Source organism: Myotis yumanensis, unplaced genomic scaffold, assembly GCF_028538775.1.
Source record: "Myotis yumanensis isolate MYYU_CA2020_CCGP unplaced genomic scaffold, mMyoYum1.0.hap1 SCAF_1, whole genome shotgun sequence".
Lineage (NCBI taxonomy): Eukaryota > Metazoa > Chordata > Mammalia > Chiroptera > Vespertilionidae > Myotis > Myotis yumanensis.
The window spans coordinates 15150430-15216869 of NW_027223752.1; the positions used below are offsets into that span (position 1 = coordinate 15150430).

Sequence of the window (66440 nt, forward strand, 5' to 3'; positions counted from 1 at the left end):
TTTGGCTTCTGTAAATGCTTGCTGGCTTAAATAATAGGGAAAATAAGACTACTCCCATTTCAGAGAGGCCATTAAACCTTCCCCAGACGAAGTCATCAGTGCTGGCACCAGGCCAAGCCTTTGGCTGAGGTCTCAAAACCCCAGCACGTAGGGGCTCTTTAAGAACTTGCAAAGGGGACCGGAAAACCCCATATTTGGGAGACAAAGAGGGTAAAATGGTATAAATACAGGAAACTCCCTGTGTGACTTCATCTAGAATTTGAGAGACATTTTCCTCTGGGCCTGCGCATAATCTACACTAATAAAAGAGAAACATGGTATTTAGCGTACGACCGCTACCCTTCCCATTGGCTAATCAGCATATCCTTATGCAAATTAACTGTCAGCCAAGATGGCGGCCGGCAGCCATGCACTGAAGCGAACAGGGAGGCTTGCTTGCTCCAGTGACTGCGGACTCCAACGTTCCCCGCCTGACTTGCTGGCCTCTCAGCTGCAACTCTAAGCAACTATGTTGCAAATATAGAAGCTAAACAAAACCCTAGAAACCGGCTTTCAGTCAGCCGGGCTTCAGCCAGCCGGACCGCAACTTTGTATCAAATACAGAAGGTAAAGGCCAGAAACCTGCTTTCAGCAGCGAGGCCTCAGAGCTAAAGCTGGCCCAGAATAGAAAAAAAAAAAAAAGAAAAAAAGGAGCAGTTGGGAGCTTCAGTCACCTGCCAGCCTGAAAACGGCCCTCAGCCCCTCACCCAGACTGGCCAGGCACCCCAGTGGGGACCCCCACCCTGATCCAGGACACCCTTCAGGGCAAACCAGCCGGCCCCCACCCGTGCACCAGGCCTCTATTCTATATAGTAAAAGGGTAATATGCCTCCCAGCACCGGGATCAGTGTGACAGGGGGCAGTGCCCAAACCCCCTGATTGCCCTGTGGCTCTGTGTGTGACAAGGGGCGGGGCCACAACCTCCCTATCCGCCCTGCTCTGTTCGTGACAGGGGAACGTGCCCCAACCCCCTGATCAGCCCTGCTCTGTGCCTGATAGGGGGGAGCTCCCCAACCCCCTGATCGCCCTGCGGCTCTGTGTTTGACAGGGTGCGGCGCCCCAACCCCCTGATCGTCCCTGCTCTGTGTGTGACAGGGTGCGGCGCCCCAACCCCCCTCCCCCTACGGGCCCTGCTCTGTGTGTGACAGGGTAGAGCCATAACCTCTCCATCAGCCCTGACCTGAGTGTGACAGTGGCGGCACCCCAACCCCCTGATCGGCCCTGCTCTGTGGGTGATAGAGGGTGGCACCCCAACCCCCCTCCACGGGCCTTGCTCTGTGTGTGACAGGGTAGAGCCATAACCTGCCCATTGGCCCTGCCCTGAGTGTGACAGGGTGCAGCGCCCCAACCCCCTGATTGGCCCTGCTCTGTGTGTGACAGGGTGCGGCACCCCAAGTTCCCCCCCCCCCCCCCCCACGGGCCCTGCTCTGTGTGTGACGGGGGAGAGCCATAACCTCCCCATTGGCCCTGCCCTGAGTGTGACAGGGGGCGGTGTCCCAACTCCCTTATCGGCCCTACTCTGTGAGTCACAGGGGGGAGCTCCTCAACCCACTGATCGGCCCTGCTCTGTGCATGACAGGGGGGAGCTCCTCAACCCCCTGATCGACCCTGTTCTGTGTGTGACAGGGTACGGAGCCCCTACCCCCCTGATGGGCCTTGCTCTGTGAGTGACAGGGGGCAGCGCCCCAACCCCCAGATGGGCCCTGCTCTGTGAGTGACAGGGGGCAGCGCCCCAACCCCCTGATTGGCCCTGCTCTGTGCGTGACAGGGGGTGGTGCCGCAACCTCCCCATCGACCCTGCCTTGAGTGTGACAGGGGGCGGTGCCCCAAACCCCCAATCGGCCCTACCCTGAGCGTGACTGAGGGTGGCATCGCAACCTCCCGATCCACCCTGCTCTGTGCATGACAGGGGATGGCGCCCCAACTCCCCAATCGGCCCTGCTCTCAGCCTGATCAGGGGCTGCACCTAGGGATTGGGCGTGCCCTCTGCCACCCAGGAGCAGGCCTAAGCCAGCAGGTCGTTATCTCCCGAGGGGTTCCAGACTGCGAGAGGGCACAGGCTGGGCTGGGGGACCCCCCCTTCCCCCCCCCGAGTGCACAAATTTTTGTGCACCGGGCCTCTAGTAATAATAATAAATGTAACTCCATCTCTCTAAGTGTTGCTTGGTTCTTCTCCGGTTTTCTGTAACAAGAGGGAGACCTGGCCACCAACTGAGAGCTGGCAGGTCTCTCACTTCACAGAGGGGCAGGCTGGGGCCCCGGAGGGAAGAGACTTGCTCACACCCCCTCTGCTCTGGGCCATGCACCCCAAGCCCTGGGTCACCTTACCCACCAGAGCCTCCCCAGGGCACTCACCATCCCACTGAGACTCCTGCAGGAGGGCGTCAGCCACAAACGCTTCTCCGTTCTCTATGGCTTTATCTGACATCTTGGTTGCAGTGTAAGAACACAAGGTGCACAGCCTTCTGTCGCACAGAAACAGAGTGTGAGACCCCAAGTGCTGTGCCTGACTTGTAATGGACTGGGGTGTGGATGTGGGCACCTCTCTATTGCCCTGAGCCCTGCCCTCTGTTCTATAGCAGTCTATGGGCCACTTCCAGCACATCCCTCAAATCTGCACAGACCTCAGCTTTTTAAGTTAATGACTTTGCCTGGCTCCCTGATCGCCAGGGTTCTATTCATCATTGTCCACTAACCACTGCCCCTACCCAGTCTAATTCTTAGGGCTTGAGAGTAACCTGGATTGGAACAAGACCAGTTGCTCCCAAAGTCTCAGGGTAAATGTGGGCTCAAACCCCTTTTCAGCACAGTCACGTGTGAGCACAGCCACAGCAGCCCTGGATGGCAGCAAAGAGCCTGTTGCTCCCTCCCCTTCCCCACTTCCCAGACCCTGCCTACCTTGGGAAGTAATTGCCTGCGAAGGCAGAGCAGAGGTGGAAGTCCTGTGTGTACTGAGGCTTTTGAGGACACTCACAGGCTTTAAATATAGTCACCTTCCTGGGTGACTTAAAACCCCGCGAGACAAATGAACCAGATGACTCATTCTCATTCTAGGCTTAGAGCCAGGGAGACCTCACCTTTGCCCTGATGTGGGGAGTGTGGGCAGGTCCTCAGGATAATCTAATTCCAACACATCACAGTGTCCCAGGCCTGATACACAGCTTCTCTAATCACCTGGTGGTGGCTGCCTGGTTTGCAGGGCAACAGGGGAAAGTTTGTCTTAAATCAGGAGCAATGTCCACATAAACCAAAGCAAATCTGGAACCCTCCCTGGAAGGGAGGGAGGCAATATAATCAATTTGCTAATCTGTCACTGAAGCAATGTCCACATAAACCAAAGCAAATCTGGAACCCTCCCTGGAAGGGAGGGAGCCGATATAATCAATTTGCTAATCTTTCACTGGTTGGGAATGCTGGTGGTGGCCCCCGATCCTCGGTAGTAGTAGAATACACAGGACAAGCTGCTGCTGCATTAATCCACGCTCTCCACTCTCACACTGCACGTGCGGCAGCGAATCAAACGGCGGCGTCCTCCATGGGGGCGGGACTTCCTGCCGCAGAGGTCCCACGTGCGTGAGTGTAAGCCCCGCCCCGGAACTGCGGACGGCACCACAGCTTCCCGCGGCGTCTTCTGAGGCGGAGGGCCGGTGGCGTCTGAGGGAGCCGCGCGGCGTGTCCACACGGTGCGTGCGGGCGGGAGAGGAGCTGGGGGTGCGCTCCCGGGCGCCCCTCGAGGGTCTCTCCGGGTGGCGATTCTTGGGTGCAGAGGGGGCGGCCGCCAAGCAGCCTGCGGGTCTCGTCGGTGCCCCTCTGTGGGCGTCAGGGCCCGGCGGCCTCGGCGTCTCCGCTTCGTGCCGCGGTTCGTGCGTGAGACGAGGCGCGAGCGCGGATGAGGGGGCCGGCGCCGCGCGGAGGGGCCCCGCCTGCTCGGCCGGCCGCGGTCTGCGCGCCCGTGTGTGAGCGTGAGCGTCGCCCACGCCTGGGGTCCTGGGGCTCCGTGTTCGTGGGCCTGGAGGGCAGCGTCGGTGGGCGGGCGGGCCGTCCTGCGGCAGGTGCGCGCCCCTCGGAGGCGCCATGCCGGGCGGTTTTTGACGTGCGTCACCGTTTTGTGTTGGGGGTTTGAGGACCCAGTAGAACGAATAGCCACAGCACCCCTGTTTTCCTGACGAGGAAACGGAGGCCCCCGAAGGCCACCCGTACGTCCAGCCCGGACTCAGCTGCCGGTGGTGGTCCGGCTTGGCACCGGGGCTCGCGTTTGTCTTGTCGACAGGGTGTTTTTCTTAGCCTTTCTGGAAAGGGAAAGCGTGGAGCGAGTTCCGCTCAGACGGTACGTGTTTAATGGTTCTTAAACCACCTCACAGGTGGGGAGAAGCCTGGATGCTTTGGGGCATTGGGCCAAGGCCAGCACGGGGAACGGCATTTATTTGCCCGCTCGGGGCAAGACTTGAAAAGGAAGAAAGCTGTACACTTTTTAAAAAATGTATTTTTATTGATTTCAGAGAGGAAGGGAGAGGGAAAGAGAGAGAGAAGCATCAGTGATGAGAGAGAATCATTGATTGGCTGCCTCCTGCACGCCCCCTACTGGGGATCCAGCCCGCAACCCGGGCATGTGCCCCCGACCGGAATGGAACCCGGGACCCTTCAGTCCGCAGCCGATGCTCTATCCACTGAGCCAAACCAGCCAGGGCAAAGCCCTGCACTTGTATTGAAGCCGGCCTCTTCAGCTATCCCCCCCTCCTTCCCCCCCTAAAAAAACCCACCATTTTATTCTGCCTTCAAAATGGCTTGAGTGTGGCTGGCTTCGTCCTCCATTTTGTGACTTGAACATGATTAGGCCCTTCTTCCTTGTAAAAAGGTGAGAGCACAGGTTGGGAGAGGATTGAGCAGGGCTTTCTTTCCAGGGCTCAGGAGCAGTAAGTGTTGGGTCTGGAGCACTTGGCTCCCCCTCCGTCGCAGCCAGGCTGCCTGCTTCGTGGGTGCATTTCCTTCCTTCCGTGGGGTCCTCTGGCTGGGAGCGTCTGTGCTGGAGACACCTCTGCGTCCTCACTTCTTCGCAGGGCCTGACATTCTGTCGGCTGCTTAGAAAATGTTCGTTGCCTCAGAAGCCATGCTTCTCAGCTGCCAATGTAATGGAACGTTCCTCTCTCCCTTTCAGCCACCATGAAGTTGAAGGACACAAACTCAAGGCCAAAGTCACCAAGCCATGGCAAGTTTCAGAGGAAGGGAATCAAGGTTGTGGGAAAGTGGAAGCAGGTGAAGATTGACCCAAACATGTTTGCAGATGGACAGATGGATGACCTGGTATGCTTTGAGGAACTGACGGATTACCGGCTGGTCTCCCCTGCCAAGAATTCCTCCAGTCTCTTCTCAAAGGGGGAGCCCAAGAAGAGAAAGGCCCACGCTGTCCCAGAAGGCGAGGAGGAAGGAGAGTGTAGCTCTGCAAAGAAGAAGATGAAGTTGAAGAAGAGCAAAGATGCGGAACCTGAAGGAACCAGTGCTCAGACAGAGTGTGAGGTCAAAGAGGCAGAGCCAGAGCCTCAGGGAGATGGCGCAGTCCGTCCTGATCCACAGGGAGGGGAGATGGCACCAGGAAGCCCGGCCCTGACTGTTCCAAAAAAGAAGAAAAAGAAAGAGAAAAGAAAATCGGAGCCTTCCCAGGGAGCTACTCCACAGGTGCCCAAAAAAGCCAAGACATGGCTGCCTGAAGTGCGTGACCAGAAGGCAGATGTGTCCGCTTGGAAGGATCTGTTTGTACCCAGGCCAGTTCTCCGCGCACTCAGCGCTCTCGGCTTCTCTGCGCCCACGCCAATCCAAGCTCTGACCTTGGCTCCTGCCATCCGCGACAAACTGGACATCCTCGGGGCGGCTGAGACAGGTAGGGCACCTCATCTGGACGGAGCCGTTGGCTGCCAAGGCTGGGTGACCGGGAGAGAGGGGGTGTTGGGAACAGAACCATGAAAGCACTGTTAGTGAAGGTGTTTAGAAGTCCGCCAGCTCGGAGTTGTACTCTGCCTGTTCCTGATCAGTAGCCTAAGCAAGTCGCCTGATCTCCTGAGCAGTGTATGCCCATTATAAAATGAGGATAACAGCAGCCTATTTCTTTTGTGTGTGGGTGAAATGTAAATGCCACAGTAAAGCAAAATTGAAGTCATTGTAAGTGATGTGCAAATGGTAGTTTTTTCCTGTTCCTGAGCCTTTTCTAAGTGGCTCAGAGGAGTAGAGCAGGGCTAGGATCAGCCCTCTGGAGAGGTGGATCTTCATCCGTGTAAGGAAGGAGTGTCCAGTTCTCAATTGTCCAAAGATAAAAAGTGCTGCTTTGGGAGTTGGTGGTTCTGAGTGTGGTTTATGTTTATTAGGTGGATTTTGTAGGCAGATTTGGCATGAGCTGCCTGTTGGGACTAGGGATTGTTTAAAGTTCCCGCATTCCCCAAGTCACTTACGACTTTGTGAAGCAATGACAGGTTGACTTTCCCTGGGTGGACTAAACTGCGTGGGGGGAGGAGCTTATACTTCCTGGAACTGTTAGTCCAATTAGACCATTGGTTGTGTGTGTGTGTGTGTGTGTGTGTGTGTGCGCGCGCGCGCGCTCTTCAAAATTGAACTATCAGCTATTAAAGTGTGAATACATTTTTTGGGGGACACCCTCTACACACATACACACACACACCTATAATAATAAAAGCATAATATGCTAATTAGACCGGACATCCTTCTGGAAGACCTTCTGGACAAAGCCGCGGTGGCCCGGGGCCCCCGAGCCCCTTGCACAAAATTCGTGCATTGGGCCTCCTGTATATATGCCCCTTGCACAAATTTTGTGCATCGGGCCTCTAGTATATATGAGAATACAGGTTCAGAGAGGATGAAGCAGGGCTTTCTTTCCAAGGGCTCATGAGCAGTAAGTATTGGATCTGGGATACTTGGCTCTGTCTTCTGTGTCCCCTCTGTTGCAGCCAGACTGTCTGCTTTATGGGTGTGTTTCTTTCCTTCCTTGGTGTTCTCTAGCTGGGAGCATCAGTGTTAGAGACACCTTTGTGTCCTCACTTCTTTGCCGGGCCTAGTATTCTATAGGCTGCTTAGCAAATATTTGTTGCCTCAGAATCCATGCTTCTCAGTTGCCTCTAGGCCCGATGCATGAAATTCATGCAAGGGGTTCAGCCCTTGCCACTGTGGTGGCTTGCCTTGGCCCCGAAGCCCCGGCTTCATCCTGAAGTTTGTCCGGAAGGACATCTGGTCTAATTAGCATATCACCCTTTTTTTTTTTATTACACACACACACACACACACACGTAAATAAAATATGAGCCACATATATAATTTCAAGTTTCCAAGGAGCCATGTTAAAAATGTAAAAAAGAAGAGGTGAAATTAATTTTAACAATATATTTAACCAATTTTATAAAAAAACATGTCAGTATGTAATATATATAGAATTGTTAATGAGCTACTTTGCATTCCTTTTTATACTAACTTTTAAAAATCTGTGTGTATTTTGAACTTGCAGCACATCTCAATTTAGAGTAACCACATTTTAAGTGCTCAGTAGCCTTAGTGAGTACTCTGTGGTACAGATAGGACTAGACCATGTAGACACTTAGTGCCTTCTGAAAGTGGTCAGGAAACCTGGGATGAGTTCCTGTAGAACAGTCATGTAGTAGATGGAAGAGCGAGGAGACCTCAAGAAAGGGGAATGAAGGTAATAATGAGTTGGAACATTTACTTAGCATTTAAAATGTGTCTTGCCCTGGGTGAAGCTCTCACAACCACCCTGAGGTAAGTTCCATTGTTCCCATCTTATTGATGTGGAAACTTGGCATCACAGAGGATAGACGGAGTCCCTAAACCTGCACAATTGAAATCTGGGGTGCCTGGATTCTAGACTGGATCTTTGTGCTGTTACGCATTTGGCAACACTGCTTTGGTATGTGCAGAGGCGTGGCAATGGGTTTCTGGAAGGCAGGTAGGCAAGGTTCTGTGAGCCACTGTGGCTAAAGCCTGACTTTGGCAGTTATACCTCAGCTCCTGTCAGGCCATCGCATGGCATGTTGTGAATCTGCAGGTCCAAGATTCAAAAAGCTTGGGGCAGTGGACAACTGCTGCCTATGTAGATAATGAATATACCCACCACCCCACAAGATGCTTTGGACCCCTTTGTAATCTCCTTCCCTGGCCTCCCTCCTTTTCATCCCCAGGCAGTCTCTTATATTTCCATTTTTCCTCTTCTTTGTGCTTTTCATTTTATACTTTACAATGCGTTAGGAATCCCCAAATACATTTATGTTATTTTTGCTTTAGATGGTCAATTATTTTTAAGAGAAGTTTAAATAAGAAAAAAGGCATCTTTTATATTGATTCATGTTACCATTTCTGGTGCTCATCATTCCTTTTGTTGATCCAGATTTTCTTCTGCATGAAAGACTTCTTTTAATGTTTTTTTTAGTTCAGCTCTACTGATGATAAATTGTTTCAACTTCTGTATGCCTAAAAAAGTCCTTATCTTGTATTTGCTTTGAAAGAAATTTTTGCTGAGTGTAGAGTTGTAGATTCTCAGTTATTTTTTCAGATCTTCAAATACAAATATTGTTACACTGTCTTCTAGCTTTCATTGTTTCTGTTGGAAAGTGCTGTTTTTCTTTGAAGTTTTGTGGATCTGTTTTTTGCTCTTTTATTCTTCTTGTTTCTGCTATAGCACCTCGTTCTTTGTGCATTTTTAATACTGAGAGCTGTTCGTTTTCCTCTGAAAATTATTTGGGAGAGTTCTTGAGGCTATGATAAAGGTTTCTTCATCCAGAGCTCATTTACTTGTTTCTGCTTGGGCTTTATGACTTTGGAGCTACTTTAAGTTCTCAACTCCAGGTGTTTTGTTTTGGTTGTTTTGACCACCCACATGATAGGAATTGCGACTCCATATACATTCAGAGGCCATTCATTCTTGTCTAAGCATAGACAAGAGTATGCCAATTTAAAATTTTCTCAGAAACTAAGATTTTATTTTTCTTACTTCCTCCTTCCTCACCAAAGAAAGGTTTTGGGAAAGAACTATTACAGATGTCCATTTCTCCCCCCCCCCCCCCCCCCAATGTGTTTTTCCTTAACAATAACAACAACAACAACAAAACACACATACAACTTGCCCATCTCTTTTTTTTTTTTAATATATTTTATTGATTTTTTACAGAGAGGAAGGGAGAGAGATAGAGAGCCAGAAACATCGATGAGAGAGAAACATCGATCAGCTGCCTCCTGCACGTCCCCCACTGGGGATGTGCCCACAACCCAGGTACATGCCCTTGACCGGAATCGAACCCGGGACCCTTTAGTCCGCAGGCTGACGCTCTATCCACTGAGCCAAACCGGTTTCGGCTTGCCCATCTCTTTAGGGTTTCATTGCTTGGACATTTGTCCTTAGTTCATCATTGGTGACGTATTGCAATGTCAGTTTGCCAGATTTTCCTCAGGCTCCTAATTATAGGTGCAGTGCTGTAGGGGAGCCTATGTACGGTGGGGGGTTTTTGGGTTGGTCTGGGTGGTACTTTGCTATTTCAAGGGTTCCTTATTCTGTGTAAAGAAAGAACCTCAGACAAAAATATGTGCATCTGTTGATTCACACTGTTTTTGCTTGTTTTGTCTGTTTGCTTTACTTCTAAGGCAGTGGGAAAACGCTGGCCTTTGCCATTCCAATGATTCATTCAGTGCTGCAGTGGCAGGTGAAGAAGCCTACCCCAGCTCTGAGTAACACAGCAGCGCCACCTGGTGAGACTGGAGCTGAGACTGGGTCACCAAGCAAGGCTGGAACTGAGTCTGGATCCGTGTGTGATGAGATGGGGATAGAGGGTGAAGCACTGCCCAGTGAGACTGGAGCTGCCATCTCAGACCAGGTGCTGCCCTTCTGGGATGATGATGCTGGTGAAGGACCTTCTTCCCTAATCAGGGAGAAGTCCATCCCCAAACAGGATGAGGACAGAGAGGAAAAGCTTGATGAAGAACAGACTGGAACGCTACAGCAGGAGTTTGATGTCAAATCCGTCACCTGTAAATCACATCCAAAGCGTCCTCTACTTGGGCTGGTTCTGACTCCCACTCGAGAGCTAGCTGTCCAGGTCAAACAGCACATCGATGCTGTGGCCAGGTTCACAGGTGAGGTTTAGTTCCATGTAGTATTTCCTGAGAGGGTCCTAGGTGCTGGCGTAGCAGAGGTGAGCGAGCTGTGGCTATTGCCCTCTAGGGAAACTTCTCGTCTGCCAGAGAATTACGCTCTGCAGAAAATTGAATGCTACTTTCTCAGTTGTCCTAAGAAAGACATAGTTAATGCCATTCTAGATGCACAGGAAATTAATTTGTTGGATATAGTGGATACTTAGGGCAGGATTTGACTAACTACCTGATTTTGTAAATAAAGTGCAGCCCACCAAGGCAGAGTGAAATAGAGTTAGTAGTAGTTGTTTTTTTAAAAAACGTTTTTATTGATTTTTATAGAGAGAGAAGGGAGAGGGATAGAAACATTGATGAGAGAGAAACATAGATCACCTGCCTCCTGCACGCCCCGTACTGGGGATTGAGCCCACAACCTGGGCATGTCCCCTGGCCGGAAATCGAACCCATGACCTCTTGGTTCATGGGTCAATGCTCAATCTCTGAGCAATACTGGCTGGGCAGTAGTTGTGACAGATCATTTAGCCCACGAAGCCAAAAATGTTTATGATTGCCACTTTAGGGAAAACTTTGCCGATCTCTGCCTTAGGGCATTAGAACTTAATTCTCTCATGGAATTCCTTTTGGGTGGGGGTGGGGTGTGCACAGTGGGAGTGTGTATTTTATAGTAAAAGCAACAGTTACTTACCAACTCTCACTGCGTGTGAGGTACTTTGCCGAGCGCTTTGACTGCATGCTTCTGTGTGTTTCTTTCACACTGGATACCTTGAGAAGTCCTCCACGAGGGAGGAGAGAATACCAGGCACTGGCGGAGATTCAGATGAATTCTAATTGAGGGGCATGGGCAGGCTTCCCAGGGGAGGTGTGTCACAGCCACAGGTAATATTATTCCCAGTTGTGGTACAGCATTGCTCAGTTTTTCTGGAGCTGTTGTGGTTGGAGAGAAGGGAGTAGAAAGAAAGGAGGTTGGGGAAGTAGGCAAGGCCCAGATCCCAGACTTGGAAAGGCCTCTAGGAGTGGCACCAGCAGTCAGGCCCTGCCAGCTCTTTCAGCACCCCCTGCAGAGAGGAGCTGTGCTGGTAACTGCCTCTGCTAATCTGGGGTGCCTGTGTCAGCTGTGGAAGAAAAGCAACTAGACTGAATAACGCTGTCCCTTATGTTTGTGTACCATAGGAATTAAAACGGCTATTTTGGTTGGTGGAATGTCCACGCAGAAACAGCAGAGAATGCTGAACCGCCAGCCTGAGATTGTGATCGCCACTCCGGGCCGACTGTGGGAGCTCGTTAAAGAAAAGCACCCTCATTTGAGCAACCTTCGGCAGCTCAGGTGAGAGACAGGAGCTCCCTCACCCCCTGTTCTGAAGTGGGCCTGCAGTGACCTGGTAGTGTGTGCAGTGCCTTCTCTCTGTCACAAGTGTCCTGATGTGGTACCAGCTAAACCTTGGCCTTCAGAAAACCAAACATGCATGAGGGAGATTTGTTGAGGCCCTCGCGGGGTATGTGTGTGTGTTTTTTGAGGGTGGGGTGGTAGTAGGATGTTCTAGACGATTCCTCTTACCCGCTATTAACCAGCGAATGTGGGGCTGTCTGGATCTGCAGGTGCCTGGTGATTGATGAGGCTGACCGGATGGTTGAGAAAGGCCACTTTGCTGAGCTCTCACAGCTGCTAGAGATGCTCAGTGACTCCCAATACAACCCAAAGAGACAGACACTTGTTTTTTCTGCCACACTGACCCTGGTACATCAAGCTCCTGCTCGAGTCCTTCACAAGAAACATACCAAGAAAATTGACAAAACTGCCAAACTGGACATCCTCATGCAGAAGATTGGCATGAGGGGCAAGCCCAAGGTCATTGACCTCACAAGAAATGAGGCCACAGTGGAGACACTGACCGAGACCAAGATCCATTGTGAGAATGATGAGAAAGACTTATATCTGTACTACTTCCTGATGCAGTATCCAGGCCGCACCTTAGTGTTTGCCAACAGTATCTCCTGCATCAAACGCCTCTCTGGACTCCTCAAAGTCTTAGACATCATGCCGCTGACCCTCCACGCCTGCATGCACCAGAAGCAGAGGCTCAGAAACCTGGAGCAGTTTGCTCGCCTGGAAGAGTAAGTCAGGCCTGTCCCCAGAGCCCGGCCTCTAGCCATTGGATCAAGGTTGCAGGATGGTGGGGAGATGGTGGGAAGCTACCTTCTGTTATGGGGCCTTATCAGTATAAAGTGCTCTTGTTTTCAACAGTATGAGGCAGGCTTACCCTGTCTAGTACATTTGGTTGCTGGTAATGCCCAACAGAAACTTCCTTAATAATGAACAGTGGTGACAGTAGTACCTACCATAAGAATAGAGTAAGTACTATGATGCATTTTAGATACATTACTACATTCGTTCACTTCTAACATTCTTGAGAAGAAGCAGAATAGACTGATGGTAAGAGAACAGATTGGAACAGATGGCCTGAGATCAAATCCTGGCTGTACCCTTCTAGCTGGTCAAGTTCTGTTTCAGTTTTCTCATAATTAGTGTAGTAATAGAAGCCACCTCAGAGGGCTGTTAAGATTAAGTAGATTTGTGCATATAAAGTGTTTAGAACAATGCCGGGCATGTAGTATATACTTGCTAAATGTTAGCTTTACTATCATTTTTTACCGTTATTCTCATTTATAGGTGAGAAACAGTAAGGTCTAGAAAAGCTAGTTAGCTTGCCCGAGGTTTCTCAGCCTGACAGAGCTGGGCCTCCAACCAGCCTGTCAGCCCCCAGAGCTCATGCCGTGCCTTACGTGCTATGTTGTCATTGACCATCTGCTTCAGGGCCAGACGGATGCTCAGGCATCAGGGTGAGATATCAAGCTGAGGGCCTGGGCTGGTTGAGGCTGACTCTGAATTGGCATTTGCCCACAGTGTTTTTTGTCAGGTTACAGGGTGATTAGTTTCTAGAACAAGTGTCTGGTTTAACTCCCTTTGAATGTTGGTAGGTAGAGTTACTGCTTTACTGGATCAGGAGTTGGCAAACTGGCCCACAGGCCAAATCTGGCTTACTGCCTGCTTTTTTGTTTTGTTTTTTTAATTGATTTTCTTAGAGAAATACCAATTTCTTGTTTCACATTTTCATGCATTCATTTATGTATTCATTGCTTGATTCTTTTATGTGACCTGACTGGGTATTGAACTCGCAACCTTGGCATATGGGGACAATGCTCTAACCAACTGAGCTATCCAGTCAGGGCTCACTGCCAGTTTTTTTTTTTTTAAATATATTTTATTGATTTTTTACAGAGAGGAAGGGAGAGAGACAGAGAGTCAGAAACATCGATGAGAGAGAAACATCGATCAGCTGCCTCCTGCACATCTCCTACTGGGGATGTGCCCGCAACCCAGGCACATGCCCTTGACCGGAATCGAACCCGGGACCCCTCAGTCCGCAGGCCGACGCTCTATCCACCGAGCCAAACCGGTTTCGGCCACTGCCAGTTTTTATTTTAACTTTTTAAAATATGTTTTCATTGCTTTTTAAAAAATATATATATTTTTATTGATTTCAGAGAGGAAGGGAGAGGGAGAGAGAGAGAGAGAGAGAGAAACATTGATGAGAGAGAATCATTGATTGGCTGCCTCCTACATGCCCCCTACTGGGGATCAAGCCCACAACCCAGGCATGTGCCCTGACCAGGAATTGAACTGGTGTCCTCCTGGTTCATAGATCATTACTCAACCACGGAGCCACACTGGCCAGGGCTGCCTGTTTTTATTAGTAACTTTTTATTGGAACACAGCAAGGCTTATTTATGTTTCTCTGTGCCTGCTTTTGCACCATAACAGCAGAGTTGAGTAGTTTCAACAGAGACTATCATCCACAAAACCAAAAATAATTTACTTACCTGGCCTTTTATAGAAAGAGTTTGTTGACCTTGACTTAGAGCAGTGATGGCGAACCTATGACATACGTGTCAGAGGTGACACGCGAACTCATTTTTTTTGGTTGATTTTTCTTTGTTAAATGGCATTTAAATATATAAAATAAATATCAAAAATATAAGTCTTTGTTTTACTATGGTTGCAAATATCAAAAAATTTCTATATGTGACACGGCACCAGAGTTAAGGTAGGGTTTTTCAAAATGCTGACACGCCGAGCTCAAAAGGTTTGCCATCACTGACTTAGGGCAATGGTTTAATGTTTGACAGCCTTTAATTTGCATCATATTCCCCATCCCTACCTCAGAGATACAGGGAGTTTGGACCCTGAAGGGCCCAAAATCTTGTTTTTAAGACCTCAAGTGTTTTTGACTTTCCTCGAACTGTACAGATATTAAGAAACATCACTCCACACATATTATCAAGTGCTTACTATGAACCAGGTGCTGTTCTAGGGGCTGGTAATAGCAAAGTGAACAATGCAGTCTCCTGGAGTTTACAGTGGAAGGAAATAATAAGTTGAAAAGTAAGTATATAAATAAAAGAAGAAAAGTAAGTATATGGTTTGTCAGGTGGTACTAAGTGCTAAACAGTCAAGTTGTGTGGGGAGTTGTGCAGACTGTGTGAGTGTGTGGCCAGGGAGGCTTCTCTGATAAGGTGAGGTTTGAGCAGAGCAGAAGTAAGGAAATGTGAGTATCTGAGGAAGACCTTTTAGGACCTTAGGTATAGCAAGTGCAAAGGCTTGACAGTAAACATGTTTGGCATGTTTGAGGAAGAGCAAGGACATCTATGTGACTGGAGGGAGGTAGGCGGGAGGGTGATAGGGGATGAGGTCACCAACCTGGAATATGTGTGGCTTCACGGAAGTCACTTGAGGTGGTCTTCGGTATTGCAGAGTGTGGCTTGTTGATTACGGCCATGTATGTACCTCGGGAAGTTCATCTCTCTGAGCCTAAGTTCCTGAATCTGTGAAAAGGAGATACGTACATAATATCTCATAGGGTGTTTGTAAGGGTTTATAGTGTTTAGATTTGATTAGTGATAGCTATTAGGTATTATTAATGAGTTTCCTTTTTCTACCACAGTTGTGTTCTCCTGGCAACAGATGTAGCAGCTCGGGGCCTGGATATTCCTAAAGTCCAGCATGTCATCCATTACCAGGTAGGGGCATCAGGGAACTTGTAGTTCCCAGTATCAAATGGGGAGTTTTTAAAGCAAAGGTTGGGAGAGAAGGAGAGGGAGGAGGAATTGTTGGTCCCAAGGCCTCATGCCACAGAGAATACCACTGGCACCTAGTGAACAACAGCTGTTGCCACTGTGGGAACACTGTGGTGAGCTTTATTCTCAAACTTCTTGTCTTTGTCTGATACGAAGAGCCCCTCTCTTTTACTTGGGCAAGCTACATGAGATTAAAGTCTTAGTTTCTTCCACGACGTGGGGATAATCAGTTTAGCATATAGAGTGGTTACTTTGGTGTAGAGCAGTGGTTCTCAACCTTCCTAATGCCACGACCCTTTAATACATTCCTCATGTGGTGGTGACCTCCAACCATAAAATTATTTTCGTTGCTACTTCATAACTGTAATTTTGCTACTGTTATGAATCGTAATGTTAATATCTGATATGCAGGATGTATTTTCATTGTTACAAATTGAACATAATGAAAGCATAGTGATTAGTCACAAAAACAATATGTAATTATATATGTGTTTTCTGATGGTCTTAGGCGACCCCTGTGAAAGGATCGTTCAACCCCCAAAGGGGTCGCGACCCACAGGTTGGCGACCCACAGGTTGAGAACCGCTGGTGTAGAGAAGTAGAAAAGTGTGTAAGTTAAGACCTGCTTGAACTTAAATCCCAGCTTGAGCAAGGTGTTTAGTCTCTTTGTACGCAGTTTTTACATTTGTTAAGTGGCAGTTATTATAGTATCTAATTCTTAAGTTCTTAAGGTAAAATAAGTTATTACATGTGAAGAGCTTATAAGACTATGTAGCACAGCATAAGCACTTAAATTTTAGCAGCTCTTGATACTGATGTTAATATTTGTGTATACCCCTAGTGAATATCACGGTTTGATGTGTGTTGGCTGCCTCATAATTGGTTACTTTGGGGCATGTTACTTAGCATCTCTGGTTTCACTGTCATTGTTTGTAAACTGGGACTAAATGCTCCTTACCCCATAGAGTTATTACTAAAATTAAATGAGCTAATGCTGATGAAGCACCCAGCACAGGGAAAGCGCTCAATAAAAGATAGCTATTCTGGCATCATTTCTCCTTTTTAGTCCTTCACGCTTTAAAAAACAAATTTAGGGAGCCAGTTCAATTCAGCAAATCTTCTTTTTGGGGAAGAGGCTGGGTCGGTCTTTGTAAAAGATATCCGGTGAACATTATACAGTTCTAGCCCCTAAGAAGTAGCAGATCCACTAGAGATGAAGTGACTGCAGCCATAATTTAAGGCAGAGGATATTAGAAAGTTTCAAAATATAATGGGAGAGAGCCCTGGCTGGGCGGCCCAGTTGGTTGGAGCGTTGTCCCGATATGCTGTTTTACATATATATACACATACTCATATGTATGTATGTATATATAGATAATATAATGGGAGGGAGAGGTAGCTTCTAGTTTGGGAGGTTGAAGTACTTTCTAAAAGATGCTTGGCATGTAAAGGTAGAAAGGATGTGAGCATGTAGAGGTAGGAAAGGAAGTAGGAAAGAACACAGGGAAGTGGGCAGTTAGCTGAGTGAGAAGAGGCAGGAATGTTGGGAAAGGAAAGTGAAGAGTGATTGCCATTTTCCACTTGATAGTCTGAGGGCCTGAACCAGGGCAGGGCATGGGAGGGCAGAGCCTGCACAGTGAACGGGTAGTAAACCTGGGGACAGTTTGAATGTGGGGCTGGGAAGGGCTGGATCAGTCCACGGTGCTGCCTGGCTGAGAGGGAGGAGGCTCCAGCATTGGGCTGCTGGTCCTGAGGGGAGGAGCAGTGCTTGGTGCTGGCCACATGGTGACCTCCCAGTTCCTCCCTTGGCAGGTCCCTCGCACCTCGGAAATTTATGTCCACCGAAGTGGTCGAACTGCTCGTGCCACCAACGAAGGCCTCAGCCTGATGCTGATTGGGCCTGAGGATGTGATCAATTTTAAGAAGATTTACAAAACCCTCAAGAAAGATGAGGACATCCCATTGTTCCCTGTGGAGACAAAGTACATGGACGCAGTCAAGGTAAAAAGTGAAAAGCCAGCGCTAGTGAGGGGAGGGTGATGCTCCCTCACCTTGGAAGTATAACCCTTGGAAACTAAGTAATGGTTCTTCCAAGAGCTAAACAAAGGGATTCATTAAAAAAAATGGAACGAGGCTCTAGCCAGTTTGGCTCAGTGGATAGAGCTGCGGACTGAAGGGTCCCGGGTTTGATCCTGGTCAATGGCATGTACCTCGGTTGCAGGCTCCTCCCCGGCCCTGGCCCCAGTCAGGGCTCTTGCAGGAGGCAACCAATTGATGTGTTCCTCTCACATTGATGTTTCTGTCTTTGCCTCTTTCTTTCACTCTCTCTTTAAAAAAAAAAAAAAGGAATGAGGCACTGTGCCTGGCATAAGGGCGAAAGACTGAGTGGCCACAAATGAACCTTCACTGTCTGTCTCTGAAACCTCCACTACCTCCTCTGGACGCAGTGAGTCCTGCTGCCTGGACATCCTGGGGTGGCTGCAGGGAAGGGAGGTCCGTGGCTTGCTGAGGCAGACACTCAGGCTTCGTCACAGTCCTGAAACAGATGCCAGTAATTCCCACATTTGGGGTTTTATTTTAACTTAGCAGGCATTCCCTGAGTGGGTACTGCTTACTCTGGGCCAGAGTGCATCAAATAGCAAAGCGGGTGCATTCTCTGTGGAGGTCCACTGGCTTGTGAGGCCGACCAAGTGCTAAAATTCAGGACAGATGGAGCACTGTGGTACCAGTGGGCACGTGGTTGAATTGGTAGGAGATGAGGTTTTCTCCAAGCCTCCTAAAGATAGAGATGTGAAGAGATGAAATTCCAGGAACTGAGGGAGCAGAGCAGTTGGCTCCTTTGGCTCAAACGGCATGTTAGCCATGTGGGGAAGTCTGATGGGAGGCGCAGATGGAACGATGGAGACGCAGGTTGAAGGTGGAGATGCAGATGGAAGGTGGAGGCGCAGAGGATAACCTTGAGTAAGGGGGAATATGAGCTGCCCTGACTTTTCGTGACTCCTTTCCCTCACACGCAAGATCTCTCCGTCTTCCGCTGTCACTGCAGTCTGACCACAACACCCATGAGAGGGAGACTTGAAATGCTTTTCTCAAAGGACAGCTTGAAAGAGAGGGAAGGCAGTTCTGTGAGTTTGCTATTGCTGCGGTTGAGAGCTGGGCCCTAACTCGGGGCTGTTGGGGTGTTTCAGGGTCTCAGCTCAGCCGTGGAAGCAGCTGTGGTGCCTGGGGAAGGGTGTCCTTTGGACGCCTGTAGCTGGCAGTCCGCCTGAGGAGGCTCCAAGGGGGGCAGTTCAGGGTCGTTCGGATGCCGGCCCTTGTGATGTCCTGTGTGTGCCACATGTCACGCGTGCCCTCTGCCTTTTCATTGGGAACCACTGATTGCAAGAGCATTTAAAAAATATATATATTTTTATTGATTTCAGAGAGGAAGGGAGAGGAAAAGAGAGCTAGAAACATCAATGATGAGAGAGAATCATTGATCAGCTACCCCTGCACATCCCACACGGGATTGAGCCCGCATCCTGGGCATGTGCCCTGACCGGGAATTGAACGTGACCACCTGGTTCATAGGTCGACGCTCAACCACTGAGCCATGCCAGCTGGGCTCAAGAGCATTTTTAAACAAACTTAAACAGACTTTGCTTCCCAGAGGCCTGAACCCTTTGTCAGATGAGCACTTTCTGTTCCTTTCCCCCAGGAGCGAGTCCAGTTAGCTCGGCAGGTTGAGAAAGCCGAGTATCGGAACTTCCAGGCTTGTCTGCACAACTCCTGGATTGAGCAGGCTGCTGCTGCCCTTGAGATTGAGCTGGACGAGGAAATGTACAAGGGTAAGTGGGCTGGACGGACCTTGAGCAAGGGCGAGTTCAGCTTGTTTTCCCTTCAACTTTGCTTTGTTGGAACCTCCCCACTACCACGGGTCCTGTCACTGTCAGCAAGATGCCTTTTCCTTCTTTGTGACGGGCCCTTGTCCCGGATGAGCCTAAAGCCCTCGGCCTTGCTTGCCTCTGTCTTCTTTGTCTGGGGCCTTCCATTACTACCCACATGTGGCCAGACTGCCCATGTTTGAGTGCTGCCCCATTCCCTTAACTGGATGTTACCAGGTCAGGTATCTTAATCTCCCTGTGCCTGGGTGTCCTCATTTATAAAATCCGGGTTATAAAGTACCTACCTCATGGGGTTGTTGGGAAGATGGCTTGACTTACGGATTTAGAGTGCTTACAACAGTGACTGGCAAGTAGAAAGTATTTGATACATTTCGAGTTATTGTCATTACTACTCTGCCTGTCTTCCAAGCTAACGAAGCACTTGGTCATCAGCTCACCTGATCTGCATGGTCTCCTGACATAAACCGCAGGATAGTTACCCTGTAAATAGGGAACTAGGGAACAGAAGAGAAGTCATTTGTGCAGGAAAACAGCCCCACCACCAGGTGTTTCCTGAGCCCCTAACTCCGAACCTGGGCCCGAGGCTCAGGATTCAGAGATGTGTCTGTGTGGTCCCTGCTCTAGAAAGTTCCCGAGTCTCGGGAGTGGCAGAACCATATCTGGAACCAACAACACCGAGTTAGGCCCATTGCTCTTTCCAGCCCACAAGTGAGTAGCTCAGCTGGGGTGTTGGCATCTCAGTGCCAAAACTAAGGGTCAGAGGCAGACATACTACTGTGTGCTCAGCATAGAAGCAGGAACCAAACCACTGGGCTTGATGACAGTGAACTAGTCCTCCTGGTAGCTCGGGCTTGGGGCCTGGGCTATAGATACATGAGGTTCTGCTTCCCTTCCCGAGGACAGGCCGGTGTGAGCCCTTGGGCTGTGCCCGCCCCTGCAGGGTAGTCACAGTGCTGCGGGGGAGACGCAGGGGAGCTGGGCTGCATAGACGTGTCCTGTCTCCTGAGGGGTTTGTATGTAGCTTTGAGTTGTCAAACCCCGGGCTGCAAGTGGGTAGGGGGTGTAGAAAGAAAACTGATAACACGTCTGGAGATTTGGGTTCTAATCTGTTTGACAGCTAGCTCTGTGACTTTCAGCAAGTGACCTCTGAATTTCCTGGACTGTAAAATTAAGATAATTTCTGTCTTAGAGGGTTTTTGTGACAGGTAAAGGACAGAGTGGCCCTGAGTGGCCCTCCTAAACTGTTAGAAGTCAGACAACACCAGCCTCTGCAGAGAACTTCTGAGCCTGCCTCTCCAGAAAACATTTCTCCTCACGACATCCCCATCAGGGGAAAGTCTTCAGGTAAATGTGATCTTTTTCATACTGTGTTTCAAGGAGGAAAAGCTGACCAGCATGAAGAGCGACGGAGACAGAAGCAGATGAAGATCCTGAAGAAGGAGCTGCGCCATTTACTCTCGCAACCGCTGTTTAAAGATGACCTGAAAACCAAGTATCCCACTCAGTCTGGCCAGCCGCCCGTGCTCAGGCCTGCTCCGAGGAACGGTGAGTCCGCTTTGAGCTGCCTCTCCAAACAGAAGAAGAGAAAGCCAAAGCCCAAAACAAAAGAGCAGCAGCAGCAGGAGCCCCAGCCAAGCACAAGTGCAAATTAACTGCCCTGAGGCAGCCTGCTGTGACCACACATGGTCCGTGCTCTCTGGTTATGTGGGACACTTACACCTTTCCTTTCACTCCACTGTCAGCCGGTTACAGAAATCTCTCTCCCACACCGCCCCGTAGCGGGAGGGACCTCATTCAGATTGTGTTGTTTTAAAGTAAGAATTCTGTGCAGCAGCTTACATGTTTCTGTATTTCAGTGTTTACAGGCTTGTATGTTCAACTTGATTTCCTTAATTAAAAACAACAGAACCAGCATGTCATCCTGTATTTTTAGCCAGAATATGGGGGGTTCTGTCCTAGTCCTCGGCTGTAGGATGCACATGGGGGTGTCTCTCCCCACTGGGCAGTGTGGATGGAGCAGGAGGCCAGTGCTCTGCAGATCTATGTGAAATCATTTCTGTCTGGGTCCTCAGCACGTGTTCCCGCTTTTCCCCACAGCAGAACCCTTAGCTCGGGCCCTACCACTCGCTTTGCTCACCACTGTAGTTTGGTCTGAGCCAGCCCAGGTGTAGGTAGGAAGAGGTCGCCGTCCTTGGGCTCCAGGACAACACAGGCTTCCTGAACATCAGATCACTTGTGGGGAAGCCAAGACTAGTACGCTGACCAGTGTGTGAGCACTCAGACCTGCCCTAGCCAGTTTCTCTCCTCATCTCTCTCTCCAGCCCCTTTGTGACAGAACTGGCTGCTTCCCATGATTCCATGCGTCCCTTCTTTTGTCCTGAGCCTTTGCATATGCTTTTCCCTTGGCCTGATTGCCTTCCCCATCCTTGAGCCCTGCTTCCTGTCTCTAGATCCCTGAGCCCCCAAAAGGGTGAAGTGCTCCTGCTGTGGGCCCCCGAGTACCCAGGCCTGGCCTCTGCACAGTGCTTGCCACTCACATCACCTTTGCTGAGCTCCTCAGAGCAGAGGCTGCTGCCTATGGCCTCTGCAGCTGCAGATGGTGTGTAAATGTGCGGAGGTAACCAGCGACCTCCCTGTGCCACCCGGCTTTCTCCGGTCAGTCTGGATGAGGAGCCAATATTGCTGCAGTTGTAGGAGACGCACCGATTTCTGTACAGCTAAGGCTAGGCTTCTAAACAAGTTTCCCTCGGCCTCATGGTTGGCAAGGTTGGCAGGATGGCAGCAGTATTTCCTCAGCCCCTTTGGATAACTACAACAGGATAGTTGGTCTAAACTCAGACTCAGGTGTCATTGCGTGTGGACCAAGTACCAGGACTGGTAGGCACTGCTAGCTACTCCATTACTTGTCAGGTCCCTGAGACATTCTTATGTCCCTCTTGCAGTGGAGAAGACCGGTTAAGCCTTGCTCAGGCTCACACAGCAGCAGGTGGCGGAGCTGGGTTTGGAACCCTGGGTATTTCCTTGTGGGCTCAGAGCAGGTTAAACATAGTGCGTTAAAGACGGCAGTGTTGCCAAAGAGAGTCTCCCCAGTGTCACTGTAGTCCGTGAGCGCCTGAGTGACCCCTGTCCAAATGATACATGGAGATTCAAGGTCCCTTAGCAGCACCTGAGCCATGAGAGGCCTGGGGCCACTTGTCACAGACCAGAGCCACCAATGTCCACTGACATCCTGCCCATACCTCCTAATGGCAAATTCATTTTTTTAATTATTTTTACTAGAGGCTCGGTGCCCAAATTCGTGCATGGGTCCGGTCCGGCAGGCCCACCCATGGGCAAATCCAGCTGGGTGGTGATGGCTGGACACAGGAGGTTGGCCAGCTGGCCCTGCCCCCCAATCAGGGTGGGGTGGTGTGATCAGGGGTGGGGCCGGCCAGGGGGAGGGGCTGTGGGCATTTGGGCGGCCAGCCCCACCCCCTGGTCGAGGGGACAATTTGCATGTTAGCCTTTTATTATATAGGATTTTGGTGGGATAACATGTAAGGGAGGTTTTAAAAGATGAGGCAGCCTCCCAGGCAGGTCTGCTCTCGGACCGCATGAGGGGAAGCTCTGCTGAGGCCTTTGGTTCGTATTGATGCCTCCAGCCCAAGGGCAGGACGTCCTGAGTGTCTGGATCTTCCACCGAGCAAGCAGCCTGAACCACCACCAAATCCACTCACACACTTAAGCCCCACGGGCACCAAATACTAAGTAGCCAGGACAAAAGTTGTTATGGAAACCATTTTAATGGTAGGAAATGTTTTCACCAACTGCCCGGGAAGTTGTAAGGCCTGACCCACATCCCATGGGACCTAGGGCCCCTGGACAGCCACCCAGAGCTCCGGCCCCCACTCCCATTTCCACCCAGTGTGGGAATGTGTGTTTGGTTCTTAGACCATGGTCTGGGAAGTCACAGCGTTCCCCCATCCTGCATGTCCTGTTGCTGCCTCTGGGAAGGGGGAGTTGAGAACATCCCCATCCATAGACCACTCCCTATAGCTGAGCCTTGTAGTAGTTTTCACACAATTGCATTCTACTTGAGTCGTCCTGTCTCCATCTCACTAAGGTGGGAGTTAGGGCTCAGGGAGGGGACGTGTTTTGACCAAGGTCACAGGGAGTCAGTGACAAAGTGAGATTCAAACCCAGGCTGCCTCCCGAGCCTCTTTGTGCCTAAAACAGGAGCTAGGTCAAAGCAAGGATACTCTTCTTTTTGTTGCTAAATATTTCCATTGATTTACAAAGTTTCCTTTGGAAAGAAAGTAATAAATATACAATTATAAAGCAAACTCAAAGCTTTTGGTCTGGAAAGAGATGGCTGTATGGGGTGGGTGGAGAATTGCCCAGGAAGAGTGACTGTTAGCATGGCTGGGTGCTCTAGACCACGCGACTGGATCTGAGCAAATCACACTCTGTCCCGGCTTAGGACTTTTTGACTGTATGATAGTGCACACGTGCTACATGCATTTCGTAGAAACGGCACTTTGAATTTTGATCTTTTCCGAGGCTAGCCACATGGTGGGATTCCCAATTGACGTGGGATACCCTGCTGACGCTGGGTGGCCGCAGCTCCAGGTCAGCCACGAGCGCACGAGGGCAAACCACCGATGCTCTGTAGTTTACTGCCCCCAGCACTGGTTTGTCTTCTCACCCCAGCATGCCTACCAAACGCCCATCTATGTCTCCTGCTTCTGGTGAGAAGAGGAAGGCAATTCTTGAGATGAAACTCAAGATAAATGCCCAACTGGAGGCTGAGCACATGTAAGGTGGGCGGCTAAACTCTGATGTCCGGTAGGTTAGGTGGTAACTGCATTTTTGACTTAAAATATTTTCAAATTATGATGGTTTTTTGGGGACGGAACCCATCCTAAGCCGAGTAGCATCTGTACTTAGAGTGCCGTTCCTTTCTCTCCACAGTGCTTCCCTTAGAGAAAGCAGCTCAGCCCGCCTCTCCCGGGCATTGATTCTAAAGTGGTAGGCTCTCCCCGTGAGCGCTGGCGGGCCCTGGGGCCTAGAAGCACACCATGGGGCAAGTCTCAGAGGGCATTTCTCCAGCCGGTCTGCCAAAGGGAAAACTGCTGTTGTGGACACTACACAAGCCACGGCGGCAGAAAAGTGGCGGCCAGGGCTACTGATGCCGTGCTTGAGAGCCTGGCCGGGGCGCAGGACCCACCTCACACCCGCAGAGTGGCCACGGGATGCTGACATTCACAAACCATGTAACACGTCCCCCCACTCGTCCAGTGCACTCCCAGCCCAGCACTCCTACCCAGAACCGGGTGAGACACTGAACCAATTCAGAGATGAGGGTAAGATTTATATTCCTGTGGACAGTGGCATGATCACTTAGCCCTTGGGTTCAAATTCCAGCCAGCGGCTGATGGGAATGTGGTCCCTGCCGGAATGAAAGCACCCTGACGTCTGTCTTCGCCGAGGCAGATGGATGAGTCAGGTGTGACGCTTGTGTACCAGGACTGGGAGCAGTCTGCTCCAGCCCCTGTGCATTGTGCGTCGTCACACCAGCCGACTCGCACTGCAGCACCAGTGGTTTCTAACAACTCCCTGCAGAATGGAGCCTGTGAGAAGAAGGAAGTAACTCGGGCAGTTCCACACCCTGAGTTCTCCATTTCCTCCCGCAGAGCAAGAGAACTAGAACTTGCTAGCAGTGCCCTGGCCAGCCAGGGCTCTTCGAGGTCCTGAGGCAGCAGGTGAGGGTCTTGAGGGGCATGTCCAGGTAGAAAGAGGAGGCGGCTGCCCACCAGGGCTCTTGTCTCTCAGGCAGTTTCCAAACAGAAGTCTCCCCACTGCCAAGTCCTTTGGCTCGCCTTGTTCTTCCCCACCTCACCTCTCGCCAGCCCATATACCGAGCGAAGGAGGGACACAGAGAACCTTACAAAACTTGTCCGCTCTGCTCGGCTGGAGTCCACGGCTGCGTGTGCTGTGTCCACCTGACTGGGTAGCTAGAGTCTACCTCCAGGATATGTTGGGGACAAACAGACAGCTTCCAGGTCCCAGACCCTAATTTTTCTCCAGCGGCGGTCCAAGTGGGGCTGGCGGCAGAACCCAGAAGGGTCAGGCAGGCGGGCCAGGCAGGCAGTCCCGGCCCTGAGAGAGGTAGAGGGGCCCCGACAACTTGCACTTCATGCTGAAGATCCCCTTCTAGACTTTGGCATAAAAGTCTCCGCTTCCTTCTTAAGTTAGGGGTAAGAAAACACTCCTATCATGAATGTTTGGGATGAAGCCTCACATTCACATTGGCCTCAGTGGCCCATGCTTCCTGAAGTCATTCACCCAAGTCCAGTCCGACAGCTGAGTGGACTTGATCCTTTTGTACAGAACTGGGAGTCAGCTGGCCTTGAGCTCTTCCTCCCCACCAGAGAGGCACTGCCCCTGGTGGAGAGAAAGCAAGGGCCCTGGCTGTTAGACAATGGAATGTGGACACTGGCAGAAATGCCTCCAGAGGAAGGCCCAGGCCCAGAGAGAGGAGGTGACCTACCCAAGGTCTCGGGAACTGGGGCAGAGCCAGGGCTCCTGGCTTCTTAGCCCTGAGTTAAAAAGCATTTGACTTTCCATGAAAATAAATACTAAAAATATTGCCAAGTTACCACAGCCCATATTGGTAAGCCTCATTCCCAGTGACTTTGCCCAAAAGGCTGTGTTTTCTGTTTTCTAACTACAGTCTAAATCGCTTAAAAAATTGAAAAGCCATAATGTTCCATTCAGAAGGCAGTCCCGTTAGGTGACAGGCTCCACTTCATGGCCTAAAATTAATCACGTTTATCGGCTGCATAGAGGATGTTGTAGTGGGAAGTTTTATAGAGCAGGTAAACGGAAGGGATGGCAGCCTCGGGGAACACGTGGTGGTTCAGGGCCGTGTCCATCTCGTCCACGTACTCCACCTGCAGGGCAATGCTCAGCGCCTGGGACAGGGCCGTGATCTGGATGTGGTCACACTCCATGGCCATGGGCTCCACTTCCTGCAAAGGCCAAAACGGAAAACCCCAATTTAGGAAGGAAGCCCGGCTCTTGTGTTCCTGGGTCAGAGCGTGCCTGCCGCTCGCTGAGCCCCTGCTGGTTGTGGCCACGCAGGAGTAAGGCCTAGGAGCTACATCTGGAGAAATCCAGATTTGCCTCTGAAAACTGCCCAGTGTTTAAATGTTGGCAGCTCTTTCAGGTTCATGCTATGCATCATAAACAAAACACAACTTGGGGCAAATGTGACTTCGGGGCTGCTATTCCTTAATTAATTATGTCCACAGTCCAGTCCGAAGCCCTATTTCTCAGATGGGAAGTCTGAGGCCCAGAGCCACACAGTTCAGGCAGCTCACGGAGGATGCTGCTGGCTGACCAGGGAGGCTGGTGCTCAAGTCCCCTTGGGAGGGAGGGTGGAGAGCAGAGCCCAGGGCCGGGGATGCGTCCCCACAGCCGAGACCCGGAGGACCTACGTGAGTGCAGAAGTCTTTGATGTCCATCTCCTCGTCGATGAAGTGCCGGAAGAAGTCTGCGCGGTTCCTGATGAAGGCGGAGGTGAGCAGGCGCAGGAACTGCACGATTCTGTCGGAGGCGCTCTGGTCGTTGAACACCTTCAGCAGGCTGGCCACCGAGCCGTCCTTCTCCACCAGCTCCACCACACTGTAAAACTGGGCCCGCGGGTCAGGCGGCACAGCCAGACCCGCCCCGCCGCCCTCCGCCCGCGGGACGCCCGCCACCACATGTTCACTTTTAAATCCTCAAGTCAAGACCGCGCCAAAGCTAAGTAATGAGTGACTCAGCCCGGAGTCAGGTCTAGCGCACAGCAGTGGGGGTCTCCCTCCATCACTCGCTGGGATTGTTACTTAAGAGATTCAGAACTGAGCACCCCCCTTCAGGAATGGGGTCAGGGAGTGGGGTGGAGAGGAAGTAGGGGGAAGAGATTGAGGGGGAGGTTCCAGTCTGAGAGCTACTCTAATGAGGTGCCTCCTCCCAGGGGGAGGGCAGGGCTCTGAGCTCCCTGTCGCCCCACATCCCCATCAGCAGGAAGCACCCCTCAGGCCTTCCCAGCTGGGAGGAGCAAGTGAGGCACAACCACAGAGCCGTGGGCTGGGAAGTGGCTCGGGCCGGAGCCCATCCTGTCTGCTGGGTCAGCGTGGAAGGCCCCGGTGCTCAGCGTCGCCGCAGGTTAACTCACAGCATTAAAGAAGTTTCGGAACTTGTGCTCCTCAAAGCCGGCAGTCAGAAGGTCATTTGGGGTCTGCAGTACACGCTCTTTGAACCTAAAGGGGTAGATGGATGCTTACAGGGAAGTACAGGGAGCGCTGCTGTCACTGTAGCTGTCATCCCCTCTCATCAGCTGTCCCCCAATACAATGAGAAGGCATGTCACTAACAGGTGAAGCACCTCTCTGCCTCTCAGAGCACTGCCTCATGGACCACACACTGACTTGTTCTGTTCTCACTGTGTACAATCCAAGGAGGTGGGTATTATACCCATTTCTCAGATGAGGAAGGTGAGGTAGTCACCACCTGCTCCCAGACAAAGGCCTCTTGGCTCCGTCCCTCCTCCTGTCCCCAGGGTTCATCACCATCTCTGGCCTGGGCCATGCCTGGCCTTTCTTTGCTCCCTTTCTCCACAGGGACCTCCGAGTGACCTCCACAGCCTTCACCCTCAGCACCGGTGTCTGGCCTAGTTCACCAACCTCATCTCTAATCCAGTCCCACAGCCATTCCCCATGTGCCTCTCACCCCTTAGTCCCCCTGTCCCCTCAGCCAGGGATGCTCTTCTCAGTAGTGTGCTAGCGACAGTTTGTTCTCATTCACAAGAGCTAATTGTTAAATTTTTAAGAATTTTGCCAATCAGGTGTTAAACACAGCCATTATTTAAAAATCAAGTTATGTGCACTTATAATTAAGTTATGCTAAAAATAAAGATAATACTCAAAACATCATTTTCTGATTATTTTACTATTATATGCTCTTAAGGTTCTCTGTCGGTTGTGTACATATGGTAGGAACACAATGCTATGAATGACTCATTCAAAAGAAGAACCAGGTGGCTTAATTTCTACCCCCTTGGAGAGGATCTATCTTTGGAACAGGAGATGATGGCCTTAACCTGGCAGTTCTCAACCAGGGTGCCTCTCCTACCACACCCGCCCCCCCCCCCCCCCCACTCCGCCCCAGGAGATACTGGCAATGTCTGGAGACATTTTTGATTGTCCTGGCTTGAGGAGGGTGCTCCTGACATGGATTGGGTGGAGGCGAGGGATGCTATGAACATCCCACAGAGCACGGGACAGAGGCCAGCCCCACAGCAGAGCGATCCTGCCCGAAATGTCAGCAGTGCCACCACTGAGAAGCCTGCTTAGCCAGGGGTTCGGACACTGGGGTCCACAGATCAGCCCTGAGTGCTCTGTGACTGTTCGGTCCTTGGCTCCATCCCCGGCCACTTGGCTGCCCCCACCTCCAACACAGCAGGCAGCTGGGCATCCCTGAACATCAATGCCGCTGCCAGGCAGCCCTCCGGCTCCCTCCCTGGGTTAAGTGGGCTGTGCCGAGGAAAAACCCTCGATGAAATTCAGCACCGACGTAGCAGGAGCCCACCCCGTCCCACTCACTTGAGGACCTCTCTGCCCTTCCCCAGCAGCGACTCCAGGTAGGAATAGCCCAGAGCCCGGTAGAAGCAGTTCCCGTCCCCCTTGGTCTTGCGGATGGCGATGAACCTTTTGCTGAGTTCCTGTGGGAGACAGGGCAATGTGGACATCTGCAGCAACACCCCTGCTGTCATCTGCTGTCAGGGCGGGCCCGACCTCCCCCAGGAACACGCTCCCTCCCCTCAGACTGCCCGCCCCTTCAGTCTCCCAACTCCCATCCGTCTCATCTACGATCCTCTCCCCCGACCCCCTGCCTCACCTGGATTTTCCTCTGGTAAATCCTGTTTTCAGGATGATCCCGGAGAATTGAGAGAATGTCACATTTCTCTGATATTAGGTGGAAAGATGTTTCAGTCTGAAAGCAAAAAAAGCAAAGTGGGTCACTTTCAAAAGCAACTGATGGGCCCTCACCAAGTTCAAAGCCTCTGAACTGCGAGTTACCTGACATCGCGACTGTCACCTTCCCCCAAAAGACTTGTGTGAGACGTTACCAGGGTCCTGCATGCCCTGTTCCCTGCACAGGGAGTCAGGTCGCCCCCCATGGAAGGTACCATCTGGTACCCGCCGGACTGGTTCATCTTCTAGAATATAATGCCTCAAACCTAGCGAACCTTCATGCTAGAGTACGATATGTTCCCTTGCTGCCTCTGTCCTTCCCATCTCACTCCCTCATTCATTCCTTCTTGCAGTCATCCAACAATTCCCAAACACCAGGTGGCTTAATTTCTACCCCCTTGGAGGTACCAAGCACCAAGTAGTGCTAGAAATGCAGAGGTGGTAGCATCTGGCCGGACGCACCACCTACTGGTGAGAGTTCATATTGCAGCCCAGCTCTGAGTCCAGGTCAATTCCAACCCAGAGAGAAACCTCCTGACCCAGAGTCCGGGCCTGGGGCCTCAGGGTGGCTGAGAAGTCACCTGGCAGGGAGCAGGGGATGGCGGCGGGAAGCTCAGCGCCAGGGAAAGTGCAGGAGACTCTGTCCTAACAGCCACTCCCCTCAGGCCAGGTCTCTGCCTTATGCTTTTCCTGCCAGACTCAGGGCTCAGATGAGTGGGGAGCGGCACCCCTGCCTCCAACGCACCCGGGAACAGCTCTGATTTCAGCACAAAAATAACGTGAGGGGAATCTGGTGTTAAAGCCACTGGGGGTTCAGTTTAAAACCAGTGGCCCTGGTACCTGAGCACAACCCAAGGGGACAGTTCTTACGCAACAGTTCACAGCTGAGAGGTTGGCGTTAGTGGGGAGTTTTGTCAACGGAAAGCCAGTTTTCCATCAATTTATTGCCATCGTTTTTGACGAGTGCCTCCACCCACATGAGCCTTTCTGGGGTGGCCTCTCAGCCCCGATTCCTGTACCCAGCATCCAGGACAGAGGAGAGGTGCTACGACTAAGAAGCATTTTGGGGGGGGGGCCTGGATGCCCCGACCCGTCAATGTGTCCCAAGCCACACGGGCCTTCCTTGGCACAGGACAGCTTGTCAGACCCTCTGAGACCTTTTGTTCACCCGGCTGATTCCCAGGGCCCATCCCAGGCCTTGGACAGAGGAACGAATGAGATGTTTGTTGAATAGATTTCACCCCCCTGTCTGCACCCTCTCCCCTCCAGGAAGAGAATCCCCTGGTCCTTGCAGGTGCCTTTCGTTACTACCCCACGGCTCCTGAACAGCCAGGCCTCAGGCTCACGCCTCTACCTGTACCCCCTGCCGCCCTGTGGACCCCCGCCAACTACCCGTTACTGCATCTGTGAGCACCCTCCAGCCAGGCTCTGAGGTGCTGGTGGGCCTCTCATGGGTCCACCCTGGGCCCCAGCGGCCAGCCCAGCCTCCCTAAGAGGCCACTCTGCAGGGCCATCCTGGGCTGAGTCAGCCTTGTTAACCAGGCCCAGCCGCCCCGAAGCCACAACTCATGGCGTGGCCACAGCTTCCAGCTCCCGACTCCTAGAGGCCAGAGCCTCCAGGCTCGCCCAGCAGCAGGGCATGCCCAGAACCTGGTCCACCTCCCTCCTAGAAGGTACCATCACTTCCAGAGGCTCCCGGGGGCTCAAGCCTGGTTTTGACTGCCTGGGGCTAGGTCTCCAGAGTGGGCTGGCTCAGGGGCTGTAAGGAAATGCCCTTTTAAATGTCTACTGTAGGAGCGATGTGTAATATACAAATATGTGGAATGATCAAAACAGTTTTACTCAGGTGAGTAATCAAAAATACTTGGAGGCCAAAGACTTAGGAAAGGCCTAGAGCCCTGAATGCGTTTCCTATCGCTGTCTCACAAAGTAGCACAAACTCGGGAACTGAAACAGCATGGACTTACCGTTACCTGTGTTTCCTGGAGGCTCAGGGGAGAACCCATTTCCTTAGGTTTTTCCTTTTCTACCGGCTGCCGCACTCCTTGCTCATGATCCCTTCCTTCCATCCTCCCGGCTCCTTCTCACTCTGACCCGCCTGCCTTCCCCCTTCTAAGGACCCTTGCGATGACACATGGGCCCCCCTGGTAACTCAGGGTATCTCCCCTTCTCGAGAGCCTCACCTTCATCACACCTGTTGTTGCCGTGTGCGGTATCTGTTCAGGGGTTCTGGGATTAGGCTGTGGGTGTCGTTGGGGGGCTATGACTCAGCCCACCATCCCAATGCCCCTTCTCTGCTGTTTAGCTCAGCAAATAGGGAAGACCCTGTGCTTGGGCCCCCATATGTCTTGGGTCACAGTTATTGGCTGGCCTTGCAGAGACCCGGAACTAGAGACTGGCCCCCCCTCTCATTTGATGCCTGAACTTGTACAATATCCTCAGAACTGGTCTCCGGCTCTGACCTCTTCCTGGAGATCTGGCCTCAAATAGTCACCAGCCACTGGCATGTCTGACCAGCACCCCCAAATCACTGTGCCCCTACCTGCTCTCTCACTCCACCTCGGCCTCCCCTCTCAGGTGTCCCCAGCTCCCCTAAAGGCCCCTCCAGCCAGCAGAGCTCACACCGAAGACCCAGGAGTCCTCTTTGCCTCTTCTCCTCCCCCATCAACCCTGCTCCTGGGTCCAACCTGAGCTGCCACCATCTCCCCCAGCCCCAAGAGGCTGCAACAGGGTCCCTAATGGACTCCTGGCTTCCAACCCCACCCCCATCCCGACCATCCGACGCAGCCCCCAGGGCTGGCGGCTCATCATGTATACCAGGTGATGGCATGTCCTTCCTCAACACCCCAATGGCTTCCCTCCCTTGGGAGAAGACTGAGAGGACAGCTCCCACCCTCTACCATCTGGCCTTGCTCCCCTCCCTCTGGCTGAGCCCCAGCCACAGTGACACTCAGGGTGTTCCTCCAGCAAGACACACAGGTTCCTACCTCAGAGCATCCACACCTGCTGTTCCTGCTGACTGCAATGCTCTGCTGCCTCCTCACGTGACTCGGTGACATCACCGCCTGGGACAGGACCACCCAGTTTCATTTCATTCCTCTGACATGCAGGTTCCCTCGTTTATTTGCACACTGTCTCCCTCCAATAGGATGTCAACTCCATAAGAGCAAGGACTCTGCCTTCCAGGACTAGAGCCCCAGTGCCTGGCACCCAGAAATGCTCCAAAACTGCATGCTGAGTGGATGACAGCGAGTGGATGAGCCCGTCTCAGACTCCGGCCGGGCCACTCCCAGCCCCGTGTCCACTGCACTGCCAGAGCGATCATCAAAGTCAACCAGCTCTTCCTGCTCAAAAATATGCTATGGTTCTTCCCACTAGCAGAGTAAAACCCAACCCACGGCGCAACATGTTCTGACCCCGCCTGCTTTTCTTTTCTTTTTTAAAACATATTTTTATTGATTTCAGAGAGGAAGGAAGAGGGAGACAGAGAGAGAATCATTAATCGGCTGCCTCCTACACACCCCACACTGGGGAATCAAGCCCGCAACCCAGGCATGTGCCCTGACCGGGAGTCAAACCATGACCTCTGGTTCATAGGTTGGTGCTCAACCACTGAGCCACACCGGCCGAGCCCCACCTACTTTTCTAGACTCAGCTCTCCCCCCAGCTCCCTGCACCCACACTGACCACTATCTTTCCCTAGAACATTCCATTCTTAACCATATTTCCAGGCCCCCGAGCATACTGTGCCCTCCTGCCTGGGATGCATTCCTCCCATGATCCCTCCTGAAGGAACATCCTTCAACACCCCGTTGCCAAGCCCTCCTGGTGAAGCCCTGCCAGCACTCCCCCTCCCTCAGAGGGTGCTGGCTTCCCGCTGTGCTCCCAAAGCCCTGGTCAGACCTCAGGCCAGGACCAGGGGCTCCGGAAGTGCTTGTGTCCGGCTAGGTCTTGACCAACAGGCACTAAGAGCGGGCAGGCCCTGGCCTTTGTCCTCAGTGCCCAGCATGACTAGAATGCCCACTGGGGTCTTGTCTGACAAGTAAAAGCACCAAGTCACAGAAGGGCCCTGTGGTTTTCTGTTCACTACTGACACCCATGCATTCACCCAACGTTAAATGCACTTGGAGTGAGCATGGGACCCTCACCATCTACAGCCCCTCCCACCCCCCCGTGGCAGCCCCAGGTCTGGTCCTCATCCTTGCCCTGTCTCCCCACGGGGTTCTGTGTCTTCTAGCTGGGACCTTCCTCAAGCGCAGCCCATGACTTTGAAACGGGAAAGGAGAGAAGACACTGCATTTTCCAAAGACATTCTCCTCTGCCCACCACGCACACTCACCACCACTCACACCACACAGCCCAGGGTCCACCACGGTGCCTGGCAAACAGCAGGTGCTCAATAAATGCTGAGTGAATAGAAGAGAACAGACCCACGTAGCCTGTCTCTCTCTTCGCCCGCCCCCTCTTCATTATTAGGGAGGCTGGGTGCCTTGGAGATGTCCAAGTGGGTTGATCACTTCCTCTTGGAGGCACCCAAGCCTCCCAGTGATGGTGACCAGGTGAAGGTGTGATGCTTTTGACCCCACCTGCCCTCTAACTTCCAGTCTCATGAGTCTAGGGCAGGCAGAGCGGCGGGGTCAGAGGTCTCACTGTACAGCACCAAGGGCGGAAGCTGAGGTCCCAGGCCCCACTGTCCCTGCTGTTTCTCAGCTACCCAGTGGTGACCAGGAGGCATCCAGCCTCCAGCTCCAGGTTGGCTAAACCCATTATTACCCCACCTCAGGCTGCTCCCTGGTGGGTGACGCACAAACACCGGGGCCCCTTTCAGGGCAGCAGAGCCAGGCAAGCCCTTGGGCCCTGGGTAGAAGCAGGAAGCGGGTGCCACGCCTCAGCAGCGAGCTGGTTTGTCCAGGACGCTGGGGCTCAGGTGACCTGGCTGCCCACGCCACACCCAGAACGTGCCGGGCCATGACCCGGCTTTGACCCCTGACCCTGCCCAGCAGGATCCGGCAGTAGTGACCCATTTCCATGCCCAGACATGGGGGAAGGAGACCGAGCAAAAAGAACCAGGCACCTGTGCACACCTATTGCCAGGACTCTGATCACAGGAAAAGCCCCCCCCCACCCCCCCCCCCGCCCCTCAGGTGGTCCTCTCGGCAGCCCATTTTACAGATGAGCAAAACGGTGCAAGGGAGGGGACTGGGCCAGCCAAAGCCTCTGGGCTTCCCAAGGGGTGGAGGTGAGATTTGAACGCAGTGCTGTGACTCCCAGGGCCACCCACCTTTCCACTCCACAGGACAGGGGGGTGGGTGGGAGACAGGGGACCCACAGGGGAGGGTTCAGGCCGTCAGCACAGCATCCCCCTGGCTGCCTGGCCCCTCCCCAACCCAGGAAGGTGCCCTGATGTAACAAGAGCACTGGGGCGAGTCCAGAGGCTCAGGTTCAAGTCCAGACTCCCCCAAACCGTCCCAGTCCCCTTCCTGTCTGGGCCTCGTTACCCCACGCGCTCAAGCCCCCGGTTTCTCAGCTCAGACGGGGCTCTGAACCAGGGGCTCCTCCAGTCTTGGCTTCGCCCTCCCTCCTCCCCGTGCGAGTCCTCACTCCGAGCACCTGCGCTTGATGTGCGGCCCAGACGGGATTCTGTGGCCCGGCCACCGCGCACCCCCAGGTCCACGCGTGGGCCTCGGGAGGGGTGTCCGATGGCTGAGCAGCCGACTGGGGTTACTTAACAAAGAGGCGGCAATGCTTAGCCCTGGAGGCCCCCCCGCCCAACCTGGCTCCCGTGAGGGCACCTACCTCGGGGACACCTGGGACTAGCGCGCCTGGGCGGGGGCCATGGGGGCCAGGCTGGGTCCCCTTCGCTGTGCGTCCGCGGGGGGTGGCGGGGTGCGTCCCGGGCCCCGCAGGGCCTTCCGAGGAAGGACGGGGGCCCCTAGCACCCGCCCCGACTCAGTACTCCCGGGGTCCGAACGCCACGGGTCCGCGCTGGGACCTGAGCCTCGCCCCCGACCCCAGTCCCGCGAGTGCACATGCGCCAGGGCGGCGACCCCGCCTCCCGTGCCCACTCCCCGCTCCCCCTCCCCCGCCTCCCCCCACTACCACTGACCATAGTGACCGGAGCTGTCGGGCCAGGTCCCGCCCCAGCGAGGAGCGATCGGTGCGGGAGGGCGCCGCGGAGCCACCGGCTGGCTACGCCGTTGGTTCGGGCGGCAGGGGCCTCGAGGGCTGGGGGGAGAGGGAGGAGAATACACCCGACCGCTCCGCAAACCAGAGGCCAGACCTACGCTGTGTCCCAGCGAGACACACGCCCCGCGATTGACGTCTGAGGCGGGCAATCAGAGGCCGGCGCACAAAACGTCACAGAAAGTGGGTGGGCCTTCACGCGCCTTCAGCCTATGCGCTAGGGTCCATCTGACAGGGTACCGCCCCCTTTTAAAGACACAGAAAGCTTTTAAGTAAGGAAGGCGCACCCTCCGGAAAGAGAGGTTTTCCTTTGTAAAGGCTTCGTTTGTAACCAGAACTGCAAATCGAGGCCTTCTGGGAGATTAGCTGGTCCCCATTCATTCATCAGCAGCGCCATAGAAGTGCACTTGACTGAGATCAGAGAACAGGCACGTAGGGAACGTGTGTCCAACACATCAACTGCCTGCCCTTGTGTGGCTTCTAAGTGATATTTCATCCCCTTCCAACTCACGAATCAGTAGGTTGCCAGGCACCATTAATGTTTGTTGAAGAAATGAACTTCCGGGATTGTTGAGTCTGGGCCTCGGGAATTGTATGGTCACAGATGAGGCAGGGAGCGCGAACCAGGGCTGGTGACTCAGCGGGCATACAAGCTCATTATGACTAAACATCAAACAGGACTGTGTTTCATTCAAAGATGTAGTCACCCGCCCTTGGCCCCTGGAGGAGGTGCATTAGGCAGGGGAGATGTGCGTGGGGAAGGGGGCTCAGTGCACTGCATGTGCCCTTTCTGCCGGTATTAACACCTCCAGGAGCAGGCCGTAAGCTACTCCCCACCCCCCTCCCACGCCCCTGTCTCGGGCACCATGCGTGGCTCCCGGGCAAACACAGGTCTGTGTCTTCCGAGTGCATCTGTTGACTAGGTGGGGAGTGTGGGGGTCAATGGAGCTCAGGCAGCAATCACACTAAGAGCTAATTTTTACTGAGCACTTACTGTGTATCGGGCACTGCCCTAACCTCTCAGCCTTCATTATCTTTCTTAACTTTCTGACATCTAGCGTAGGGAGGTAAACTCACAGCACGCAGGGGGAGTCAATCCCAGGCAGCCTGAGTCAAATCCAGAGCTGGTTTTGAATGCACCGTGCATGTGACTGCAGGGGGGCCATTGCACACCCCTCGCCCCTATTTTTGGAGAGTTTCTGCTCTTTGTTTTTTACAGCCTAGGAAGCCAGAGAGGTGACAGAGCAGTCCATGGGGCTCAGCGAGGAAGAAGCCCGGCTGGGCTGGATCCGCAGACTCCTGACTCCTCAGCTGGTGCTCATTCCAGGCTGTTAGGCTTCACTCAGTGGAGGAATGACTGAGTCAGAGCGGTCACATGGGTGCAGGTGAGGAGGAAAGGGCTGGCGGGGCCATTGCCTGGGGACTGGTCTCAGGCTTAGCCCTGGTTGAGCCCACATCCAAGGCATTTGGGGTCCCCAGGAGGAGGACCCTGAGTGAGCTGGGGCTTCTAGGAACCCTCGTGTTGGATCGCACTAAGCCCTGAGCCCCTGACCCACTCTCCTCCCTGCTCCAGCCACGGCAGCTCCAAACTGAGTCAACCTTGCGGTGTGGAAGGGCACTGGGCTGGTTTGCAGCAACCCTGGGCCCCCGGCTGGATCGACTCTGTCACTCTATGCTGTGTGGCCTCAAGTGACTTCCAAGCCATCTCTGGGCCTGTGATTCCTCACTCAATGAGAGGGCTGGACCATCTGGGGGATTTAAAAAAGATTTTTAAAAACCGTTTTTAGTAGTGAAGCTTTTAAACAACACACAATCTTATCCAGAACCTCAGTGTATTCGGAATGGAATCTTTCCTCAACTCCAGCTCCAATAAGCAGGGGACATGTTATCTCTTTAATCTATTACCAATCAGGCTCCTTCCTGAGCTCTTTCTCTAAAACCCCATTAGAAGAGAAAACGTGTAGAGTCCAGCTGCTTTCAAGCTGGGTCCTAGTTAAAGTGTGAGCAGGCCTTTCGGGGGCCACCTCAGAGCTGGGGGTGAACAAGTTCTGTCTGAAATGACTTGGCTTTGTCTCCCTGCACCTGTTTTACCTGGTGTCCAGGCGTCTGGGGGAGGGGTCGGGGGATGGCTGCTATGGCCTCACAGGTTTGGAAAAGAGAGTCTTTGTGCCACACCAGCACAACCAAGGGTGATCCCAAGTCGGGGGCGGGGGGGGGGGCGGGTATGTGTGTGTGAAAGGATTAAGGAAAGACAGACAAGAGAATAATAGCTGGGCCTCGGTGGGGCCCTGCTCCCTGATGAGGAGACAGCGCCCACAAGCCGTGTCTTTATTTTATAGCAGATGCCACGAGGCAAAGTAGGGGCGTGATCACGTTGTTTACAGCATTCTCGTGAGTTCCAACCTCACTCAACTACATGCACCTGAACTCTAGCACAAGGCACGTGGGGCTACGTGTTCGGACCATAGATTCAAGCTTACAACCACAGCCGTTGGCTCTGCAGGAGGGACCGCAGGCAGCCATCCCCACCGGCAGGAGCTGTTCAGTACAGGCCCATCTTCCTGGCATCTTTACACGGTGCTTTTCTGTGCACTTGGCTTCCCCTGCCTGCAGGCAGGTGCTCTGCAGGGAGACCAGGACCCAGTGCACCCTCCCCTGTGCACAAGTGAACCCTGTGCGCTGGCCACCCCTCCCTTCCCCTCCCATCAGAGCCTGCCACTGTGAGCTGGAAACTCCTTGAGATACAAATTTGTGTGTTGCTTCACTGCTGGGGAAGGTCAGAAAGAACCAGAGCTATTGTTAGCACACACACACACACACACACACACACACGCACGCCCTCAGGGAGCAGAGCTAGGAACCAGCCCTGAGGCTGGTGGGCTGCCCTGGCTCCCACCCCACAGGGGCAAGGTTGCAAAAGAGGCTTTTATTTTTGAGAAAAGATCTTTCTGGGAAGAACAATGGAACTTGGGGACTGGAGAACAGGGGAGATGGGTCTGGCTGAATAGGAAGAACTTCCTGGAATTGGGGAAGGGGTGAAAGCAGGTGTCCTGGGACAGGGGCACTCCCAGCTCTCTCCTCACTCCCCAGGCACCATAGGACCAGGAGGAAAAAGGCCTGCGCTGCCCCAGGGAAGTCAGCACCTAGCCCCATGGAAGACCCGTTGCCCCTCCCTTCCAGCCACGGGGATGTTTGGGTGAGTGGTTGTCGTGAGCGAGGGAGCGTCCGGAAGGAGTCACTCTCAGGTGTCTTCCCACAATGCCTGGTTTATTAGGGAGACTCCCCCATTAGCCAATCCAGGCACATGCACTTACACACAGAGGGGGAGCCTAGCAGAGCGGGACACTGGTGGCGTCTGTAGGTGGAGAGACAGGCATTGGTCTCAAGCCAGGTGCCTGCAGTGGCGATCGAGTCCAGGGGAGTGGAAGCCCGGCTGGACTCTGAGTGTGACCCGGGGTACAGCCCAGCGCGAGCCTCAGGTGGTCGGAGCTCGAGTTCTTACAGCCCCGGGGTAGGGGGGTGGGGGAGGTCCCACTCAGGTCGGTGCTCAGTGGAGTCCTTATCTGAGAGTCCAGACTTCTGGTTTGGGGCCTTCCGGACCCCTCCTATGGGCGTTCCCGTTGCACCCCATCACCTCAGTCTTGACATAGCACTTGACACGACTGTCGTGGCTGACCATGACTCCACACTGGGTTGCCCAGGTTGCCCCAAAAGCCCACGCTGCTCTTGCTGTGTACAGTGGTGCAGTGACAGGACCAAAGATGGCTCATTCGACAGAGACTTATGCACATGGCCGTGTGACGGGCACTGACCGTGCACATCTGTGCACAAAATGACAAACACCGCTGCCCCCACTCAGCTTCTGTCCAGTGAGGACGTAACCTCCAGGGCTCTCCCTGGATCAGCTGCCCAGGGCCTCACACCCCAACAGGGTGAGGGAGGACGGGGAGGGAGCCCCCAGATGATGAAGCTTTAATTTTCCACCAGCCCAGGGAGATGGGACACGCAGTGAGAGGTAATGTTAGCGGGGAAACCAAAAGGAATGCGGTATTTCTTGTACCCTCAGAGAAGGTCCCTCCACATGCCAGGCTGGTCCAGCTTTTCAAATGTGAGACAAGAAAAGCTGGAAGAGAAATCATCTCACAAGGCTCAGCTACACCATGTCACTGCTCACTTTTCGGTGGAAACCAGACCCACAGCCCCTCGAGGGTCCAGGATGGGCCAGTTTCCCAGCCAGCTGCCCATTTGTGGGCTCCTCTGATGACAGTAGCTTGATTTCCCTTTGGGGAACCACACCTGTCCCCTTCTTTCAGTCATGCGGCACCCACCACCAGCTCCAGGGGACTAGCTTCTAGCCACCTCCATAAAACTCAAATAAAAATTTGACCCAGGCCTGGACAATCAGAGCATGGAATCCCCCCTAATTATAGAGATCGGTTAGAATGGACTCAGTAGCCTAGGCCTGGCCAATCAGGAATTTGTTTAAAGGGAGCCACATGACCCAAGGTGATCCAATCAGAATGAACCTGGGACTTGCCCCCGGACCTAGCGGGAAGAGACATTCTCTCTTTTCCTCTGACTTCCAGGCGTGAGAATGAAGCCCACATGCAGAGAGCAGAGGCCAGAGACAAAGGCGGACTGGATTCTGCGGACAACGAGCCCCTGATGAGCCTGTGCCTCACGCTGGAATCCTAGCCTTTCCATGTTAAAATTCAACACATTCTCTTTTTGGCTTAAGCCCAGTTGAGTTGGACTTGCTGCCATTTGGAACCAACTAGCTCTGGCTTTATTAACTTTAAATTTCTTGACCTAGAATTACTGAGCCAAAGGACATAAACATTTTAAGCCTCTTGAGACCTATCAAGTTGCTTTCCAGAGTTTATTCTGCAGAGAGCATCGCAGTGTCCGTGAGCCTAAATTACAAGCAGTAGCGCACTAGCTTAAGCATTTTAGGGGGGAAGAAATGATATGGTTTTTATTTTTAGTGACCTGAAATATGTTTCATGTTTATAGGCCATTTTTACCTATTCTGTGATTTGTTAAATAGGAACAATTGGTGTCAATCTTTTTCTTCGTAAGAGTTTTTAAAATATCAAAAATTGTTCCTTTTTCACCTTTCTCAACATTTCCCCCCAGTTTGTCTTTAAATATTTTGATGTGTTCTGAGGTAGATGTAGTTTTTTAAAAACATTTTTATTAATTTCAGAAAGGAAGGGAGAGAGAAACATCAATGATGAGAATCATTGATCAGCTGCCTCCTGCATACCTCACACTGGGGATCGAACCCGAAACCCAGGCATGTGCCCTGACCAGGAATCAAACTGTAACCTCCTGGTTTAGAGGTTGAGGCTCAACCACGGAGCCAGGCTGGCCGGGCAGTAGATGTATTTTTAATTTTTTTGTGATCAAATTATTTTCAGGTGTCACTCTGTTGCTTTCATGCTTCCAACATCCTTCCCAGCTGAAGACCAGGCCAATGTGGACCAAGTTTTCTCCTTTTTGACATTCCAACACCTAGTATTTCTTGCCTGTGTTTGGAGCTCTGTCTGCATCAGAACCCCCTGGGGCCGTGGTCGGCAAACCGTGGCTCGAGAGCCACATGCGGCTCTTTGGCCCCTTGAGTGTGGCTCTTCCACAAAATACCACGTGTGGGTGCGCACGTACAGTGCAATTGAAACTTCGTGGCCCATGTGCAGAAGTCAGTATTTTGTGGAAGAGCCACACTCAAGGGGCCAAAGAGCTGCATGTGGCTCCCGAGCCGTGGTTTGCTGAGCCGCAGTTTGTCGACCACTGCCCTGGGGGCTTGCTAGATTGTAGATTGATGGCCAGGTCACGGCCACACCAGGTGTCTGCTCTGATCATCCTGCTTCGCAAGGAGTGTGACAAAGCATCTGAACTTGACCTATGAATGCACACCAGGTGCACAGCAGGCAGACGGCAGGGACAGGACGGGGACCAGCTCTCCGCAGAGCCCTGGCAGGCGAAGCTACAAAGCCAGCCAGCCATGCCTGGGCCCATAAGGGGGTGCTATGTCCTGCACCTGGCAGGAGGGCATGCAGGTGAGATGGAGTGGGGGGCGGCCCTCACAGAATGCCAGGTGCACCCCATCATGCAGATGGGGACCCAGAGTCCTGGCAGGGGGGGATGTGCTCCAGGTGGGTCAGACCCCAGCTTAGGCATTTAGGATTGGCCATGACTCTAAGGCAGTGGTTCTCAAAGTGTGGCCCTGGGACCCCCAGCATCGGCATCACCGGGCATCGTGTTAGAAATGCAAATTCTAAGGCCTCCCTAGCCCAGACCTGCTGGGCCAGAAGCCCTTGGGTGGGGCCACGCCCTGTGTAACAAGCCTTCCTGATGCGTGTGCATGTCTGCGAATCACTGACCTAACGTGTGCCCATATAACAGGGAGGTTAATGGGATGCTTCAGGTCTGGAAAGTGGTTGTGGGGAGAGAAAGGGAATTGTGAGCATGAACGTGAGGGGGTCCCTGCCATGGACTGAGCGTTCATGCCTCCCCACTCCCATTCATATGGTGAAATCCTACCCCCCATGTAACTGTGGGGTCTTGGGAGGTGAGTAGGTCGTGAGGGCTCTTCTCTCACGAATGGGATTAGTGCCCTTACAAAGGGGCCGCAGAGAGCTCCCTTCTCTCCACTCCCCCGCGCCCCGCCCCCCGCCCGCCCCACCGGCCGCGATGGGAGGACAGCGAGAGGACAGTCCAGTGAACGGGGCAGTCCTGCCGCTGCCTTCATCTTGGACTCCCAGCCTCCAGAACTGGGAGAAACCAATGTCTGCTGTGAGGCCGCGCGGGCCACGGTCTTCTGTTACAGCGGCAGGATGGACCAGACATCCTCACGTGTGACCTCTGGACCAAAGCCCGAGTTCGCAGCCTGGCCCAGGGCCCACGACGGGTTCCCAGCCCACCTGCTCGGACGTTCCTCCACCCGTAGCCAACCTGGAAGTCCCCACCCTGTGTTTCCTTCACTTCCTTCAGTCCCTGCCCCCCCCCCCCCCCCCCCCCCCGCCCCCAACCTCCTCCTCCTGAAACCTGCCTCCAGCCCGACCGGAGAGGTTCTCTGAGCCCCAAAGGCCCCTGAGATCAGAAACTCAAAAGGATGCTCCCTCCTCACACCCCCTCTGTTTAAACTGCTCTTTAGACCTGACCACACTCGGCCGCCCGTCATGTTTAGCTCCTCTAATGACCTCGGTGGCCAAGTCCTCCCGCCCCCGCCCCCCCCCCCCCCAGCCTCCCATCCCCCTCCCCCAGCAGCACCTGGAATACAGCAGCCCTCCGCATCTGTGGAGGGAGTAGCAGCATCTTTTCTGAAACGCCCCAGTTCGCCACTCAAGGGCTGCTCTTTCAACTGTTACCTACACCAGTTCTCACCGGCAGGCAGACCTCCAGCGGAGAATTCTTTTCACAGCCACGCTGGTTGCTGGGATGAGTTGACCCCAGCGACACAATAAAACCAAATGAGCGCCCTCCGTGCAGACCAAGCTTTTCCAGCCTTGACCTAGAACGTGAATCTGGGGAGGGGCCCCCTGAAACCCTCTCGCCCAATATGACAGGTGGGAAAACCGGCCGGAGAGGGGCTTGGCCGTGCCAAGGCCTCCCGAAGACTAGCACTCCTTTCTGGCCTCTCCGGGACCCTCAGGGGTGGGCAGAAGGCACTGACTTGGAATTCAGATTCTGGGACCAGCAATGAAATGCCCCCCCAATTCAGTACCCCAGTCTACTGTGCTCCCCAGGCTGCTGTGTGCAAGGCGGGCTCTCCTGCATCCTGCAGCCCTGGGTGGCTCTTTACAAGAGTGTCTGTGACTCAGGCATCCCGACAGCCGGGCAGAGCTCCAGGGCCTCAGGTGAACCCACCGGTGACACAGGCAGTCCTGGCTCCTGGCGGCTGGTCTCCAGCCTGGGACTTCCCACCTGGCTGCTGCCTCTGACTCAGGAACCCCCCTCTCTTCCCCATGGTCCCAGGCAGACCTCATCTTGATCCCTGTCAACCCCCCATCACAGAGAACAGCGCCCCCTCCCAGCTGGCCCCAGGACCCCACCCATTCGCTCGCTGCCCCCAGGCTGGCTCCCACCCACTCAAGGGCGCTGGTGGTGAGACAAGGAGGCCAAACAGGTCAGGAGATGGTCGTGATGCTGGCCGGCCGGGTGGCCGTCGGCGGGTCAGCGCAGGTAGGAGCACTCTGAAGGCTCGGTGGTGGGAACGGGGGCCCTTGGGATGATATCTTGCCTCGTCGGACATTTCCTGAAGGGTCTGGGGTGACTTCTGAATCCCTGGTCCTTGTGTCTACCGCCTGTCCAGCACACACTGGGTTCCATGAGCAGTACGATAAATTTCACGGTCTCCATTTTGTCCAATATAAATTTCTAGGAGGAAAAACAAACCTCTCATTCTTTATTCTTGACACCATTCCCCAGGGACCAAAGCACCATTAAAATCTGCCTACATCTCCTTTCGCTTTCACAAGAACCCTAGCAATGGTGTGGTATCAGTGACGATTGGTGAATGAGCAAACCTAGGTTCAGAGAGGTTAAGTGACTGGCCTGAAGCTGCACAGCCCAGTGGTGGCCGAGCTGGAGGACTCAGAGTCCAGATCTTGTGTGGCTTCTTGAAGGTGGTTGCCTGCCTCTTACCACTGCTTCCTCCATAAAACATACCCTGGCTGCCCTCGCCTCCCTCCCTGAGAGACATTCAGTTCTTGGGGACCAGGTAGCCCTTTATCTCCCCCGACCCCCAGCTCTACCTAGCACAAAGCTGAGCACATGCAGGTGTGTGTCTCAAAACTAGGTTGGGTGACTAGTACAGGCGACCCCTGGGACCCCTTGACATTACTTTTTTAGGGGAAGATGGAATGAATATACCGTAACTATTTAGACAAATGTACCCTTCTTCAAAATCACGTCATTCATTTTGCAACCGGAAGGAGTTAAGCCCCAGGGGATGCCAGTTATGTGGCCTTCAACATGGATGGCGCCTCTGAGCGATGCCACAGAGGGGCCCTGCTACTGCCTGTGACGTTCTTAAAAGAAGTGCTTCTCGACTAGGATGCAGGCTTGCTCACCGCTGACTGCTGCTACTGGACAACACCGGGGAAGGGACTTGCCTCTCTGGGTTCCAGAGAAGCGAAGGATCCTGTTTGAATGTCTCCACTGAACCTACCTCAAGTGAGGAAAGCAAGTCCTGAGCTAGGATGAAGCCAGTACTGAAGGTGGCAGATAGGGGAGGGTGGGAAGGCCAGGTCCTGGATGGTGCTACTGGGCCTCTGGTCACACCATGCCTGAAACCCAGCCACCAAACACCTGCTCGAGATGCGAGACATGCCTGTTACAAGAGTCCAACAACCTCACCCAAGAACGCGGTTGTGTGACTCACACCTACGGATTTCAAAGCTTACTACAAAGTTACAGAGTCAAGGCAGGGTGGTACTGGCATAAGGGCAGACAAATGGATCAATGGAATAGAAAGGGGTCCAGAACTAACACTTCTCCTTTTTTTTAAAAAAAAATATTTTATTGATTTTTTACAGAGAGGAAGGGAGAGGGATAGAAACATCGATGAGAGAGAAACATTGATCAGCTGCCTCCTGCACACCCCTACTGGGTATGTGCCCGCAACCAAAGTACATGCCCTTGACCGGAATCGAACCTGCGACCCTTCAGTCTGCAGACCGACGCTCTATCCACTGAGCCAGACAGGCTAGTGCAGGGGTGGGCAAACTTTTTGACTCGAGGGCCACAATGGGTTCTTAAACTGGACCGGAGGGCCGGAACAAAAGCATGGATGGAGTGTTTGTGTGAACTAATATAAATTCAAAGTAAACATCATTACATAAAAGGGTACGGTCTTTTTTTTTTTTTTAGTTTTATTCATTTCAAACGGGCCGTAGTTTGCCCACGGCTGGTTAGGGCAACACTTCTCCTTTATGGGCAATTGGTTTTTGGCAAGGGCGAGGAGACAATTCAATGGGGGAAGAATCATTTTTTCAACAAATTGTATCAGGACAAATAAATATCCTTATGCAAAAGAGTGAAATTGGATCCTTATATCATATACAAATTAATTAAAAATGGATAATAAATCTGATAATAGAGCAAAAGCTACAAACTTCTTACAAAAAACTTAGGTATAAATCTTTGTAACTTTGGATTAGGTAGGCAATGTTTTTCTTTCTTCCTTTCTCCCTTTCTTTCTTTCTTTTTTAAGATATGATGCCTAAAGCATAATAACCAAAGAAAAAATAGCTAGATTGGATTCATAAAAATTAACGTTTGTGCTTCAATGGATACTATCGACATGAAAAGACAATCCATAGAATGAGAGAAAATGTTTTCAAATCATATATTGTAGAAGGGACTTGTAGCCAGACGAGGTAAGGAATTCTTACAACTCAACAATAAAGACAAACAATCCAATTTAAAAATGTGCAAAGGATCTGAATAGATATTTCTCCAAAGAAGATATACAAACAGCCAATAACTCCTTATGAAAAGATGCTCAACATTCATCTTAGTCATCCAGAAAATGCAAATCAAAACCACAATGAGATACCACTTCACGTCCCCTAGGATCGCTAAGTTGCAAAAGACAGATAATACCAAGTGCTGCGGAGGAAATGGGGAAAGTGGAAGCTGCATACATGGTCCCTAGGGTTGTAAAATTATGCAGCCACTTTGCAAAACAGTATGGCAGTTCCTCAAACATAGTTACCACATGACTCAAATTCCACTCCTGCGTGTATACCCAAAGTAATTGAAAAGACATGTCCACACGAAAACATGTTCATGAATGTTGATAGCAGCATTATTTATAATAGTAAAAAAAAATGGAAATATCCCAAATGCCCACCAACTGATGAATGGCTAAACCAATTGAGGGTTAGCCAAACAATGGGCTATTTTCAGCCACTTAAAGGAAGGAAGTATTGATTCATGCTCCTGAACGGATGAAACTCGAGGACAGTACGTGAAGTGCAAGAAGCCAGATGCAACATGCATTGTGGGGGGCGATGAAGACGGTCAGGAATTAGATACTAATGACGGTCGGGCAATTCTATACTGAAAACACTGAAGTGGGCGCTTTAAACGGGAAATGTGATGATATCTGAATTACATCACAACAATATTGTGATTAAAAATAAAAAATAAATATATATGCTCTGCTGTCAGTGGAAGCCAATGTGGTCACATGTTCCCTGTCACTGAGCATCAGCGTTATGATGACGGGGGTTTGGGCCTACGGGGCAGTGAGAAGGGACACTGCCCTGGACTTGACTGAGGGTCTTAAGTTTAAATTGAGGTCTCGTCACACAGCTCCCTTACTCACCGAAATGCCCCTCCCAGCATACACGCGTGTAAATGTGGGACCTCATGTGTGTGCACTTTGGTGTGTGTGTTTGCAGGTGTCAGTGTGTGTTTCGTGTGTATGTTAGGTGTGCAGAGAGCACCTGTGAATGTCTGTATGAGTGTGTACACGGCGTGTGTGTGTGTGAGTGTGTGAGTGTGTGTGTGTGAGTGTGTGTGTGTGTGGTGTGTGTGTGAGTGTGTGGTGTGTGTGGTGTGTGTGTGAGTGTGTGTGTGTGTGGTGTGTGTGTGAGTGTGTGGTGTGTGTGGTGTGTGTGTGTGTGTGAGTGTGTGTGTGTGTGGTGTGTGTGAGTGTGTGTGTGAGTGTGTGTGTGAGTGTGTGTGAGTGTGTGAGTGTGTGTGTGTGGTGTGTGTGTGTGTGTGTGTGTATGCGTGTGTGTGTGAGTGTGTGTGTGGTGTGTGTGTGTGAGCGTGTGTGTGTGTGTGTGAGTGTGTGTGTGAGTGTGTGTGTGAGTGTGTGTGTGTGTGTGTGTGGTGTGTGTGTGAGCGTGTGTGTGTGTGTGTGTGTGGTGTGTGTGTGTGAGCGTGTGTGTGAGTGTGTGTGTGTGTGTGTGTGAGCGTGTGTGTGAGTGTGTGTGTGTGTGTGTGTGTGTGTGGTGTGCCGGCAGGCGGGGGGGCTTCACATAAAGGCCAGCAGGGCAGGAGTTCCTTGACACCCACCTCTGACCTTGCACCTCTTAGGTGCTCGTCATAATTTTGTTGAGAGACGAATGGAGACCCTGAGACCTCATGGGCACCAGGAGCCCATGCAGCCGTGGAGGGAGGGGCTAATGGGGGGCTAACCAAATGTACCCCGAATCGGCTGAGGTTGGGCCAGCCTGGGAAGCATGGAGTCTCACCTGAATCAGGTCGAGCTTGGAGAAGAGGCCCATGCTCTTGGGCTCCACACAGTCAGAGGAGCAGCACTGTGGGCCATGTTGTCGATGGCCATTTGCATATAGTTGAGCAGCTGGCTCTGCAGAGGAGCAGGAAGAGGAGGGGGACGCAGCGGCTCAGCCCTTTCCCAGAATCCCCTGGCCCCCTGGCCCCCTGGCCCCCTGGCCCCCTGCCCCCTGGCCCTCTGGCCCCCTGACTCCCTGACCCCCTGGCCCCCTGCCCCCTGCCCCCTGGCCCCCTGGCCCCCTGCCCCCTGGCCCCCTGGCCCCCTGGCCCCCTGCCCCCTGGCCCCAGCTCTCTCAGGTCAGAGAAGCGATCGGGGGCCAGGAGCCACCTGCTCATCCTGGTCTGTGCCCCACTCCCCAAAGGCTTTATCCAGTCCCTCCCGCCCGCAGGGTCTGAGGGTCCTCCCGGTTGGAGATGTCGGTGGTCCACACCTGGGGCAGGGGCTGGGCAGGGGCCTGGAGGCACCCAGCGCTCCTCACTCCGGGCAGCGCCTGCGTCCTGGACTTCAGGCCTCCGGGGTGGCGATCAGCTGCGGCAGCCTTGCTTCCCACCTTAAAAAGACCCAGAAGGGGCTCTTACCTGTGCCAGCCTACTCCCTCTCCAAGCTCCTTGGTTGGAGGCCAGCAGCCCACAGACCCCAACTTTCATGTCTTCCAAATTAGGGTCCTACGGGGCCTGGGAAGGTCCTACTTCCGATGACCACACCCTGCCCAGGAGGAGTGTGCCCAGAGCAGCCCTGTGCCCCAGGCCTCAATCCCTGTGCCCTTCCAGCAGCCCAGCCCCTGAGGCTGGGAGGCCACAGTTCTGAGCATTTTTCGTGGGTGAGGACTGGGGGCGGGGGTCAGGAATTCACATTCCGAAGGCCAATAAGAAGCAGCTCAACAGCCTAAGCTCAGAAGTCCTGGCCCTGGTCATGAACTTCGACCATGACTTGCTCTCCTGAGCACCACTTTTCTCATCTGTGAAATGGGTATGGGTAAAACCAAGCAATAGTTCGGAGTGCCTATTCTGGGTCAGGCCTTGGGCTAAGCCCTCCCTGGTAATGATCAAAGATAGTGCACAGCAACCACTCATTTCCATGTCATTATTATTCATCACAGGCATGACAGAAGGACTGATCAAGCAGCCAGCATATGCCGGGCCCTGGGCCTGGGCCGGGGATCCCAGCTCCGGTTCTTGGTAGAGCTGGGTCTGTGGCTGCAGTTTTTCCCGCTGGTAAAGTGACACCTGCCCCATCTTAAAGAAGCCCTTCGAAAGCTAGCAGTCACCATGGTGCAAGCGGGTAAGTGGTGTGTGTGTGTGTGTGTGTGTGTGTGTGTGTGTTGGGGGTGAGGAGACAGCAGCCTTCGCCCCTGCCCTGCCCCTGGGCCAGCAGACTGGACTCACATTATGGCTGCCCGTGTCTTTCTGGAAGGCGACACCATGTCCCGACTGCCACTGCTCCTGCCTGCGGTGACACCTCTTCTGCAGCTGGCACAGCCGGATCTTGAGGGTCTGTGGGCAGAAGGGCTGGGTCACTTCGGGGCAGCGAGCCCGCCCAGGCCCGAGAAGCCCACTGCCCAGGGCGGTCTGAGTGATGATGGGGTGGGAGGCGGGGCCACTGAAAGCACCAGGAGATGCCGCAGAGGCCACGTCCAGGCCGCCTGGGGACAGAATCCCCACTCAGCCCCCAGAACCCCGTTTTCCCCCGTCAGACCCAGAGCCATTGGTCTGTGCCCTCCTGGCCTCGAGGGGCTGCTGGGAGGACAGTGGGGAGCCAGGCTGCGGCCACCGCGCCGTGCTGAGCACAGTCCCGCCTCCAGGCCCCAATGAGTTTGGAAGACACAGGACCTCGCAGTGTCCTCACTTCTCACCTAGAAAATGGGAAGGACAGCATGACGGCAACTAAGGTGTTAAACTCAAGAGGGCATTAAAAAACCCTCAGCAAACAAACAGGATAAATATTTTAATGCAATTAAAAAAAAATCAAAGATGCCCTGGCTGGTTTGGCTCAGTGGATAGAGCGTTGGCCTGCGGACTGAAGGGTCCCAGGTTCGATTCCAGTCAAGGGCACATGCCTGGGTTGTGGGCTTGATCCCCAGTGGGGCGTGCAGGAGGCAGCTGATCCATGACTCTCTCTCATCATGGATGTTTCTCTCTCTCCCCCTCTTCCTTCCTCTCTGAAATCAATAAAAATATATTTTAAAAAAATCAAAGTTAATGCAAAAAAGTTCATGATGAACAAAATATTACCATTTTTTAAAAAGGTGGGAGCCAACCCTGCAGTAACACCCTGCAGTGCTGGGTTCCCTCTCACTCACCTGCCCTTGCTCAGCCCTTGGGACAGAGCACCTGCCTGGAGGTGCTGGGTGAGATTAAAGGAGATAAAGCATGTAAAACGCTGATTGTGGTGACGCCACCCATAAAGGGCCCTGGTTCTCCAAAGGAAGGAAGGAAGGTGCAAAGTGGTGTAGGTGTTCAGTGCTGCCACCAGGGGGAGGACTCGCTGCAAACGTCACCAATGGTCCTTTGCAAGAGGCAGTCAACCTGTCAGCCTTCCTCTCCGTCTGGTGTCCCCTTCCCCTCCCTGGCTGCAGCCGCCTTTGATCGGGCAGTTCCTGCTGCCTGGAATGCCCATCCTTCCTGGCGGAAGTTCTGTTTATTGCAAGACTAACCAAGAAGAACGCACAGAGAGAGGACTTCTTGGGGGCACTTCCTTTGAGACAGGTTGAGTTTGGTGTCTCTCAACAACCTAGTGCTGTGGTCGGCAAACCGCGGCTCACGAGCCACATGCGGCTCTTTGGCCCCTTCAGTGTGGCTCTTCCACAAAATACCACGTGCGGGCGTGCACGTACAGCGCAATTGAAACTTCGTGGCCCATGCGCAGAAGTCGGTATTTTGTGGAAGAGCCACACTGAAGGGGCCAAAGAGCCGCATGTGGCTTGCGAGCTGCGGTTTGCCGAGCCGCAGTTTGCCGACCACTGAAGTGGCTAAGTTGCATGGCCCCCACTTGACAGATGAAGGAACTGAGGCTCAGTGTGGGTGCAGACTTGCCCAGGGTCACGCATCTAGAAAGGCTGAGCTGGGATTTGAACCCCAGGCTGTCTGAGTCCAGAACTTGTGGCTTTTCTACCACAAAGAGCACCTTGGGAGCATAAGCCGAGCCTCAGGAGAAACCCCAAGCCAGCCAGCGGAAGGGCAGAGGAAGGGATACAGAGCAGGTCTCTGGAGTGACAGCCCCACCCCTGCTTCCGGGGTGGGGAGGGAAGGGGGCCCTAGGACCCCCGCTCTCTGGGCCAGTGGGGACGGGCCAGGCTGCAGGCAGCTGTTACCGGAATAAGAGCTCGATGGCTTTCCTCCAGGGACTCCAGGCTCTGGTGGACGGCCTGGCTCATCTTGGAGAAGGCCGCCAGGTGCTGCTGGATGTCCTGGCTGACGGTGAAGAGCTTCCCATAATGCTCCACCAGGGCCTCCACCAGGGCCTCCTCCTGGGCCTCCTCCGTCTCCTGCCCTTCATTGTAACCTATGGAGACAGTGCTGTGCGGGGTGGGTGGGCAGGAGAGCTGGCCCTCACCCGCCCCTTCAGTGGGCGATGCCAATAAGGTAGATGGGGCTTCTGCTGCCGCCCCAGAACTCCAGCTGGGCTCAATCCCCAATAGGGGGCCTGCAGGAGGCAGCCAATCCATGACTCTCATCATTGATGTTTCTCTCTCTCTCTCTCTCTCTCTCTCCCTCTCCCTTCTTCTCTGAAAAAAATAAAAATAAAAACAAAAACGTGTTTGTCTTCCCTTGCCTTTCCTAACAAGTTTTCAGCACCGTAACAGTGGATTTTGGTATAAATCAGGATAAAACAAAACAAGATACAAAAACCCATTCAGCTGTCTGCGTAATTTTAGTTGATAATAGCAAAACACAAACACAAACCAAAGACAAACAAAAGACTAGGAACAGTAGCTCACGTTGACTGGGTGCTAGCTAAATGCCGGGCCCCGGGGACATGCTTAGAAAAGAGGTGTTCCTCTAGTCCACACAACTGCTGCTGTTCCCATCGGACAGGTTCCGAAACCAAGACCTTGAGAGCTTACCACCGGCCACATGGTCGGTGCTGGCAGGCCTGGGCCCTCAGGCAGGCTGGCTCCGCACCCGGGCCCTCCTCAAACACCGGGGCATCGGTCTCCATGGATCACTCTCCCGAGATGAGCTAGACGTGCAGCGGTTCTCAACCTGTGGGTCGCGACCCCTTTGGCGGTCGAATGACCCTTTCACAGGGGTCGCCTGAGACCCTCCTGCATATCAGATATTTACATGACGATTCATAACAGTAGCAACATTACCGTTATGAAGTAGCAACGAAAATAATTCTATGGTTGGGTCACAACATGAGGAGCTGTATTTCAAGGGCCGAAGGTTGAGAACCACTGAGCTAGAGGCTCAGTGAGGCCACACACTGTGCTCCACTCCTGAGCCTAGGAAGTGGCCACACACAGGAAGCTACATACGTACCCTTGGGGATTTTCTCAAGGACCTTAATGAGATAGTCTTCAAAAAGCTTGTACTTCTCCACCTTTCTCTTTAGCTTCCTCTGCCTGTGGGGACATTGCAGGGACGGTGTGAGCCAGACAGGAGGCTGTGGTTGGGAGGCTCGCAGATCCTGACCCCTTGCAGGGCCACCCTCTGTGGTCCCCGGCTCAGAGCACTCCCCCCGTCCCCCATCAGTGGGCCACTAACTTCAGTCTGTCCACTCCATTTTACTGCTGGGCCAACCGAGCCACAAAGAGGTCAGAGAGACGCCTGAGGTAGGTGAGGTAGGGCCCCGGGGAGCGAAGCCAGGATATTCCGGCTTGGGGGTATATGGTGCCTCTCCGGGAGGCTGAGCAGGTGCTGGGTGGCTTAAGCCCCTATGAGCCGGAGACCTGGCAGGTGTTATACCTGTCTGTGCCCACCTGCAATGGGGTCGTGAGAGACCCTCCCCCACAGGCTGGCCCGGACTGTGCCTGGGGATCCTAGCACCTCATAAGCACCCAGTCTGAGGTCAGGAACCCAGCACCCCCTGGAGGGGAGAGGGACACACGCTGCCGCCCAGCTGTGTCTGACTCTCAGGGGATCCCGAAGCAAGATGAGTCTCCACTCTGGGCCTAGTCAAGGTCAACAGTCAAGGGCAGAGGGCAGAGGGCAGAGTAGGGCCTGCCCGGCCAGCGGGCTGAGCCGACGGGGGGCGGGGGGAGTATCTCTGAGTGACAGTAGAGTGATCCATGGCAGGCCTCTCTGCCTCTCAGGCCCCATGTTCTCATCCACACAGTCCTAGAAAATGCAGGAAAAATTTGTCTTTTCCTGCAACTAGCACGCGGGGCCCTATGAGCCACGGTGCTAAACCTCCTGGGGCCGGGAAGCCCTTCTAGAACCTGATGAATGGGTTGGACCTTTCTTCCCTAAAAATTGCTCAGACACAGCCATTTGCCTCTAATCCAGGCCTTTGTGGGCGGCCTGAAATCCAAGGGCCCCCTGGGAGGCGAGGGCCCAGGGTCTCCACTCAGAGCCAGGCGGCAACCTCGCAGGCTGATTTTAGAGGGGCTGGGCCAACAGGTGCACAGGATGGCACCCATAGCCCTGCCTCCATGATGGGGACCCTGCCTCCGTGATGGGGGCCCTGCCTCCGTGATGGGGGCCCTGCCTCCGTGATGGGGGTCCTGCCTCCGTGATGGGGGCCCTGCCTCCGTGATGGGGGTCCCTGCCTCCGTGATGGGGATCCTGCCTCCGTGATGGGGGCCCTGCCTCCGTGATGGGGATCCTGCCTCCGTGATGGGGGTCCCTGCCTCCGTGATGGGGATCCTGCCTCCGTGATGGGGGACCCTGCCTCCGTGATGGGGGACTCTGCCTCCATGATGGGGATCCTGCCTCCATGATGGGGGACCCTGCCTGTGGAGGGCTGAGACTTTTCCAAGGTCTCAGGTCAAAGGATGTAGCCAACTCCTCCACCCCCCTCGCCTCAGCTGCCCCTCCCCTTTACTTCCAGGCCTCACTCTGCTCCTCCATTTTCTGGCCTGGCATTTTAGCTCAGTCCCAGCCACTCAGCCCACGGCAGGCGGCTCTGGGGATGAGGTTGGGGGCCTGGCGGGGCCTGGAAAACTCATACTTGGCCTGGAGCTGGCAGAGTTCCTGTAACAGCACCTGCAGGTATCTGTCCTTGTCGTCATGGCCAGTACTGCTCGGGCCGGACGCCTGGCCCGTGTCCATGGCCCCTGGCATTGCCCCTCACCACGCCAGGCCGCTCTGGAGGACGAGGGTCATGGGGGCCAGGCAGGAAGGTGATGGCCACACGCAGGGCAGCAGCCTTGGTCTCTGGTGGTCCCGACAGTCCTCGGTGGCCAGGATACACTCCCACTTCACAGAAAGGGAAACAGGCTCAGAGGGGGTCAGGTGACCAGCTCAAGGACACACAGTAGGACTGGATTTGGACTCGGGGTTCATTACATCCAAAATCTGGGGTCTTGGAGCTGCACCCCAGCTCTGGAAGGACCAAACGTGCCGTTCTGTAGCAGCCTATGGCCCTGTCACCCCATAACTGGGTGGCCCCATCACCACCAGGTCCTGAGGGCACCAACATGCCAGACTCCCAACAGGTGCTGGTTTCCGTGGCACGAGGATGGCCAGGGTCAGAGCTGGGCTGGCTCAGCAGCTGCCCCAGAGGGAGAGGCGCTTTTGTCGTCTCTCTCCCGGCCCATCCCTCCGCCCAGGCACGCACTCAGCCGACACCACAAACTCGGAGCTTACACAGAGCTGACCGAGTTGGAGTGGAGACAGACCATTGAATAAGCTTGTGGTTGGCTGGGAAGCTGGTCTAGTTACCAGGGAGCTTCCACCCGCCTTGCAAAGAGTTCCTGGGCCCCTCGCCTAAGTCTGGCCCCCAGTTATGACCAAAAGGAGAAGAAAGTCTCCCAGGGGCGCCATGCATTGGGTGCCTCCTGGCCCAGCCCCCGCACAGGGGAGGGGCCTGGAGAGGAGGTGAGGGGCCACAGGCTCAGCGTCTCCACCCTCAGATCAGACATGCGTACCTGAGCTCGGGAGGAGGAAGCGGCCTTGCTGACTCACCATCCAGGAGCACAAGCCACAGCCGGCCGTGACGTCACAATGCTGCCTTCTGTCCTGTGACCTGCCTGTTGCAGGTCCGCCCATGGGCTGTGACATCACAATGCTGCCTTCTGTCCTGTGACCTGCCTATTGCAGATCTGCCCGTGGGCCATGACGTCACACTGCTGCCTTCTGTGCTGTGACCTGCCTGTTGCAGATCCACCCGTGGACCGTCCTGTCACAATGGGGACACCAGGTTTCCCAGAGCAATTCTGAGCCTTGGGCTGGAGAAGGAGAAAGGGATGCTGAGCTCAGCACACGGAGGCTCAGATGAGCCAGGCGAGGAGGCAGCGGCAGCTGGAGGGTTTCTGCTGAGGGCGTGGCCTGGTCAGCCTGGCTGCAGAGGGTGCGCCCGCTCAGGGTGGACACGAGGCAGGCGGCCCGCGGTGGCGGTGGCTGACCTCTGTGGGCACAGTGCTGAGCACCTTCCCGCAGGGCTCACCCTAATGCAACACACCACCTGGCAGAGCCCTCACTTCACAGGTGGGGAGACTGAGGCCCCTGAGGTTCAGTAACGCACAAATTATTGATTTCAGAGAGGAAGGGAGAGGGAGAGAAGGATAGGAACATCAATAATGAGAGAGAATCATTGATTGGCTGCCTCCTGCCGATCGAGCCCACAACGTGGGCATGTGCCCTGACCAGAAATCGAACCGTGACCTCCTGGTTCATAGGTTGATGCTCAACCACTGAGCCCTGCGGCCGGGCACTGAGCTGAGATGTTAACCCTTCTGTCGGAACTCCAGGACCCCCTGGGAGGTGGAGTTGCAGGGCCCTAAACCGCTTGACACGGCGCCACCGCAGGCAGGGGGTGTAGGGATGGTGGAGCGATCTGCTTCCCAGGAAGGACTGTATCTCTGGCCCGAGGTGTCCTGGGCAGTGTCCAGGGCGCAGGGGACAAGGCTGGGAGAGGGACTGCGGCTGCTCCTGTGAGAGTTCTCCCTGTCAGGCCCTAAGGAGCGACTGTCCAATGACCAGGGATTGACACGGATCATGGGTTCACCCTGCCTGGCCCTTTGCCTGAAGTCGCCCATGTACTTCTCCAAACAATCTTCAAGGTGGTGGACGCCCTGCTCCATTTTGCAGGTGAGAAAACTGAGGGTCCAGGAGGGGAAGTAACTTGACAAGGACACGTGGCTAATGAACGGGTCGCAGGGCTGGCCCAGTGCAACATGAAAATGCTGGGTTCCCATTCAGAAAATTGAGGATTTCATGTCAGCAACAGCAGAACATAAGTCCAAATACGGGCTGTCCTGAGCACAGGCGCCCTGCACATGTCCTGTGCTGGGCTCTGAACCCAGGTCTACGGACTCCTGAACCTGTTCTTTAGCCACACCCACTCCCTCCCTAACTACCTGCCTCAGAGCCCTCTTCATGCTCTGGTTCTTCCTCCTCCTCCCCCACCTCCCCCTCCTCCCCTTCCCCACACCCTTTCCTCCTCCTCCCCCTCCTCTCCCTCCCCACTCTATCTCCCCCCACCCCCTCCCCACCCCTCCACCAGCAAGTTGCAGACCCCACCCTCCCTGTCCAGGGGAAGAATTCGGGGCTTACACTGGAGCTCAAAGGAACTCAGAAGAGAGAAGACCAAGGCTGAGGGAGAGGCGGGAACTGCCAAGGTTACACAGCTGGTGAGGGGCCCGGGTCCCAGACCTCCCAGCCTGGCTCTGTCCCCTGGGCTTTGGGAGAGAGACCCAAGGCAAGGCCATCCGTTCCAGACGGCTGGGAACCCTGGGAGCTGGGAGCCCGCTTCAAGGGCAGAGCCCCAGTCACATGGCAGTAGAATCCCCCCTCCACCCTCTTTAAAGCCTTAACAAGGACTCCTGGGGCTGGAATTTGACCCCAGAGCTTGAGTCTCACGGCACAGCAGAAGGATGGGCCAGATCAGGCCCGCGGCCCAGAATTCCAACCCCGACTGCCCTGCAGCCCCAAATGCCCCCACGAGGACATGGCCAACCTTCCCCAGCAGTAAGTGATGCTGAGGATGCAGAGTGAGTCTGTGGAGCCAGGCAAGCCGGCTGGCTGTGTGACCTTAGGGAACGTGCACAACCACTCTGAGCCTCAGTTTCTGAAAGGACAACGGCAAGGTAAAAGCACCCAGGATTAAACGAGATGATCCACACGGAACGTTTAGCATCGCCTCATTTTAAGAAATTAATGAGTGCGCGTGTGCAGAAGACAGTCTCGAAGGGGGTGAGTAAACTTTGCAGGCCTTATCCTAGGGGCAGGGCATGAGGGGAAACATCTATGATCGCACCCCTTTGAGGTGAGCAGCAGGCACTCAGTCAGCCTTCGTTCTGTTCTCTGTCCTCCCTTCTCTCTCCCTCCAGAAGGTCACGTGGCAGTGACCGGCTAGCAAGGACCCTTTCCTGAGAGAGCGTTCTGACAGCGGGAGGGGCTGAAGCCCAGGAGCCCTGTTGCTGGGGTTGGCTGCCAAAGGCGGCTTGGGGAAGGGTGGGGAGTGTGTGCAGCCTGGGGGCTGGGGGCTGGGGGCCGAGTGGGTGCGGGGAAGACAAGCATGGCCTCTTTATTCTGCTGGGAGTTTGCTAAGACCAGACAATGCTTAGGTCCCCTCAACCCTCCATGGAGACAGACTCTCCGAGATCTGTCCCTTCCGCTCCCTCCCAGCCTGGGTGCAGGAGGAGGCAAGTCCCAGGGCCCAGGATGCGGTGCGGTGGCTGCTCCTTCTGTGAGACCCCCAGCCGGGCTCCTACACCCTCCTCCCTGCTCTGCACCAGGGAGAGCCTCAGCAAGGCCCACTGGTTCTGCTTCCAAAATCGCTCCAATCCATCCACTGGCCCACCCTGGTCCAAAGCCCCATCTCTCCTGCATGCACCAGGGCAACACCCTCCCCTCCTGCTCGCCATTCTCCACCCAGCAGCCAGAGTTCTCCTTAAAGTGCAGCCCAATCTCCCCATTTCCCTGCCTAAAGCCAGTGCAATGCAGAAAAATAACCACCTTACTGCCCAGAGCACAGAGCCATGATTTGTGGCGCATGCCATTTTCCATGGTGTAAATGCTCCCACTGTGGCTGATTTCAAGCTACTAATAGTTAACCTGCTTGCAAAGATTTAAGAGGTGGTTTTTAGGGGCTGGTATGAGTTGTCTGCAGTGCACTGCTGGTGTAAAATCCTCCAATAATTTCAAATGAAGGCCAAACCCTGGCTGACCAGGCCTTGAATGATCTGGCCCCCACCTTGGCCTTTCCTCCCACACTGGTCTTCCCCTGCCCCACCTCAGGGCCTTTGCACCTGTGGTTCCCTCTGCTCAGAGCATTGTTCTCCCAGCTCTTCATAACGCTCTCCAAGCTTTCTCGCCCCCCAGGTCTCAGCTCAGATGCCACCACCTCAGAGTGGCCTCCCTGACCACCCCGGATCTCCCTGACTCCAGCTTACTCTTGGTTTCACCTGTCCTGGTCGATTCTATGTCAGCACTCATTCCTCCAGGTTGTCTCATTCCTACTGGGATCGATCTCCATGAGGGGGAGGCCTGGGACTAAACGGTCCGTCCCTGCTGGACACACAGCAGGCACTCAGCAGATGTACGGACACAGGCAGAGCTTTGGGTTTGAGTCATGGCTCCCCCATTCACCATCTGCATAACCACCAATAAGTCAATCTCTTTGAGCCTCAGTTTCCTCATCTGTAAGCTGGGGACAATAGTGCCCAGGTGATCAAGGACCTAAAGATGACATATGTAAGTGCTCAGTACAGTGTCTATTATTAAGGGCCCCAGAAAAAGCAAACTTGCATCTACTCAGCGACAGGCAGCTCATTCCCTCCCACGACAGCCATTGCTTACCCCTGGACACTCTGACGGCTGGGACATCTGCCCTTCCTTATGTTGAGTCCACATATGTCTCCTTGTAGTGTTCCTCTTTTAGTCCTAGTTCAACTGCTACCCCACACGGAGCCTCTTGCTGGTATACCTCCTTATTCATGCTAGATGGATAGAGTCATATTCCAGCATGGCAGCGATACTGAAGGCAGGGAACCTCCCTCAGCAGCTCCTCCCATCATGAGCTGTCTGGCCTGGGGTGAGTCCCTTAACCTCACTCACTGAGCCTCAGTTTCTTGCTCTGTGAAATGGGGTTAACAGTGTACCTGCCTCATAAATAGTCATGGACTAAATTAGCTAATATTTACACATACCCTTAGCACCTGGCACTTCCCTCATCTTAAGTGCTTGAAAAAGTTCCTATTATTCCTATTATTCTGCCTGGTGCAGGTCCACTCCCGGGCCCAACCTTTGTGCCATTTTCGGGTCCCCAGTTGTTTCTCTTCAAGGCCAGGCCCTGTCTTGAACACCCTTAGGCCGAGCTGGAAAAAGGGCCAGTCTGTCTGGGTCACCAACCCACATTCACCCCCAGTGCTCAGAGGGTAACTCAGCACTTTCCAAAGTCTCTGGGGCCGTGGTCAGCAAACCGCGGCTCGTGAGCCACATGAGGCTCTGTGGCCCCTTCAGTGTGGCTCTTCCACAAAATACTACGTGCGGGCACGCATGTACAGTGCGATTGAAACTTCGTGGCCCATGCGCAGTCGGTATTTTGTGGAAGAGCCGGTATTTTGTGGGAGAGCCACACTCAAGGGGCCAAAGAGCCACATGTGGCTCGTGAGCCATGGTTTGCCGAGCCGCAGTTTGCCGACCACTGCCTGGGGAATTACCTGACCCTGGTGGTCACTTCATGTGCTGCGCCAGCATAGCCATGGGTGAGCCTGAGGCGGGGAGGGAGTGAAGGATTAGAAAAGACAGACAAGAGAATAAAGCTGGGGCTGGGTGGGATGCTGCCCTCTCTGATGGAGAGACATTGCCACGGGCTGCAAGCCGAGTCTTTATTTCATAGCCAGATTCCACGAGGCAAAGTAAGGTCGTGGTAAATGTTTACAATGTTCTGGTGGGTTTCGAATCTTACTCAATTACATGCACCTGAGCTCTATCAAGCCCACATCACTCAGCCACGTGGGATCACAGGTTCGGACCATAAGGTCAAGCTTACAACGATAGCCTTTGGCTATAATTGTGCAGGGATTTACACGTGGCTTTGCCACAAGAGGATCGTGCCCTCTCATTAGTCTGAGGCTTGAATCTGTCCAAACACTGTAGCTGCTCTCCACAACTTCATCCATTGAGCTTGGTGGGCAAGGCCCCCAACCCTGGGACATTAGCTGCCGGAGCAGGGGCTGAGAGTTCCCAGCTGGGGTGACTTCTGCCAGCTCCCTGGGTGGCCTGGGCCCAGTCCTCTCTTTATTATCACTTGTTTAGGGAGTCCTGACGTTCTTAAAAAATGCTGGCAGTTGGGGGGTGAATGCAGCCAAGGACCAGCAGAAGCAGCAGTGAGGGAAGGAGAGAACCAGGAGGGCGTGGTGTCCTGAGAGCCAGGAAGCGGGGTCAGGGGTGGACCAATTCCTAGCCCGGCCCCAAGGCCTCCTGCCAGGCCTGTGACTATGGGTAGCATCATACCTGTGAGGATGCCACCTCTCAGGGCAAAAGGGATTCTGCAGATGTAATTAAGGTTCCGATCCATGGACGGTGAGACACGGAGACCTCCCACGTGGTCTGATCTACTCCCAGGACCCCTGGAGGCAAAGCATCTTCTCTGGCCGGTAGCAGAACAAGTCTGAGAGATTCGAGTGTGAGCGGGATTCAGGTGAGGGAGGCTGGGGTGGAGGCTCATGAGGCAAAGACCGGAGAGATCTCTGAGAATGGTTTCCGGCCAATAGTCAGCAAGAAGACGGGACCTCCGTCCTGCGGCTGCAGGAACTGACCTCCGCCAACAACCTGAACAAGCTCCCGGAGGCTCCCGATGAGAGGCGGGTCCGGCTTCAGCCTCAGGAGACCCTGAGAAGAGAAGCCAGCTGAGCCCTCCCCGACTCCTGACCTACGGAGCACCTGGGCTGGGGCAGGAAGCACCTTACGAGACGAGCTAAGAATTGGGAGCTGGATCGTGGGGCTCTAGGGGCCCAGTTGGCGTGAGGAGCAGGTCAATGTGCATTTCAAGGGCATCATTGGGCCTGAGGAAAGGTAAGGGCACGTGGCTCCTCTGAATAATCAGTAACCGGGGGAGAAGAGAGAGCCTCTCTCACCTCCTCCTCAGGCAGCCGTGGGGGACGCTCACATATGTACAACCCACAACATCTCATCTAAAGGTCAGTGGTTTCAGAAAACGGGGCCTGCACTTCCCTCATCCAGATCAAATGCATCTCAAAGACGTTCAAGGCCACTTGATTGTTTCCAGACCCAACCTTATCTTGTACGTTTTTTCCATTTGATGTAAAACTGTTAATCGTGGAAGGAGGGTATGCCTCCTTGTGGTAACTTCTGCTGGACCACGTGTACCTTTGCTCGCTCTTCGGCCTCCGTAAGCCCCTCACTTCCCCAAAGCCAAGCATGGCTGCCAGGTCGCGCGAAGCTCTGCTCTGGGGCTGTAGTCCTCAGATTGGCCCCAAGTAGAAACCTAGTGTTTTCAGAGATTCAGGTGCCTCCCGCTGACAGACCCGTCCCAAGTCCAAGTATCCCAGAGCCAGGAGAACGTTTGCATCCAGATGAAATCCCAAGGGCTTCCTTGGAGGGCCAGCCGTGGGCCCAGCTGAGCGTGCTGAGGCACCCGCAGCTCCTGGCTACATGGCAGCACCCCACACTGAGCAGCATTTGCCATGGGTGGGGGGAGGCATGGGCCTGGGCAGCTGGGACCGTAACCTTGACCAGCTGCCCTGTACTGGGTGTCATCATGAGTCAATTCTCATGTACGTACAGTCTGTGCTTCCAGTCTGTGCCTGAGGCTGCCAAGCCCTCTGACCTGGGAGCAGGGTGTCTGGCCTCGGCCAAGGTCAGGGGACTGGCTGTCCCTTTTTGAGGACAGCCTGTCTGACTCCCAAGGTGTGCAACAGCTGTCAAGACTCCGAGTGCCTCTCCATGGGGCCTGGCTTCCCCAGTGGGTGCCATTCCCCCCTGGGCCCATCTGGACTCGCTGCGCCCTTGGCTAGCCACCACCTCTCACGTGGACCCTGCACTTGGCAGTTCACCAAATCTGTTTGCAGTGGGATCTCCTGGGGGAGCAGGCACACCCCGTCCTGTTTCCATGCTCTGCTGTTACTGTCCTGAAACTTCGCTGATTTGAACAAGGAGCTTGTATTTTCATGTCGCACCGGGCCCCGCACATTGTCAGGCGATCTTGGTCTTATTTTCCAGGGGCCAGTGAGCATCCCCGCTTTACACACAAGAACCCGGGGGGTCTCCAGGGTAGAGGCTCCTGCACCAGCACGGGGCCTGGTGAGATGCTCAGTAAATACAGCTACGAGGGAACTGACTTTGCCTTCTGAGGCTGGGGGTCGGGGGGAGTCCTCTCTGATTTTCAGAACCCGCCCCTCCTGTTTTCCCACAAAGCAGCCCCGGCACCAAGTGTCCCTCCCTGGGGGGCCCCGGGAGGGCTGGGCAGTGATCCTATCTCAGCTGTGCCCTCAGGGCCCAGCGCGGTGTCAGGCCACGGATTTAGTGGGCACCCCAGGGAGTGTCGCTAAGTGAGCAGAGAGTAGACTGGGCCTGGGAGAGGAGATGGCTTTCTTGCTCAAGGTCTCTAGTTAAGAAGCTCCAGACCTGAGCTCAGGTCCGCGGACTCCGAGCCAGTGCCCACCCCTGGCCGTGTAGCTGTCTCCAGGCCGGTGACCCTGCTTCAGGGCTGCAGGCTGGGAGTGGACCCCTACCCTATCCCTTCAGGGGACCAACTGAGAGAGGGAACTGAGGTCCCTGCACATTTGCTGCGTGTAGCAGACGCTGTGAGTCCCACTCAGGTCCCCGACCCTGACCACTCAGAGCACACCTCCAGCTCCCACCAGCCGGCACCTGCTTGTCCGGCCCAGGCTCCCTTTGCCACAGGAGAGACCACAGGGCCAGGGAATAACACCCCCAGGAGCAGCCCTCAACCACCGACAGATGGGGGTACAATACCCAGCTCCCCAGTCCTTTCACGGGATGTCTCTGAGGCTCTATGCCACCCTGGCTCCCAGGGCCCTGAGGTTTAGGCTCCAGCTGCCCCCGTGTAGCTGGCCTGAGAAACGCCCTTGGTGAGCTGACTTCCCTCTGCTGCCTCCCCGCCCTTCTCCTCTGCCACGAATGGCGGGGTCTCCCCAACCCGCATCCGGCATCCCCATCCTTGTCTCAGCGTCTGCTCCTGGTCCAGGAACCCGAACCAAGAATCAGGGCCTCATTTCTTTGGGCCCCCAGCAGTTCCCTTCTCCTGGGGCCTCCTCCAGAACCTTCCAGAGTGCTGCTGTTTCCAGGCAGGAGGCTCTGCTTCCTGAGGCAGAGCTCGGCGACACTCCTCCGCGGCCTGAAGTCAGAATGTCTACTGCCTCCAAGCCTGGCCGACAGGACTCCTCCGTGTGCCCCGTCCATGCTGTTTCCTCTCCCACCACAACGCAGATGGACACGGTGACCTCGGAAGCTGCACAATTATAAGATGGCAGAGCCGCCCACGGAAGCAGCCTGGGTCCTTGAACCATCACTGTGGGGAGAGCCACTGGCCAGTGAAGAATACCGGCAGTGTGTGCATTTTCAAGAGAGAGAAAGAAATGGCTGTGTTTGAGCCATTGCTGCTTTGAGATTTGTTACAGCAGCAGATCCTTGCTAATTCTGAAGGCAAGAGGCCGGGCCTCTGAGGAGGGCAGTCCTGACCCTGTTCCTTGGTGTCTGTGTCCATGAGCAGCTCCTGTTAATCTCACTGTAGACCTCCCTAGAGGAATGACTGTTCCTGTTTTATGGATGAAGAAGCCGAGGCCCAGAGTCACATGGCTAGGAGGCGGCAGACAGGAATTCAATCTGACTCCAAACCCCGTTCACGGCTCGCAGGAGGCTCCAGGCCCTCCTAAGCCCCCTCTCCAAACGTCCTGGTCCTGGTTGCCCACCTCTCATGGGACCTCAAAGTTGATGCTGAGAATCCTCCCACATCACTGCCAATAGCCAGGCCTTTGCATGAGAGCAGGGGTCTGGGATGCCTCTGCCCACGACCTGGGGGGCATTTTTTATTATTACTATTTAAAAAAAACACATGTTTATTGATTTCAAAGAGGAAGGGAGAGGGAGAGAGAGAGAGAGAAACATCAATGATGAGAGAGAATCATTGATTGGCTGCCTCCTGCATGCCCCCCGCTGGGGATCGAGCCCGCAATGTGGGCATGTGCCCTTGACTGGACTCGAACCTGGGACTCTTCAGTCCTCAGGCTGATGCTCTATCCACTGAGCGAAACTGGGCAGGGCCTGGCAACTGGGGCGATGTCTCAGTGAATCTCACTCATCTTCAGGCTGTGTCTCTGTCCCCAGGAAGCCCCTGCTGTCCTGACAGGAGAAGAAAGCAGCGCCTTGCTCCAGCTCTGTGTGGCGCCTTATAGTGTCTTCAGACCCACTGTGTCCTCTAGTCAGGGGTGGCTGGGGACACATTCGTGCACCATTCCAGGGACCTGCAGGGCGTAGCAGATTTAGAAAGAAAAACACAGGATTCCCAGGGGGACACAGACACACTCGCCCATCGGGCAAGAGACTTCCTGGGTCAGAAACCAGTCCACTGGTCACTGCAGCCCGGAGATAATCACCAGGCCCCAACAGTCCTGCTCTGGGACCTGCGGACCAACAGACACCTGATCCCCGGGCCAGGGCCAGGGCCAGGCGTTGCTGCTAATTATAGGCCCAGAGGGGCCAGCCGGCCAGCCAAGAAGGCCCATAAAAGAGGCCAACATCAACCAGAAAAGTCAGCTCTGATCCCAGGAGCCCAGGGGCTGGCAGTGCCCAGAGCTGCAGGGCACCACCCCCAGGCACAGCCCTGGCTGCTGGCAGGCCCTGTGTGTGCCCGGGTCACACGCTTGGCAGGCCAGGCCAGGCGCTATGACAGTGCAGTTTGGAGCTGATGCCGGTGAGCTTCGATGGCACCAGAAAAATTGGGAAGGAAGGAAGGAAAGGAAAGAGGAGACAGAGAGCGAGAGCGAGAGCGAGCGAGAGAGAGAGAGAGAGAGAGAGAGAGAGAGAAAGAAAGGAATGTAAAATCTAAGTCCTGTATTAACAGATCGAACTTGGAAATATATCTTATGATCTCTGAGCCTCCGTCACCTTAGCTGTGAAACAGAGGTGGCCATATCTGCCCTCAGGAGGGTGTGAGACACCACATGCCCTCACCTGCTTCGCCCCAGGGACACCTCGCACCAGGTGTCCCCGAGGGGCTTCCAGACGGTCAGCCTCACGGCTGTACAAGCCACGTCTGTGCATGTGTGAGAGTGTCCACATGCACCAAGATCAGCAGTAAACACATATGTTAACTGAATTCTGCCCAATGGCCCGTTACTTGTAAATGACCTGTGATGGGAGGTTGAACACCAGGATTCAGACACTCTTCCAAAATCATTATTACCCCATTTTTAAATTTCTGGTTTTGAAAATGTTTAGGTAGGTTTGCTTTGAATTCCAGTTGATTTACAATTAGAGTTTGTAATCTCCGAGAACGAAGGTATGTGGATGCAGCCATGTATTGCTGCTCAGTCTGGCTTCCGAGGGACTCTGAGCATGGAGGGTCTATATTCTTTACAGCTCCACAACGCAGACCCTTCCTTCTTGGGAAACGATTTGCATAGAACTTTCCAGAAGGGCCAAGGCAGGCATCCGGGTGGCGAGGCCCACGCTCTTGTTAATGTGTCAGGTGCCCCTCACCCCACATGTGCACACACATGCTCCAAAAAGAAATGGAGGCCTTTTTAGATTTCAACAGTTACTTAATATTTTATAACTCATTTATTTGCCAACTGTCTATATATATAAAAAGCCAGCCACCGTAACACCAGAATGACCAGAGATTAGAACACTGGGTCCCTTGCCCAGGCTGGCCCCGCCCCCCAGGGAGCGGTTAGGGGCGCCCCTAGGCAATGCGATAGGGTGTGAGTTTGATGGGGGAAAGTCAAAGAAATAGGGGGGACGTTCTTAAGGGTCTGTGGGGCTGGGGTGGTCGACCGGAGGAGGTTTGGAGTGTGCTGGGGAAGGAAGAGGAAGATCTGATTGGAAAACGGCCCAGCACAGTACCTTTCTCATTGCGAACCAGGACCTCCAGCCGGGGACTGAATGGGTGGTTGTCTCATTAGTGTGATTGGGACCGACATGTTCATGGCAGTGGCTGGACTCCTGGAACTTCACTGATTCCAAATAGTAAACAGCTATCAACGTCAAAGAACAGAAAAATCCTCTCCAACTAGAGGCCCTGGACGTTGCAATGTGACTGAAGGAAACACCCCTTAAGGAGCTAGAAAAACCGAAGTAGGCGTCCAGAAGATTGTGGGATTGTGGAGGACGCCTGGGCGCCCACCGCTAGAACGTGAGCCTGTTATTGCGCATGTACATAGTCAGCCCTATAGGCCTCAGTCTCGCAGTATTTGGACGTGACTTCTGGCGGGAAATTATTCGGATTGAGGTTTGCTGTTCCCTTGGGGCAGGAAGATCAGAATTAAAGGTTTTGTTTGTTACCTTGGTTTGAAGCGAAGGAAAATGGGATAGTGACGAATAAGAAACTTTGGAGACAGTGAAGGGCAGTTTGTCCAGACTGTTGAGAGCTCAGAATTAGAGTTTAACTGGGACAGAACTCCTGCTAATAGCTCCTGATGCCTGAAGTCTGAGCACTCTGCTTTTAGGTTTTCCAGTTCAAGTGCTTGGAGACGGCCTAT

At 53.8% G+C, this 66440-nt stretch overlaps 3 protein-coding genes and 1 pseudogene across 3 annotated transcripts in view; 1 reads left to right on the forward strand and 3 right to left on the reverse strand.

The window, feature by feature from the left end:
• Positions 1-3005, reverse strand: part of LOC139001856 (interferon alpha-inducible protein 27-like protein 2A) — an 8974-nt gene extending 5969 nt beyond the window's left edge. The window contains exon 1 of the mRNA XM_070403389.1: positions 2938-3005. The gene's annotated coding sequence lies outside the window, so the exon portion shown is untranslated. The remainder of the gene's footprint in view (positions 1-2937) is intronic.
• A 633-nt stretch (positions 3006-3638) lies between these two features.
• On the forward strand, positions 3639-21125 carry LOC139010173 (ATP-dependent RNA helicase DDX24-like). The gene is made up of 9 exons (XM_070414319.1): positions 3639-3722; positions 5195-5914; positions 9688-10176; positions 11365-11518; positions 11791-12306; positions 15195-15270; positions 17140-17328; positions 19025-19154; positions 20589-21125. Exons 2-9 carry the CDS (start codon positions 5200-5202, stop codon positions 20861-20863), a joined length of 2544 nt encoding a protein of 847 aa, XP_070270420.1. The 5' UTR covers positions 3639-3722; positions 5195-5199; the 3' UTR covers positions 20864-21125.
• Positions 21126-22974: 1849 nt separating this feature from the next.
• LOC139010180 (ubiquitin thioesterase OTUB2) lies at positions 22975-35480 on the reverse strand. The gene is made up of 6 exons (XM_070414331.1): positions 35315-35480; positions 29132-29227; positions 28837-28955; positions 27412-27496; positions 26690-26884; positions 22975-26221 (listed from the first exon to the last, which is right to left on the reverse strand). The coding sequence occupies exons 1-6, from the start codon at positions 35315-35317 to the stop codon at positions 26012-26014; spliced, it is 708 nt and encodes a 235-aa protein (XP_070270432.1). The 5' UTR covers positions 35318-35480; the 3' UTR covers positions 22975-26011.
• An 8086-nt stretch (positions 35481-43566) lies between these two features.
• LOC139008278 (uncharacterized) lies at positions 43567-53859 on the reverse strand (annotated as a pseudogene).
• Between the last annotated feature and the right edge of the window lie 12581 nt (positions 53860-66440).

What these genes read in the sequence shown, in the direction of transcription:
- LOC139010173 (XM_070414319.1), top strand. Translation starts at nt 5,200, where the DNA reads ATGAAGTTGAAGGACACAAACTCAAGGCCAAAGTCACCAAGCCATGGC. An exon ending in TGCTGTGGCCAGGTTCACAG is followed by an intron (nt 10,177 to 11,364) that starts GTGAGGTTTAGT and finishes TGTGTACCATAG; the next exon opens with GAATTAAAACGGCTATTTTG. An exon ending in AGCATGTCATCCATTACCAG is followed by an intron (nt 15,271 to 17,139) that starts GTAGGGGCATCA and finishes CTCCCTTGGCAG; the next exon opens with GTCCCTCGCACCTCGGAAAT.
- LOC139010180 (XM_070414331.1), bottom strand. An exon ending in TTTACCAGAGGAAAATCCAG is followed by an intron (nt 28,956 to 29,131) that starts GTGAGGCAGGGG and finishes TGTCTCCCACAG; the next exon opens with GAACTCAGCAAAAGGTTCAT. An exon ending in TCAAAGACTTCTGCACTCAC is followed by an intron (nt 26,222 to 26,689) that starts GTAGGTCCTCCG and finishes TGGCCTTTGCAG; the next exon opens with GAAGTGGAGCCCATGGCCAT.